Raw genomic sequence first — 72,089 nt, 5'->3', positions numbered from 1 at the left:
TGAACATCTCCAACAGTTTCTGTCCTCACACCCCGTTCCCAGGCTTGAGACGATGGAAACTTATATTCCTTTACTCTCTCTCCTGCAGGCTTAAACAGTCAAATACCCCCCCCCTTTTCTCCTGCTTTCCAAGGGGGTTTTATTGGTTGTAAATGCAGGAAAAATCAATCTTTAAAACAACTTTCCAGGCTCTTAGATTGTAAGGTTTTTGCTTTAGTCTATTTACAAAAACCGGAAGGCGGACTTCCTGTTTAGACCTTCCCGCTCCAGTGCCTAATTCAAGAATTTCTTGATCCAATTTTCCGTTTTTACTCACGGGTACTTATTTAGAGTCCGAATGTCAACAGGAAAAAGTCAGCGCTCTCCGGCGATGGCTGTGTGGCTTCCCTCCATGGAAGTAGCAATCGGTTTGCTGCACCGTGCTGCTCACCCCACTTCGCTCTGGAGCCCCAAAAAGGGGTTTCCCCGCGAGTAGGGGAGGCGCTCTTGGTGCTCTGCCGAACCCCACGTTCCCAAGCTCCTCCACCTGGGATTTCTAGCGGTTCCCCACCTTTGCCGCGGCGGGAAGACCCAATTTCCACGGAGCCCGTTCCTCCAATCGGAGGAACTCCGCCATTCGCCAATGGCGCTAACCCGGAAGTCCTTTAAAAGAACATTGTAATGATATAAATTCTTTGGCAGGCCTGGAATAATTTGTGCATGATTTAAGAAATCGTTACATTATTAAAATAACAGAGGAACTTAGGAGAGAGTTAAGTGCACAGAGTAATGAAACTTAGGAACCACAGTGGGGGGATTGGAAGTCATGTCAGAAATAGCGATGGATGAACTTAAACTTTTCTTTTTCAGTATGTATGTACGGTGTGTAGAGTGTTAATTACTCAATTGCCTTTTGATGATTGATGCATATTGTTTTGTTTTCTATTTGTTTTGTTATGTTTCTAAAATTAATAAAGCATTAAAAAATTTAAAAAGTATAAAATATTCTACCTAAGCAAGGTACCATGTTGAAATGAATATGGAACCATTTTCCTTTTTTAAAAACGGGAGAATGATAGAGAATATAATAATTCCATAGAATTGTATCATTTGGATTATACCTCCAGTCTCTGAACCATTTGAATTTACCCAGCAATGGGATGGCAAGCCCCTGTCCCCCAAAGCCTCATGCCATCTGGGAAGACTGCAATCTTTGTCCCTACAACCCAGCTCAGGGGCAACCCTTACCAGTAAATTCTTTGGGTTTGCTAGATGTTGCCATAGGTGAACCCTAACATTGGTAAACCCCAACTGTCTTTCAACCAGCAGGTGGACTGACTGATCACTGGTTACATACTCAATGCCTGCACCAAACCTGTTTTCAACTATAATCTATAAAGTTGTGGACTAATCTGAAACCAACACTTGTCTCCTTGTATTCATCATTGGCTGCACACCTGACCGCTGTATCACTTGTGTCTGAACCCACAAAGAGTAGGCTCTGATTATGTTGGGTGCTAATGAGTGGAGAGTGACCTGCCAGTGAGGTATTGTTACTTAGGATTTGGCCATTGGGAAAACCAGTTGGTGATGGAGCTGTAAGGCAAAAGCCAGAGAAAGCTGAGGCCTGAATATTCATTCAGAATGTATTAACTTTAATCAGTTGGCAAAGCTCAGAAGAAGGTTGCCAGTGGTTCTCCAAGGCTAAGAGGCTGACCTTTGTAAAGGTGGGGGGGGGGAGGTGGCACACTTTATTAGATATTGACATGGAAAAGAATCACCTCAGTGCCTGCTTCCCAACACTGGAACTCACTCCCAGGAGAAGCTAGATTGCCTCCCGTCTTGTCCTTCTCCTGGCAGGTGAAGACCTTGTCCCAACAGGCTTTTGGGGAATTACTGTTTTTATTGAAAAGGATGCTACCACTTTTTATTGTAATCATTGGTACATTTTACACACACACACATAATTCTACTAATATTTAATTAATTGTTGAAAAAAATGAATTCTACAACATTGGGTGAGATCAGCATTCTGCGGCTTCCCCCTAGATATCGCAGGGTCCAAATGTTGGACCCGCACACTTAGGTATAATCTTACACAAAGGCTTTATACTCACTCATATTACTGAAAGTAGTACGAGCAAAGCAACTGCCACCTTCGGTAGTTTCACAAGTTCCTGGGTTTTTTTGATTTGTTTTCCTTAATTTACATTGCATAGCTATCACTGCAAAGAGAAGAGAAGAATAAATATTCAGTGCCAAATACATCAGTTCCTCAGTTGTGGAAAAATGAAATCTACATTCCCACCTGGATACAATCTTCCAAGCCAGACATGCACAATCTTATTGGTCTCCAGAGCTACATGAGCGGGTTGGAGGCTGCATGCACACTGACACACATCTTCCCCCTATCTCACACACAGGAACATCTCCAGACACAAAGATGGAGAGACACACAGTCTTCATCCATTTTACTATTATGAATGCATACACTAAAGCAGGGACGTCCTCCTCTACAACACACAGTGAGGTGCACAATCGGATTTTAGCAGTCCCATTGAATACTTTCACATGCAGCACTCATGTTGTATGTGAAGAAAGCCAACCTCATGAAACAGAAGTACACTCCATAAGGCTGTCTTCCAAAATTTGGAGTCCAGATTCCCACTATTCTAATAGTTTTAGCTTCATTTATCCTTCCTAGAGCCAATATCAGTTTGTCTTCTCTAGCCCACTTCATATCCCCTCCTTCATTTGAAAAAGCAATTCAAGATTGCAGCTTCCTACTCACCTTCAGAAAGGATGGCCAAGAAGAGACAAGTACTCAGGAAGATCTTCATAGTGCTGGAGAGATCAAAAGCTGAGGAGAACTCAGTTCAAAGAAGCAGGCAACTGATGGAGGAAGAGGCTGCCTTAGGGGATTTATAGGCTAAGAAGAGGAGCCCTGGGCAGAACTGATCCAGTGAGGGGGTGGGAAATGATGACAGTAGAGATTGCATGCTTTCCCAAACATCTTGTAATTTAATATTGGAACACAAAGCATGGAGTAGAAATTGCATTAAGTCATTTTTGGGAACTGTATGAAATTCTGACAGCTGCCATCCATCCACCAACCACCAACCATACATTTGGTTCCCAGGATCGGGGATCCCAACCCTAGGTACATATTATAAAAGGGCCCCATATTTTCTCAAGCTGTTGTTTCTTTTGGCTTCCCTCACTCAGGCACATGAGCAATTGTATCCAATTAGAGAAAATTATGAAAGCACAGTTTTTTGGCAGGTACATTATGGCACACTTGAAGCCAATAAGGAGTTTGGCTGCTGTAAGAAGATTTGCTGTAAATTTCAGCTGACCAGAACTTGCATCAGCCTGCTAAATCAGGTCATCTGTTCAAGAAAACAATTTTCATAGTGACCAACCAGATGCCTGTCATAGCCAGGAAGCAGGACCTGAGAACAACACTACTCTCCCCACAACTGGTTTCCAGAAGCAGACATTAAGTGCCAAATTGCCCCAAATGGCAGACATAGAACTTAACCATCAAGTTTAGTAGCCATCAATCCACAAATTCATGGAGGATGAGGGTAATCCGCAATTTAGCACATTCAAGTTGTTGGCCACCATTACTTCTTCTGATACCCAATTCCAAAGATTAAATGCTTGCTGTGTGATGCAGTTATTGCCTCTATTTGTCCTGAATTTACCCTCCTTCCATTTCATTGCTTGTCCACAGGTTCTATTGTTATGAGAGAAGCCTTGTAGACACAATGGCTGCACTTCCTCTGATATGAAAGCCAAGAAGCCTCTGAGAGTCTGCTCTACTCCTGCTTTTTTTTCCCAGGTTGTGCCAAAGGCATCTGCTTCAATTCTCTGAGAACAGGATGCTGAACTAGATGAGCTTTTTGGGTGGTCCAGAAGGGATCCTCTTATGTCCCTGACTCCTCAATGCATCTCCAGTGGCCTATCAAAGAGTACTAATCTGCCCTGGTTGCCAAGAATTGTTATGGGTCATTGGACCACTAAAGATTATTATTATTATCGGGGAGTCTGGTGCGGTGCTGAGAGTCAATCGCTACTTCTGCGGAGTGAAGCTGCACAGCTATTGTCGGAGAGCGCTGACCTTTTTCCTGTGACATTTCAACTTTTAAACAACAACCCATGAGTAGGTCAAATTAAAGACTGGGGAACTAAAGGAAAAAAAATAGAATTTGGTACTGAAGTGGGAAGGTGTAAACAGGAAGTCCGCCTTCCGCTTTTTGTAAACAGATTAAAGCAAAGACTTTCTAAGCTAAGAACTGGAAAAATCGTGTTAAAAGGACTTAATTCCTAACGTCAAAATTAAGAGGACTCCCTCCCTGAGCGGCAGGAGAGGGGAGGGAAGAAGGGAAACAATTTTTTGCCTGCAAAAAAAGAAAAGGAGAGAAAAGGGAGCAAAGACCACCACTTAATCTTTGGGAACGGACTGCCAAGGAACAATAGAACTGCCGTGCTGAGAGTTGCACTGTTTATGGACCATGTAACTTTTGATAGATACTCTGCAAGTGTTTTGAAGGTTCTGAAGGCTTTCTCTAAATCTGAAACTGTTGCTTATTATTGAAAGGGGACCTGAAAAGTTGGAAAATACATTTTACTGTAACAAATATTGGCTGCTACTGTGTCCCCCTAGAGGAGCTTTGAATCTTTTACAACTCTTACAACTGGGAATTTTCCATTTTAATTGGCCAGGGAAATTTCCACTGCAAAACAAGTCTGGGCCGTGGGACTGACCTTGATCTGCAGATACAGGGTGATGGCAAATCTGCCTCAGGAAAAAACGACAAGATCGGGCAAAATTAGAGTGCAGCAGCAGCGCAGACCATCAGCATCTGGCCCTTCTGTACCACAAGGGGAAGAATCCGTACAGGTTGGGTCAAAAGGAATGGCATCTGAAGAGGGATTAGCTTCAGCACTAAATAAAATTTTTGAATCTTTGGAAAAATTAAGCAATCAGGTTGCTGATGCATCAGTTAAGATTGACCAAAATACTACAAGCATTAATAACTTGGGGCAGAAGGTGAATTTCAATACAGAAGCTATCGACAGACTGCTGCAAGAATCTACGTTAAATAAAAAAATAGCAAAGGAGAAAGTGTTGGCTCTAGAGGAAAAGATACCACCGATAAGTAAACAGCTAGAGGATCATAGGTCACTGTTGTCTATGATTGAACTGAAGGAAAAACAGACTAACTTGAGGATCAGGGCTGTACCTGAACTTGAGAAAGACAACCTAAGTGATTATCTTACACAGGAATTTGCAGACTTTTGGAACCTTGACTCAGATAAACAAGACTTTAAGATAGTAAGTGCTTTCAGACTTGGAAAAGGGGGAAGAAAGAACAGGGTGAGAGACTGTTTGATTACTCTCCGAACGAAAGAAGAGAGAGATAAAATATTGAGCCTGCACTACCAGAAGTCCTTGGAAATAGAAGACTCAAGAATAGAGATTTTTAAGGACATTCCGAAACATCTATTGGATCTTAGGGCTAACTACGGAGATTTAGTGGCCCTGTTAAGAAGCAACAGAATTGCATTCAGGTGGGAATTCCCCCAAGGCCTTTCTTTTACTTTCAAAGGGAGAAAAATCAAAATAAGATCAGTGGAAGATAAAGGGAAATTTTTGAGGGATCACGGAGAAAACCTTCAAAAAGAAGCTGAGGAAGAAGAAGAGCCAAGAGCATTAAAACCAGGAATACTAGACCCAGCAACGCCTCTTTTGGGATTGGACAAACCAGAGAAAGTGATACCACCGACAGAACAAGAACAATTACTCGGAGCAGTAGGAGGAAAAACGAAATAATTTCACCATGTCTCTGCAGATATTAAGTTGGAACATTCACGGTTTTAATTCCCCAGATAAGAGGAAAAAACGATTGGGTAGATAAGCTAGCATGGCCGAGTTTGCGTATAACAATGCGGAGCATGTGTCCACGGGGATGAGCCCGTTCTTGGCTAATTATGGGTGTCACCCCAGGGCCTTTCCCGGGAGGGGGGAGGAAGGATGGAGTGTGCCCGCCGCAGAGCAGTTCGTGGAAGAAATGGAAGCCCTGCACCAGCAGCTTAAGATGAATCTGGAAAGGGCCAAGGAGGAGTACAAGAGGCAAGCAGATAAACTTCGCCGGGAAGGGGAGACCATTAGGGTGGGGGACCGGGTGTGGTTATCCACTCAAGGGTTACCCTTCAAGGGTGGGTGTAAGAAACTCAGGCCGAAGCGGCTGGGACCATTTGAGGTGACACACCAAGTTAACCCGGTGGCATTCAGGCTCAAGTTGCCAGACAGCATGAAAATCCACCCGGTATTTCATAGGTCACTGCTCTCACCATACAGAGGGGAGCGGAGGGTCCGGGAGGTAGGAGGAGAAGGGCTCACACACCCACCACTGGAAGAGAGGGAACACCACCACCAGGTAATGGAGATCCTGGATTCGCGATGGCGGGGGCGGCAGGTGGAGTACCTAGTAGCTTGGGAGGGGGAACCCGAGTAAGAAAACACGTGGGTTCCAGAAGGGGAAATAGTTGATGGGTATCTGGTGGAAGAGTTCCACAACAGGTATCTGAGGAAGCCCAAACCCCTGGAGAGATTCTGGGAGGAGCAATTTGCCACCACCGATGAGGAGGAGGAGGATTTTGTGGGTTTTCCAGCGTCCCAAGAGGAGGGAGGAGAATCGTCAGGAGAGGAGGAATCAGATTGGGAAGCCCCTCCCATCAGAAATTGGAGCAGGTGGGAAGCGGGGTTTGAGGAGTCCTCGGACGATGATGGCAGCTCCTTTCGAGGGTTCCCTGCATCGTCGGCTGAAGATGGGGACAAGGTCACATCACCGGGTCAGGCCGGGGGTGGAGGGGGTCCTGGGGGGGGGAGGTGGATGTCAGGGAACTGACATCAGAGCGAGAAGCGGAGGCAGGGCTCCAGAGCGATGCCGGAGAGGGAACCAGCAAGGGGGAAGGAATTCAGCGTGACACCAATAGAGAGGATAGGGAGATAGAGGAATCGGTGTCAGGGCTCCAAGACCCTTCAACCGAAACTAGCGGAGAGAGCGCTGGCACGCCCCTGCCTTCCCCGTACTTGCGCAGACGCGTTCAGCGCGGGGAACATAGGAGGAGACTTGGGGTCAAACAGCTTTTATGCTGGAAGAGATTCAAGAAACGCCCACTGACGGACTCTGCAAGTGACTAACAGGTCAAGGAGGGTGAGCTCTAACCCTAAACATGATTGAGCAAGCAATCGAACTAATCTGAATGCAATTTATGCACAAGTAACCCCCTCACAAGCATCACAACTACCAAAAACTTTTTTTGAAATGACTGACAATATGGATTTAATTGATACCTGGAGAACTAAGAACCCCCTGGGCAGAGAGGGAACCTTCTTCTCTGAAGCTAAAAGGACATGGACAAGAATTGACCAAATCTGGATAACTAGAGGAATGACTCCCAAGATTCGAAAAGTGGAAATCTGCCCTAAAACGTGCTCCGACCACAATGCTGTGAGAATGGAGATGAAACTAACACCGATTGGTTCCTTTAGATGGAAGATGAATGACACCCTGTTTAGAGACGCAGAGACTATCAAGAAGGCCCAAAAAACCTTGAGAGATTATTTTGAGATAAATATGAATACTACCACTGAAAAAAGAGTAATCTGGGATGCAAGCAAAGCGGTCATGAGAGGGTTTCTGTTCAACAGAATGCAGTAAAAAAGAGGACTCAAAATGGAAAAAAAAGGAAAAAATTTGGAGAAAATAAGAGAAGGAGAGAAGAAACTTAGAGCGAAACCAAAGTCGCAAGAGATTCTGAGAGAAATAAAGTTATATCAAGTACAATATATGAAAATGATAAATCAGGAAGTAGAATGGAGAATTAAACAGATGAGACAAAAGACATTTGAATCGGCTAATAAATGCGGGAAACTGTTAGCTTGGCAGATGAAAAAAAGGCAAAAGCTAAATACTGCTATAAATTTGGAAGTGGAAGGAAAGAACATACAGAATCCACAGGAGATTAGAAATTGCTTCCAGAGATACTTCAAACAACTTTACACACAAGGGCCACAGAAAGAGACTGATATAGACCAATTCTTGAAAACTAATGGATTACAAAAAATCTCTCAAGATGACAACTTGGACCTGATCGACATTTGGAGAACAAGAAACCCCCTCGAGAGGGAAGGAACATTCTTTTCAGAATCACAGATGACCTGGACAAGAATAGATCAAATATGGATTACTAGTGGGATGGCTCCTAAAATAAAGAAAGTGGAAATCTGCCCAAAGACATGCTCCGACCATAATGCAGTAAAGATGGAAATGAAAACAACAACAGCTGGCTCCTTCAGATGGAGAATGAATGACACCCTATTTAAAGATCCAGAGGTGTACCAAAAGGCCCAAAAGACTTTGAAGGACTATTTTGAGATAAATCTAAGGACAGAAGTGGAGAAACGAGTGATCTGGGACGCAAGCAAGGCCGTGATGAGGGGTTTCTTGATACAGCAGAATTCCTTGAAAAGGAGGAAACAACAGGAGAAGAAAGATAAAATTTTGGAAAAGATAAAAGACAGTGAAAAGAAATTGAGATCCAACCCAAAGTCACATGAGATCTTGAGACAAATCAAATTGTATCAGAAGCAATATATGGAATTGATGAACCAGGAGATTGAATGGAAAATTAAACGAATGAGACAAAAGACATTTGAATCGGCAGATAAATGTGGGAAACTCCTGTCATGGCAATTGAAGAAGAGACTGAAATTGAACACAGTTACAAGTTTGGAGGTAGATGGAAAGAATATTTCGAAACCAAATGAGATCAGCAACTGCTTTCAGAGCTATTTCAGAAGATTGTATGCACAAGGGCCGGAAAACGAAAGAGACATTGAAGAATTTCTTAAGAAATATGGATTACAAAAAATTTCGCAACAAAGTATGGCGTTTTTAAATGAGAAAATAACTGAACAAGAAATTGAGGGTGCCATTCAAAACATGCAACTGGGGAAATCTCCAGGGCCAGATGGACTAACCTCCAGATATTACAAAGCCTTGAAAGATTGGATAATCCAGCCACTTAAGGAGGTTTGTAACGAGATATTAGAGGGGAAAAGGGCACCTGAGACGTGGAAAGAAGCCTTCATCACACTTATACCAAAGACTGAGGTTGATAAAAAACAGATCAAAAACTACCGCCCTATATCACTACTTAATGTGGATTACAAAATTTTTGCAGACATTTTGGCAAAAAGATTAAAGAAGGTGCTGGTGGAGGAGATTCATAAAGACCAGGCAGGCTTTCTCCCGGGTAGGCATATATCTACTAATGTAAGGAATATAATTGACATTATAGAAATGCTGACAGTGAACATTAATACGAAGGCAGTTTTAATTTTTGTGGACGCGGAGAAAGCCTTTGACAATATATCTTGGAAATTTATGAAAAAGAATCTCCATGGGATGGGGGTAGGCCAAAGGTTTGAAAATGGTATAAGTGCAATTTATTCTGAGCAAAAGGCGAAGTTAATTGTAAATAATGTGGTTATGGATGAATTACCTATAGAAAAAGGGACACGTCAGGGGTGCCCAATATCCCCATTACTTTTTATATCGGTCCTGGAGGTCCTGTTAAATATGATTAGGGGAGATCAGCTGGTAAAAGGGATTCAGGTCGGAGCTAGACATTACAAATTAAAGGCTTTTGCAGATGATTTAGTATTGACCTTGCAAGAGCCAGACACTAGTACCAAAAGAGCTTTGGAATTAATTCAAGTATTTGGCCAGGTCGCAGGATTTAAGTTGAATAAACAAAAAACCAAGGTATTGGAAAAGAACTTAACAAATGTTGAAAGGGAAAGATTCCAAGAGGAAACTGGGTTAGTGGTGGCAAAGAGTGTAAAATACCTGGGGATTAACATGACATCTAAGAATGTGAACTTATTTAAGGACAACTATGACAAGTGCTGGACTGAGATAAAGAAAGATTTAGAAATATGGTCAAACCTGAAGCTTTCCTTGTTAGGTCGAATTGCTGTGATCAAAATGAATGTATTGCCTAGAATGTTATTTTTGTTTCAGACATTACAAATTGTTGATAAACTGGACTGTTTCAAGAAGTGGCAGAAAGACATATCTAAATTTGTCTGGCAGGGCAAAAAGCCCAGAATTAAGTTTAAGATACTTACCGATTCTAAAGAAAGAGGGGGGTTTGCCCTGCCGGACTTAAGACTTTACTATGAATCGGCAGCTTTCTGCTGGTTAAAAGATTGGCTACTTCTTGAAAATGCAGACATTCTAGATTTGGAAGGATTTGATAATAATTTTGGTTGGCATGCATATATCTGGTATGACAAGGTTAAAGTGTATAAGGATTTCAAAAATCATATTGTCAGGAAAGCACTATATAATGTATGGATACGGTATAAAGATTTATTGGAAAACAGAACTCCCAGGTGGCTTTCACCTATGGAGGCTAAGGAGGTAAAGAAACTTAATATGACAACCAATTGGCCGAAATATTCTGAGATTTTAGAACAAGAAGGTGGTGAATTTAAATTACAAAGTTATGAGAAAATAAAGTCCAAGGTACGAGATTGGCTCCATTATTTTCAAATAATGGAGGCTTTCAAACAAGACAGGAAAATTGGTTTCCAGGTGGAGAAATCGAAATTATAAACAGAATTGTTAGAACCCAATACTAAGAATTTATCAAGAATGTACAACTTGCTGTTGAAGTGGAATACAATAGATGAGACAGTGAAGTCTGCTATGGTTAAATGGGCACAGGACATAGGTCATGACATTATGTTTGCTGACTGGGAGCAGTTATGGACCACAGGTATTAAATTTACGGCATGCAATGCCTTACGAGAAAACATAATGAAAATGATTTATAGGTGGTACATGACCCCAGTCAAGCTTGCGAAGATTTATCATTTGCCCAATAACAAATGCTGGAAATGTAAAGAGACTGAGGGTACCTTTTTCCACCTTTGGTGGACCTGCCCAAAGATTAAGGCCTTCTGGGAAATGATTTATAATGAAATTAAGAAAGTGCTTAAGTGCACCTTTAACAAGAAACCAGAGGCATTTCTCTTGGGTATGGTTGGCCAGTTGGTGCCGAAGAAGGATAAGAATTTCTTTTTGTACGCTACTACGGCAGCAAGGATTCTTCTAGCAAAGTATTGGAAGACACAAGAGCTACCCACGCTGGAGGAATGGCAGGCGAAAGTGATTGACTTTATGGGACTGGCAGAAATGACCGGCAGAATCCGCGACCAAGAGAAAGAGACTGTGGAAGAAGATTGGAAGAAATTTAAGATGTATCTTAAGAATTATTATAAAACTGAGGAGTGTTAAAATGCTGAGGGAAAAGAAGACGTAGAATTGCAGCGATAATTGGGTTTAAAATTTAGGGTGGAATAGAGAAAGAGGACGAATTTATATTTAATTGGGCAAGATAGGTTGCTGAATAATGGTACTAAACTAAGGATGCAAAAAGGGAAAGGTATGGGGAAGTCCGGGAAAAGAGGGTTATGAAAATAAGGTTATGAAAATATGAGTTTTTTGTTTGTCTGTTTTTTGTTGTTTTTTGTTTCTGTTAAAAAATTGGAAATTAATAAAAATCTTTATAAAAAAAAACAAAAAATCTAAGACAACCTAAGTGAGACAACCTAAGTGATTATCTTACACAGGAATTTGCAGACTTTTGGAACCTTGACTCAGATAAACAAGACTTTAAGATAGTAAGTGCTTTCAGACTTGGAAAAGGGGGAAGAAAGAACAGGGTGAGAGACTGTTTGATTACTCTCCGAACGAAAGAAGAGAGAGATAAAATATTGAGCCTGCACTACCAGAAGTCCTTGGAAATAGAAGACTCAAGAATAGAGATTTTTAAGGACATTCCGAAACATCTATTGGATCTTAGGGCTAACTACGGAGATTTAGTGGCCCTGTTAAGAAGCAACAGAATTGCATTCAGGTGGGAATTCCCCCAAGGCCTTTCTTTTACTTTCAAAGGGAGAAAAATCAAAATAAGATCAGTGGAAGATAAAGGGAAATTTTTGAGGGATCACGGAGAAAACCTTCAAAAAGAAGCTGAGGAAGAAGAAGAGCCAAGAGCATTAAAACCAGGAATACTAGACCCAGCAACGCCTCTTTTGGGATTGGACAAACCAGAGAAAGTGATACCACCGACAGAACAAGAACAATTACTCGGAGCAGTAGGAGGAAAAACGAAATAATTTCACCATGTCTCTGCAGATATTAAGTTGGAACATTCACGGTTTTAATTCCCCGGATAAGAGGAAAAAACGATTGGGCAGATAAGCTAGCATGGCCGAGTTTGCGTATAACAATGCGGAGCATGTGTCCACGGGGATGAGCCCGTTCTTGGCTAATTATGGGTGTCACCCCAGGGCCTTTCCCGGGAGGGGGGAGGAAGGATGGAGTGTGCCCGCCGCAGAGCAGTTCGTGGAAGAAATGGAAGCCCTGCACCAGCAGCTTAAGATGAATCTGGAAAGGGCCAAGGAGGAGTACAAGAGGCAAGCAGATAAACTTCGCCGGGAAGGGGAGACCATTAGGGTGGGGGACCGGGTGTGGTTATCCACTCAAGGGTTACCCTTCAAGGGTGGGTGTAAGAAACTCAGGCCGAAGCGGCTGGGACCATTTGAGGTGACACACCAAGTTAACCCGGTGGCATTCAGGCTCAAGTTGCCAGACAGCATGAAAATCCACCCGGTATTTCATAGGTCACTGCTCTCACCATACAGAGGGGAGCGGAGGGTCCGGGAGGTAGGAGGAGAAGGGCTCACACACCCACCACTGGAAGAGAGGGAACACCACCACCAGGTAATGGAGATCCTGGATTCGCGATGGCGGGGGCGGCAGGTGGAGTACCTAGTAGCTTGGGAGGGGGAACCCGAGTAAGAAAACACGTGGGTTCCAGAAGGGGAAATAGTTGATGGGTATCTGGTGGAAGAGTTCCACAACAGGTATCTGAGGAAGCCCAAACCCCTGGAGAGATTCTGGGAGGAGCAATTTGCCACCACCGATGAGGAGGAGGAGGATTTTGTGGGTTTTCCAGCGTCCCAAGAGGAGGGAGGAGAATCGTCAGGAGAGGAGGAATCAGATTGGGAAGCCCCTCCCATCAGAAATTGGAGCAGGTGGGAAGCGGGGTTTGAGGAGTCCTCGGACGATGATGGCAGCTCCTTTCGAGGGTTCCCTGCATCGTCGGCTGAAGATGGGGACAAGGTCACGTCACCGGGTCAGGCCGGGGGTGGAGGGGGTCCTGGGGGGGGAGGTGGATGTCAGGGAACTGACATCAGAGCGAGAAGCGGAGGCAGGGCTCCAGAGCGATGCCGGAGAGGGAACCAGCAAGGGGGAAGGAATTCAGCGTGACACCAATAGAGAGGATAGGGAGATAGAGGAATCGGTGTCAGGGCTCCAAGACCCTTCAACCGAAACTAGCGGAGAGAGCGCTGGCACGCCCCTGCCTTCCCCGTACTTGCGCAGACGCGTTCAGCGCGGGGAACATAGGAGGAGACTTGGGGTCAAACAGCTTTTATGCTGGAAGAGATTCAAGAAACGCCCACTGACGGACTCTGCAAGTGACTAACAGGTCAAGGAGGGTGAGCTCTAACCCTAAACATGATTGAGCAAGCAATCGAACTAATCTGAATGCAATTTATGCACAAGTAACCCCCTCACAAGCATCACAACTACCAAAAACTTTTTTTGAAATGACTGACAATATGGATTTAATTGATACCTGGAGAACTAAGAACCCCCTGGGCAGAGAGGGAACCTTCTTCTCTGAAGCTAAAAGGACATGGACAAGAATTGACCAAATCTGGATAACTAGAGGAATGACTCCCAAGATTCGAAAAGTGGAAATCTGCCCTAAAACGTGCTCCGACCACAATGCTGTGAGAATGGAGATGAAACTAACACCGATTGGTTCCTTTAGATGGAAGATGAATGACACCCTGTTTAGAGACGCAGAGACTATCAAGAAGGCCCAAAAAACCTTGAGAGATTATTTTGAGATAAATATGAATACTACCACTGAAAAAAGAGTAATCTGGGATGCAAGCAAAGCGGTCATGAGAGGGTTTCTGTTCAACAGAATGCAATAAAAAAGAGGACTCAAAATGGAAAAAAAGGAAAAAATTTGGAGAAAATAAGAGGAGAGAAGAAACTTAGAGCGAAACCAAAGTCGCAAGAGATTCTGAGAGAAATAAAGTTATATCAAGTACAATATATGAAAATGATAAATCAGGAAGTAGAATGGAGAATTAAACAGATGAGACAAAAGACATTTGAATCGGCTAATAAATGCGGGAAACTGTTAGCTTGGCAGATGAAAAAAAGGCAAAAGCTAAATACTGCTATAAATTTGGAAGTGGAAGGAAAGAACATACAGAATCCACAGGAGATTAGAAATTGCTTCCAGAGATACTTCAAACAACTTTACACACAAGGGCCACAGAAAGAAACTGATATAGACCAATTCTTGAAAACTAATGGATTACAAAAAAATCTCTCAAGAAAACAAGTTAATGCTGAACTATAAAATAACAGAACAGGAGGTGGAAGGTGCCATTCAGAATATGCAGTTGGGCAAATCTCCAGGGCCGGACGGTTTAACCTCAAAATACTACAGAATTTTGAAAGATTGGCTAATTCAACCTCTAAAGGAGGTTTGTAATGAAATTTTAGAGGGGGAAAAAGCGCCAGAGTTGTGGAAGGAAGCTTATATTACACTTATACCGAAAACTGAGTCTGAAAAGACACAACTTAAGAACTACCGCCCCATATCCCTGCTTAATGTGGATTACAATTTTTTTGCGGATATTTTGGCTAAAAGATTGAAAAAAGTATTAGTGGAAGAGATACATAAAGAGCAAGCTGGCTTTCTCCCTGGTAGACACTTGTATGACAATATGAGGAATATAATCAACATTTTAGAAAAACTACAAGTGAATATTAACACCAAAGCAGTTTTGATAATTGTAGATGCGGAGAAAGCCTTTGATAATATTTCTTGGAGTTTTATGAAGAAAAATCTTCAGGGGATGGGGGTTGGTCAAGGTTTTGAAAATGGTATAGGTGCAATTTACTCAGAACAAAATTGATAGTTAATAATGTGGTGACAGAAGAATTTAAGATGGAGAAAGGGACACGACAAGGCTGCCCAATTTCCCCATTGCTTTTTATTTCGGTCCTGGAGGTTTTGCTAAATATGATTAGGAGGGACCATCTGATCAAAGGTATTCAGGTCGGAGTTAAACAGTACAAACTTAAAGCTTTTGCAGATGACTTAGTATTGACATTACAGGAGCCAGAATCTAGTACTAAAAGAGTATTGGAATTGATCCAGGAATTTGGTCAAGTGGCAGGATTTAAGCTGAATAAGTTAAAAACTAAGGTTCTTGAGAAAAATTTAACACCGATGGAGAAGGAGAGGTTTCAGAAGGAGACAGGTTTAACACTGGTAAAGAAAGTAAAATATTTGGGGGTGAATATGACTGCTAAGAATGTGAATTTGTTTAAAGATAATTATGAGAAATGTTGGTCAGAAGTGAAAAAGGATCTTGAAATATGGTCAAGCCTGAAGCTTTCCTTGCTTGGCCGAATTGCTGTTATAAAAATGAATGTATTGCCAAGAATGCTGTTTTTGTTTCAATCACTGCAAATTTTAGACAAGATGGACTGTTTCAAGAAGTGGCAGAGAGACATTTCTAGATTTGTCTGGCAGGGCAAGAAGCCCAGAATAAAATTTAAGATACTAACTGATGCAAAGGATAAAGGTGGATTTACCCTGCCAGACTTAAAACTGTATTATGAATCAGCAGCATTTTGCTGGCTGAAAGAATGGCTGCTTCTTGAGAACACAGACATTTTGGATTTAGAAGGTTTTGATAATGTTTTTGGGTGGCATGCATATTTGTGGTATGACAAGGTTAAAGCACACAAGGCATTTAAAAACCATATTGTCAGAAGAGCATTGTTTATTGTCTGGACAAGATATAAAGACTTACTTGAAAATAAAACCCCAAGGTGGCTATCACCTATGGAAGCGAAGGCTCTGAAAAAACTCAATATGGAGGCCAATTGGCCAAAATATTGGGAGATTCTGGAAAAGGAGGGTGATAAACTGAAATTGCAGAGTTTTGAGAAGCTTAAAGATAAAGTGCGAGATTGGCTTCATTATTTTCAAATAAGGGAGGCCTACAATCTGGATAAAAAAATTGGCTTCCAGGTGGAAAAATCAAAATTGGAAACAGAATTACTAGAACCCAAAACTAAGATAATATCAAGAATGTATAACTTGCTGTTGAAATGGAATACTCAGGATGAAACGGTAAAATCTGCTATGATTAAATGGGCACAAGATGTTGGACATAACATTATGTTTGCTGACTGGGAACAGTTGTGGACCACAGGTATGAAATTCACGGCATGCAATGCCCTAAGAGAGAATATTATGAAAATGATATACAGGTGGTACATGACACCAGTCAAGCTTGCAAAAATCTATCATTTGCCTGATAATAAATGCTGGAAATGTAAAGAGATTGAAGGTACATTCTTTCACCTTTGGTGGACGTGCCCAAAGATTAAGGCTTTCTGGGAGATGATCTATAATGAAATGAAAAAGGTATTTAAATATACCTTCCTGAAGAAACCAGAGGCCTTTCTCTTGGGCATTGTCGGCCAATTGGTGCCAAAGAAGGATAGAACTTTCTTTATGTATGCTACAGCAGCAGCAAGAATACTCATTGCAAAGTACTGGAAGACACAAGATCTACCCACCTTGGAAGAATGGCAGATGAAAGTAATGGACTATATGGAACTGGCGGAAATGACGGGCAGAATCCGGGATCAAGGAGAAGAGTTGGTGGAAGAAGATTGGAAGAAATTTAAAGACTATTTACAGAAACACTGCAAAATTATTGAATGTTAATGATGTTGGAATGAAAGGAAGTGGTTTTAGCAATAAGGCAAAAGGAATATGTAAAAATGGATTGATACTAGATGAAAATTTTGAAGTTATTATATGTGAAGATAAGAAATTAAGGGTAAACAAAGAGGGTATGGATTTGCTGAACTAATTATTAAATGGAATACAAGAAAGGGAGGTGTGAGGAAGTCATGAAAATAAGTAAATGAGTGGTAAGATAAGAGAAAGAGGGATTCGTTTTTAACGGTTTTTATTTTTCTTTACTATTTTTTTTTTTTGGTTCTGTATTTTTTGTATTCTTTCTTTCATTATTTCTGTAACCTTTTTTCTTGTTGAAAAATTTGAATAAATATATATATATATTTTAAAAAAATAAAGATTATTATTATTATCATTCAGTATCAACCTCTTGATATGTAGATAGGGTGGGTACATTTTTGGACTTCTTTGTGACATTTCCATGATGTTATTCAGGCTTTCCGTAGCTCCCTCTGCTCATCAGATATGCTAGACCTCCCTATTCCCACCCCATGCAGCTACTACTAGCCATGAGTTTAACCTGTCAAAGACCCATGTCTGAAACCACTTCTCTCTTCTATTCTACAGGCCTGCTTTGCACCCATTTTCCCTTTTACACCCTATGCGTCCTCCCCTTCTTTTTGTGCAACCCACTTGGAAGGGAAGCCAGTGTGTGGTTGCTTCCTGTATCTTCCTCCTGCCACAGATTACAACTAATCTGCCCCTTCTCATCTTCCACACAATCTGTAAGCCACCCCCTCCTATTCTGCAGACTCTTTCATGCCCCTGCTTTTGTCTTCACTATGTCCCCAGGCCATCTCTGCACCAGCTCTGCCTCCCCACCATCATGCTTGGTTGTGCCCAACCTGCCTTCCTGCTCTGGTCTCGGGTGCATTTAGAGCCACGGTGACACTGGCAAGCGAGCGCAAGGCTGGGCGAGTGTTGGGTTTTGATGTGCCTGGAGCCTCCTACCAGTTTGTTGTTCCTACTCGGGAGCAGGGCTGTAGCTTGGGGGTGGTGTGGAAGGCCCCCACCAAATTAAATATGGACACTAAATGGTTTACGTATAGAGAATTGTTACTTGAATCAAAACCAATTTAAATTGAAAGAATTTAATGAAATTAGAAAGAACATAACAGACTGGTTACAATACTTTCAGCTAAATGAAATAATAATAATAAATAATAATAATAAATTTTATTTATATCCCGCCCTCCCCAGCCGAAGCCGGGCTCAGGGCGGCTAACAACATTAAAACAGTGTGACATTATAAAACATTATAAAAATGAATTAAAATCAAAATTGATGGCAACCATAAACTAAAGCTTTGTAAAGATTGCCAGAGGAGGGGGTCAGGCTGCGCCCTGACCAAATGCCAGGTGGAACAGCTCTGTCTTGCAGGCCCTGCGGAAAGATGTCAAGTCCTGCAGCGCCCTTGTCTCTTGTGACAGAGCGTTCCACCAGGTTGGAGCCGCAGCCGAAAAAGCCCTGGCTCTAGTTGAGGCCAGCCTAACCTCTCTGAGGCCTGGGACCCTCAAGGTGTTTTTATTTGAATATCGTTAAGTTCCTCTGTGGGGCATACCAGGAGAGGCGGTCCCGTAGGTACGAGGGCCCTAGGCCGTATAGGGCTTTGAAGGTTAAAATCAGCACCTTAAACCTGATCCTGTACTCCACCGGGAGCCAGTGCAGCTGGTATAGCACCGGATGAATGTGATCTCTAAGCGAGGACCCCGTAAGGAGTCTCGCTGCGGCATTCTGCACCCGCTGGAGTTTCTGGGTCAGTCTCAAGGGCAGCCCCACGTAGAGCGAGTTACAATAATCCAGTCTGGAGGTGACCGTCGCGTGGATCACAGTGGCTAGGTCAGGGCGAGAGAGGTAAGGAGCCAACTGCTTAGCTTGGCGGAGATGAAAAAATGCCGCCTTTGTTGTAGCTGCAATCTGCGCCTCCATTTAAGAATGATAAAAAGTTAGGATTTGCGTATGAAATTTCAACTTTTCAGAGAGAAATAATAGAAAATGACACAAAATTAATCTGTAGCGATCAAAGAAAATTATATGAAAATGATGTATAGATGGTATCTAACTCCTGTTAAATTAGCAAAAATGTATAAATCTAAGGAAAGCAAGTGTTGGAAATGTAAAATTACAGAAGGGATATTTTTTCATATGTGGTGGGATTGTAAAATCATAAAGAAATATTGGGAAATGATTTATAATAAAATAAAGAGGATGTTTAAAATAACCTTTGTTTAAAAAAAGCCCAGAAACCTTCCTATTAGGTATTATAGGAGCAGACCTACCAAAATCACAAAAGAATTTGTTTATGTATGCAACTACATGTCCTAGTTAAAGAAATTGGCAAGTTAAATTAATGGAATATGCTGAAATGGCAAAACTGACAATGAAATTACCGTATTTTTCGCCCTATAGGACGCACCGACCCCTCTCGCTCTCCAGGCATCAGGAAGCTATCCGCAAGCCTTGCGAGCTATCCGCAAGCCTTGCGAGCTATCCGCAAGCCTTGCGAGCCCAGGGGAGTTCCCGCGGGCTCGCAAGGCTTGAAGGCAGCAGCCTGCAGCCCGGAGCATGGGGCGCCCTCCAGAGAACAGTAGCCTGTTCTGGGGGCTGGGGTCGGGTCCCCCCCCCAAAAAAAACTAGTTGCGTCCTATGGGGCGGTGCGTCCTATGGGGCGAAAAATACGGTAAGAGGAAGAGATGACAACAAATTTAAGGAAGAATGGACATATTATTGCATATATACAGAAGCATTGTATATGCTGCTGTTGGTGCTCCTGTGAGTGTTTGGGATGACCACTCCCTCCTTCAGCCAATTCCCTTGGACCCAAGGGGCAGGGTCTACACTCACACATACTCTGAACAGCTCTCTGCAGCAAGTGGCAAAAATGGTTTTAAATGTTTTTTAAGTGTTCTTAATCCACTGCACCTTGAATGGTGGTATATATAATTTTATTATTTTCTTTCTGTTTGGGGTGGGTGAAATGTTTAGTTGGGGCTTAGTTTAATTTTAGCTTAATTGTTTCTTGCTTTGTTTTTACTTTCATTATTTTGTTAAGTTATTGTTTGTATAGTTGTATAGTTTGCATTTTGCTTTTTAAAAAGAAAGGGTCAGCGCTGCCTGGGAGTGGGCCTCAGCCAACAGAATGGCTGGGGCAAGTTCCACAGGAGGTATGTATTGCGACACCTGATCTGTGATCACGGGCAGGAGAAGGAGTTAAGCTAAGACCAGGCCATGTCATTACCAAGGAGGCAGGCTTAGTCATTGTTTGAGGACTATCCCTTCCTCCAGGTCTGGTCCTGACTAGAAGGATACTGGAATCAGCAAGAGAAACCCACATGACCTGAAAGTGTTGCTGTGCAATGCCAGGTCAATTATGAATAAAACCACTGCCATCCACAACCTGAATGTGGATGGAGGATTTGACCTGGCATGTGTGACAGAGACTTGGTTGGATGAAGCAGATGGGCTTGTCCTTGCTGCTGCTTGTCCACCAGGTTTCTCTTATGCACAACAACCCTGGTCATGTGGGCAGGGAGGAGGGGTTGCAGTGATTTTTAGGAAGACATTAGTTTACACCAGGAGTCCTATTGGGAAGATCCAGTTTTCAGAGTGCATGTTCTGGAAGTTGGGCAATAGGGCAATAGGAGTAGTACAGGATTCCTGTTGGTGTACCGACCTCCCCGCTGCACCCCCCTGGTGATAAAGTCGCTCAAATTCAGAAAGAGGTAGACTCCACTGTGGGAGCAGGGCCGGGAGAGTGCTACAGTCCTGTCTAGTCATGTTACATGGGATCAATTCCAATCTGTTACCTCTACCATGGGACTGAAACTGCCTTGGTTGCATTGGGTGATGATCTCCGGTGGGCTAGGCACAAAGGTGAGAGCTGTTTCCTAGTTCTGCTGGATCTCTCTTTTTTATCATATTTTTATTAATTTTCCATCAATAAAAAATTCATATCTCACCACATTACAACTTTCACAGATTTTCACATTTTTAGACTTCCTTCAGCCTCTCTGATAATCATCCGAATTTTTCCCTGTTTACACATTTCCTAAATTTGCTATTGCCTTTTAACACACCCTACCATATCTATTTTCCTTTTTTACAGTATTTCTTAGACCTTTACAGAGCCTCTTTAAATGCCACTAGCGTTATTTCTTTATCACTTATACCTTCCCAATGCTTTCCCCAGTCCTTGATGAATTTTTGATCTCGTCAATATCTAATCTTCCCTGTCAGTTTATCAAGTTCTGCATAGTCCAACAGCTTCATTCTCCACTCCTCCAATGTTGGTAATTGTTCCTGTTTCCATTTCTGGGCGAGTAATATTCTTGCCGCTGTTACTGCATATTGAAAAAGTTTACAGTCCTTTCTATTTATCTCATTCCCTATAATTCCTAAAAGAAAGGCCTCTGGCTTCTTAACAAATGTATATTTCAACATTTTTTTTCAATTCATTGTATATCAACTCCCAGAAGCTCTTCACTTTCTTACATTCCCACCACATATGATAAAAAGTACCATCCTTCTCTTTACATTTCCAACATTTCTTACATGTTTTATACATTTTTGCAAGTTTTATGGGTGTAATATACCATCTGTAAATCATTTTCATAACATTTTCTTTTAATACAGTACATGCAGTAAATTTAATATTTTCATTCCATAGTTTTAACCAGTCATTAAATTGTATATTATGTCCAAAATCGCTTGCCCATTGTATCATTACTGATTTAACTTCTTCATCCTTTGTATGCCATTCCAGCAGTATCCTATACATTTTAGATAAAATTTTGTATTCATTATTTATTATTTCTGTTTGAAATTTTGATTCTTTCTCTGCAAATCCATATTCCTTAAGGTCCTTTTTAAACATTTCATTTATTTGAAAATAATGCAACCAATCAAATACATGCTCTTTTACTTCTTCATATGGTTTCATCTTCCATTTCCCTCCTTCTTTAAAAATCAGGTTTTCATATGTAATCCAATTCCCACTCATATTAATTTTTTTAACACTCATCACCTCTAACAGAGATAACCAGTGTGGAATTTTTGATTCAAGTAGGCTTTTGTACCTATCCCATATTTCTATCAATGATCTAGTTCTGCTGGATCTCTCAGCAGCCTTTGACACCATCGACCATAACATCCTTCTAGACTGTCTAGAGGGGCTGGGAGCTGGGGACACTGTTATACAGTGGTTATACAGTGGCAGTTTGGCTCTTAATGTCTGCTTCTGAGAACCAGCTGTGGGGAGAGTGCTGTTGTTCTCAGGTCCTGCTTGCTGGCTATGCCAGGCATCTGGATGACCACTGTGAAAATGGTTTTCTTGAACAGATGGCCTGATTTAGCAGGCTGATGCAAGTTCTGGCCAGCTGAAATTTCCTGCATATCTTCTTACAGCAGCCAAACTCCTAATTGGCTTCAAGTGGGGCTCACCCCGTGTACCTGCTGAAGAAGAGTCTTTCCATAATGTACCTGCCAAAAAACTGTGCTTTCGTGATTTTCTCTAATTGAATACAATTGCTCATGTGCCTGACTGAGGGAAGCCAAAAGAGACAACAGTTTGAGAAACTATGAGGCCATTTTATAATATGTACCCAGGGTTGGGATCCCCTGTCCTGGGAGCCAAATGCAGCTCCATATCACTCTACCAGGGATCTCAATAAACCATAAGAGAGGAGACTTTGACAGACTATGCACTCCCCTTATAATCTACATGGAGCAGGACTGTTGATACTTCATTTTTTATTTGATTTTATTTATTAAAGTTCCATCCCATCATTCCTCCCAAAGGAACTCAGGCTGAATATTCAACTGGTTTTTCATAGTGCAAGACTCCTGAGGGTGCCTAGCTGTCATTGGATAAGAAGCCAGATCTGTTAAAACTCTGCAGGAAGCAGAATTAGGTGTTAGATGTGCAATCCTTAAAGGATCAGTATTTTGTTTTCAGCCATATTCATTTATTAACATGTATTGCATCCCCACCATTCCTCCAAAGGAACCAGGACAGGTGACAACAGAAAAAAGACACTAGTAAATATAAAAGAAAAATGTATATTAAGAAACTGTTTTTTTAAAAAAAAAAAATCTGAAAAGGTTGAGAAACATTAAGAACATTGAAAATTAGCAATAACTGGTTCCAGATAATACAGTAAATTCAAGGCTGCTAGGAGCAGTGCCTTTCAGCCTTTAAATGCTTGGGAGAATAGGAATTTTCAAAATCCTCCAGAAAATGAAGAATGAAGGCAATCCCTGTCAAGGGTTTAGTGCTCATTTACGTTCTTTGTTGTGAAACAGTTCTTCTTGGGGGGGGGGTGTCTAAAGTTAAATCTGCTTCAGAAAAAGAAGGCATCATTCCTCACCCCCCCTTCATTATTTTGGAGGAATAGAAACATGGCTATATATAATTAATGCTTTGGCAGTTCTGACCTCAGATATCTCCCCGTCACTTGCTCTCTGTATAATCTGGTGGCCACTGGCAGACTTTGGGGTCAAATTTCAGTGGCACCCTGTGAGACACCAAAATTTGTCACCTCCCCCCATCTCTCACCTTCCATTCTATGTTGTTTAGTCATTTAGTCGTGTCCGACTCTTCATGACCCCATGGACCAGAGCATGCCAGGCACTCCTGTCTTCCACTGCCTCCCGCAGTTTGGTCAAACTCATGTTAGTAGCTTCAAGAACACTGTCAAACCATCTCATCCTCTGTCGTCCCATTCTCCTTGTGCCCTCAATCTTTCCCAACATCAGAGTCTTTTCCAGGGAGTCTTCTCTTCTCATGAGGTGGCCAAAGTATTGGAGACTCAGCTTCAGGACCTGTCCTTCCAGTGAGCACTCAGGGCTGATTTCCTTTAGAATGGAGAGGTTTCATCTTCTTGCAGTCCATGATCCTCTAAATCTGCCTCTGTGGTGCTTCATCATTGGCTAAATAGCCAAATGCTATACAGCATACAAGGATGCTCGATGATTCTCCTATTTTATAAGCCTTGAATCACACAAGGATCTGAATAGGTATCCTTTAGCTTTTGTTCTACAATTTTGTGAAAGATCTCAGCAAAATTGGATCCATTTGCTCATAATTTGAAAGGGGGACAAAAACACAAAATCTCCCCTCCTTCCTGGTCAAATATATACCTCCTTCCTGGTCAAATATATATATATATCGTATTTTTCGGCCCATAGGACGCACCTTTTCCCCTCCAAAAATGAAGGGGAAATGTGTGTGTGTCCTATGGGGCGAATGCAGACATTCGCTGAAGCCTGGAGAGCGAGAGGCATCGGTGCGCACCGACCCCTCTCGCTCTCCAGGCTTCAGGAAGCTATCCGCAAGCCTTGCGAGCCCGGTGGGAGTTCCCATGGGCTCACAAGGCTTTCAGACAGGTGTGCGCAAGGCCTGGGGTGGCAGCCACAGCTGGGGGGGAAATAATTTTTTTTAATTCATTTCCCCCCAAAAAACGAGGTGCATCCTATGGGCCGGTGCGCCCTATAGGACGAAAAATGTGGTAATTAGGATATTCTGGGATCAAATCAGAAACTTCTGAAAATCTGGGACAGCCCCTGGAAAATAGGGACACGTGGAGGGTCTGAAATATTAGTCATGCCTCTGAACTAATTTTGGAAAGGATCCAGGATAGATGGGCCCTGAGTTTGTGGGGCTGGCCCAAGTTCAATTCATTTATGTACATAGATGCATTTTCTGGTGTGTATGTTTTAAATAATCCAGAGTGAGTGTCTGGAGGTGGTTGGTGGATGGATGGCAAATGACAGATTGAGGTTGAACCCTGACAAGACAGAAGTACTGTTCTTGGGGTGTGTGTGGGGGAGACTCCCTAGACCTGAATGGGGTAACTTTGCATGCCTGGAAGAAGTGGACTGTTTGGATGCCTTCCAGTCAGGATTCAGGCATCATCATGGGACTGAAACTGCCTTGGTTGCCCTGGTCAATGATCTCCGGGGGGTTGGGAAAAAGGTGAGAGCTTTTTCCTAGTTCTGCTGGATCTCTCAGCAGCCTTTGACACCATCGACCATAACATCCTTCTAGACTGTCTAGAGGGGCTGGGAGCTGGTGACACTGTTATACAGTGGTTCCGATCCTTTCTCTTGGGCCGTATCCAGAAAGTGGTGTTGGGGAACGAGTGTTCAGACCCCTGGGCTCTCACTTCTGGGGTGCGTCAGGGTTCCGTCCTCTCCCCATGCTTTTTAACATCTGTATGTAGCTGCTGGGAGAGATCACCAGGGGGTTTGGGCTGGGTGTTCATCAGTATGCAGGTAACACCCAGCTCTACCTCTCTTTTAAATCACAACCAGTGAAGGCGGTGAAGGTCCTGTGTGAGAGACAGAAGTACTGTTTTGGGGGGACAGGGGATGGGCGGGTGTAGGGGACTCCTTGGTCCTGAATGGGGTAACTGTGCCCCAGAAGGACCAGGTGCGTAGCCTGGCAGTCATTCTGGACTTCTGGTGGTTCCCTCATTGTGAGAAGTGAGGTTACAGAGAAGTGCCCGCCCTGTGGAATGCCCTCCCATCTGAAGGCAGCCCTGTTTAGGGAAGTTTTTTATATTTAATGCTGTATTGTTTTTAACGCTCGATTGGGAGCCACCCAGAGTGGCTGAGGAAACTCAGCCAGATGGGCAGGGTGGTATAAATAATAAATTATTATTATTATTATTATTATTATTATTATTATACACAAGTTAATACATTAGCAGGGTTTTAAAAATTACTTAATAAGTAATTTAAATAAGGTTCAAACTGAACAGTAGAAATGCAGTATATTGAAAAAGAATGGAACCAAAGAAGGGACTACAGGGAAGTCATTTTGTTTTGTTTTGTTTTTGCATTGTTGTTGTTATTGTTTTTGTATTGTTGTTATTGTTTATTTCTTTGTCATTTTTGAAGATTAATAGTTATCAAAGAAAGAAAGAAAGAAAGAAAGAAAGAAAGAGGAAGGCCCCCCCACCAGGGTTGCAGGTGAGGGGCATGCAGATTCGTGGGGACAGGTAGCCCCCCAACAAGATTATCCCCCTAATAACCCCAGATTTGAGGGACTAGGATGAGCCTTTGCCTTGTGCACTCCAAAGTGCAGATTCCTTGGGGGGGAGCGGGGGAGGGAGTTGCAGCCCCCACAGAGTTAGTGTGCAGCGACCGGGCGCTCCCTTATCTCTCCCAAGGAAGAAGGCACAGAGGTGGGATCTGCACAGCTGCCCCCCTCTCCAGGAGGATGCCCCCCACCCACCAGCCCTGTCTGCCGCCAGCCACCCCCAAGGGTTTTGCCTGTCATTGCCCCATGGGAAGCGGAGGGCTGGCAAAAGTGCAACAGGCTTGGGAAGGCACAAATGGAACCCACCCCTTTCCCAGCTCCAGATTCCCACACCCTCGCATTTAATGCGAACTCAAAAGAAACAAGCAAGCGGCAGACTTGTCGTTTCCCACTTGATTTCGTAGGTACTCTTCTGTGTTATAAGAGGCATGAAAGGGGGGCGCAGTATGTTACCTGCGTGGATTAATGCCACCATGAAGTGCTTTCAGGGCAAACCCCGGAACCTCTCTCTCCAGGGACAGGAGTGAAATGCCACCCATTGCTTTGGATCATGGAAAAGATGGTGGAAGGGGGGGTCTTTCCCCCAGGGTAGCACTTTGAGGTAGAAGGCCAGGTCAGCACCACTTGGGAATAAACAAGAGGGTGACCACATACCGTATTTTCACTCTATAGGACGCACCCGACCATAGGACACACCTTGTTTTAGAGGGGGAGAACAAGAAAAAAAAATCTTCCCCTCTCTGCTCAGCACCCCTTCAGCGAAGCGTCAGGAGAAACGGAGCCCCTTCCATTTCTCCTCCCGTTCGCTGAAGGGGTGCTGCGCAGGTCTCCCTCTCTGCTGAAGCCAGGAGAGTTTTGGTCTCCTGGCTTCAGCAAAAGGAACCCGAAGCTCCGGAGTGCAGCAGGACCTCCCGCTATGCTCCAGAGGCTTCAGGTGGCTATCCCTGAAGCCTGGAGAGCGAGAGGGCTTCAGCTCTCCAGGCTTCAGCAAAAGCAATGTGAAGCCAAGGAGTGCGGAGGGAGCACTCCCTCTGCGCTTCGGAGGCTTTGCATTGCTATCACTGAAGCCAAGGAGCCTGCATTCACTCCATAGGATGCACACACATTTCCCCTTAATTTTTAGAGGGGGAAAAGTGTGTCATATAGAGTGAAAAATACGGTAGCTTAGAGAGTTGCTTAAATGTATCAGTTTTACAAATAACAAAATTCCCTTTATGGTTTTTTATTTTTTATATATATATAAAAAAAGTGTTCTCCAACAATTAATTAGAACTGAAGTTTCCTTAGAGAATTATCAAGGGGGAGAGAAAATGTTGGTGCAATTTTTGGGGTGGGATATAGGGTTGCCACCTATCCTGTTTAATACAGGGTTGTCCCTCATTTCAAAGTAAAATGTTGTGTCCTATATTGAGTATATTGTCCTATACAGAACAGTTTGCCCTTTATTTCTCCTATTTCTGCTTCTCTGTTTCTCTTGTGTGCCAACTTAAGGATCCTCTCCAATTGCTTGACTCTGCTCATGCAGTGAAGGTTTTGCCAGCTTGGCCAGAAAAACTTATCTTCCTTTCCTTTCTTTTCCTTTCCTTTCGTTTCTGCTCCCTCTCCGCATTCCAGCCCCAAGGAGGACCAAACAAGGGCAAAGCCTTCATGCTGTCACTTCCAGTTCCCTGAAGCTTTGGCTGGGTTAAGGTGGCCTTCTGCAGAGTTGCAGCCTGGGAGCACTGAACCCCGTCCTGCCTTTTAACATCATGTTTTCTTCTTTGGCGACCCCTTGTAGCCGAGTAAGGTTGTTTTACATAAACACGGTTTTAACAGCGGGTCCGTAAGTGACTATGGAGGCCAATTCTGGATCCACATGCCCTTCCAAAGTGAGGACATAGGTTTCCAGGGAGGAGTTGATCATGGTGAGGGTTTGCCAAGCGTGGCTTCCTCTTAGCACATTTCTCCCTTTTGTCCTTAGTTCGAGCATCTTCAAAGTCCATGACACCTTTGGTAAAGGCTGTTCTGCAACTTGAGAGCTCGCAGGCCTGTGTTTCCCAATTGTTGGTGTTTATACTACCTTTTTTTTTTTTTGAAAGATTTGCCTTGAGAGAGTCTTTAAACCTATTTTGTTGATGACTGGCATTATGCTTTCTATTTTTAAGTTTGGAAATGAGTTGCTTTGGAAGATGATAATCAGTCATCCTCACAACATGACCAGTCCAACAAAGTTGGTGTAGAAGAATCATTGTTTCAACACTGATGATCTTTGCTTCTTCCAGTACAGTGGCATTAGTTCGCCTGTTTCACAAGCATACAGTAAGGTTGGTAGGCAGCTACAAATGCCCCCAGTGGACTGTGCTTTAGAATTTTATTCACTATCCCCCTCTTAATAAGTAGAGTGGTAAGCTTTCATGGTGCACAGTATTTGTTTTAACTTTTAGTGATGTCTTTCTGATATTGTAAGCCACTTGGAGATTTCTTTGAAATATGAAACATGAAGTAGTATATAGGTGTGTAGGGGCTGCACTTGACTCCCAGGCCAGGGGTTCTCAAACCCAGGATCAGATTATAAAAGGGCTCCATGGTGTCTCAACCTGTTTTCTCTTTTGGCTTCCTTCACTCAGCCACATGAGCAGTTGGCTCGAATGAGATGAAATTATGAAACCACGCTTCTTCAGCAGGTACATTATGGAAAGAATCTTCTTCAGCAGGTGCACTGCATGGGCAGCATTTAGAGCTAATTAAGAGTTTGGCTGTTGTAAGCAGATTTTCCAGAATCTTCAGCTTGCCAGAACTTACATCAGTCTCTTGAATCAGGCCATCTGCTCAACTAAACTATTTTCACAGTGGCCAACCAGATGCCTGTGCATAGCCTGAAAGCAGAAGCTAAGGGCCACACCATGCTCTCCACTACTGTTTCCCAGCGACAGACATTCAGAGCCATATTGCCCCAACAACAGATGTAGAACATATACATCAGGTTTACTAGCCATCCATGGGCAAATTCATGGAAGATAAGGGTAATCCTTTTTCATGTTCACACCCATGTCCAAGTCCTATCACTCCCTCCTTTTGTACAAACCCACCCACCCTGTTAGATAAGATGGCACCCAGTACGCTTCTGCTGTGCCGATGGACGTCTGTGCCGACAGGAAACTTGAGCTCCCTTAGCTCTCTTAGCAAAGTCCTTAGCAGAGTTCTTAGCAGCGACAGAAACTGTTGCCTTGTGTGTGGATAATAAATCAGACTGAATGCAGGCTTCTTGCTAATCTCCAACAGTCTTTTTTTTCCCCCAACAGTCTTTTAATGAGAAGAAAAACATCATAAATCAGCCCGGCGAAAGAGCGGACATCCTTTCACCTCTCAGCCAAAAACGAAAGGAAAACTCACACACAAAGAAAGATTCCTGTATGTGAACATAACCACGCCTCAGAATGTGAGACGTCACACAGAACTGTTTAACCCTGTAAGTTCTGATTCTCCTCACACCCCCCCTCGTCTCGCATCCTGAGGGAAACTGTGAGTATAACTCACCCCAAACACAACCCTTCACAGAGGTGGACTCCATGGGCATTCTGACCCCTGCACAGTCAGACATCCGGAACTTCTCAAGCAACTGCTCAATCTCGCCTTCCTGACTGAGCAAGAAACTCCTGTTCTCAGACCTGTCTATCTTAACGCCTAGATAAACCTGAACGGGACCAAGGTTTTTGAGCTTAAACTTCTTACCAAGCTCTTTGGCAAAGCCTTGCACCTGTCTATCTGTCTGTTCACAGCTCACGGCCTGCTTGCCCTCTGGCAGCTTCGTGGTCAAGCACACATCTAAAGACCTCATTGAGTTCAACTCCTTTCCCATTGCCTCTTGCCACTTCCTGACTTCTGTTTCAGGCAACTGTTGAACCTCCTCAAAACTCTCAGGTTCGCACTGCACTAAACCAACCCACATGCTGGTGACCTCAAACCTCTCAGGTGGTACCCCCTTTGTGGTGCGTGCGGAACGTCTGAGCACTGTCTCAGGTGCTCCCTCTGACCCACTGGGGCCAGCAAGTGTGTCTCTGACACCAGAAGACTCCCCCTCTGACTTACTGCGTCTTCGGGCCTTCTGCACTTTACTAACGGGAGACGAAGGCTCACTCTTGGGCTCTCTTTTAACAACCTGTGGAGATGCCCCTCCCTGTTCTTGACCCTGGTCAGAGACCTGGTCCTCATCAACAGGTTCAGCTTCTAATTCTCCCTCCTCATCAGAATCAGACAGACATTCTGAGAGAACATCAGGATTCGCATGGATCCTTGACCAACCATTCTGCTCACAGAACTCAGCACTTCTGCTGACTAGAATCCTGGACTGATCACCTTCTGGATAGGCAAACCTCCACCCTTTTATTGCAGCCTCGAATCCACAAAAGATCATTTTCTGGGACCTCGGGTCACCTTTCTTTCGTTGAGCCTTTGGCACAAGCACCCAAGCTTCGCAACCAAACACATGGAAGAAATGAACCTTGGGTTTCTTCCGGTGCAGCAGAAAGTAGGGTGTGTCGCCTACAACAGAGGTATAGGACCTGTTCAACGTGAAGTTGGCCGTCTTCCAAGCTTCGGCCCAAAAACTCTGAGGCAAACCAGAGTCAAACAGTAGAGTGTCAGCTGCCTCAGCTAGCGTTCTGTTCCTGCGCTCTGCTATGCCATTCTCCTGAGGAGAAGCAGCAACCGTCAACCTGTGACGTATTCCCTTTTGACGGAAGAAACTCTGCAGAGCAGACCCAGTGAACTCTCCACCTCGGTCACTCTGAAAACTCTGCACCTTGGTGGAAAACTGTAGTTCCACTGCCACAACCCAGTCTTTGATCAGTTGCGCTGCCTTGCTTTTCTGTTTCAGCGAGAAAACCCAGCCGTTTCTAGAAAAATCATCTGTCAGCGTGAGCACAAACCTGGCCCCGCCCAGACTCAGCTTTGGCATGGGTCCACAAAGGTCTGTATGCACAAGCTCAAAAGGCCTTGTGGTTACCCTCTCCGATCTGGGATAACTGCACCTTTTTACCTTTGCTCTTTTGCATGCCCTACAATCCAGGAATTTATCACATGCTTTCAACTTGCAACCTTCAGTGCATTCGGGCAACTTCTGGATATATTTCCAACAGCTATGCGACATTCTCCTGTGCCACAAGTGAGCACACGAATCATGAGTGGGAACGTTAGCACACTTCGCCTGTGCTGTCTCAGCATCCCCCTTACCCTCCAGAGGTGTCTCCAGAACAAAGAGGTTGTTTTGACATGCAACACTGACCAGTTGTTTCCCACCACTGGAAATAGAACAGACATCATTTTCAAAGCAAACCTTATAACCCTCCTTTACAAGAGCAGATACAGATAAAAGACAACATTTCATTCCTGGCACAATGTAGACCTCCAGCTCTGCCTGTAAAAAAGAAACAAACACATTGCCAACAGAGGTTAATTGTCTCTGTGAGTCATCAGCAAGAGTGACTGTTTTCCCAGTTGAAACAGCCCTGCAGTTCCACATTTCACCACTAGGTGGTGCTGGCATCAGGTGGTGGCTGGCTCCTGAGTCGATGACCCAACACAGCATGCTGCCCTCACTGGAGTTGTCTCTCAGCGTTGCCATGGAGGCAGCAGCAAGGTGATAAGAAGAACCGTCCTTCTCACTTCCTCTGTCACGTCCTCCCTTCGCATTCCCATGCTGGCCTCCTCTCCTAGACTGGCTGCCATGGAAACCTGGCTGGCTGCCATGGGAAGTGACCTTGGAGACATCCTGCCCAGCCTCTCTCGCTCTCCATGGACAGGAACGACGCAAATGGTCAACAGACCCGCAGATAAAACAACGACGAGTGGAAAAAGCCTGAACTGTGCCTTCTGCTGGCTTGGCCCCCCCTCTGCAACCAGCAGGGCTCTCTGCGCCAGCTCGGCCCTCTCTGAGACGGCGTTCCTGCTCGTCACACAAGCGACCAGTGGAAAACTTTGCAAACTTGCCTTTGGTCTTCTCTGCCCCCCCAACCTTGCCAGCAGCTCTCCTTGAGGCTGTACTGCATCTGGGGACGTGGCTTTTGGCTTCCACTGTGGTTTCTCGGCAAACCCTCTCCAGCTCCTGCCAAACAGCCTGGGCACTGTCAAGACCCTCCATCAAAGGTAGCTGTGAGCCCTCCAAACTGAGCACTATAGCTCCCAGGGCTTCCTGGTTTCTCCTCTGTGAGGCTTGGGCAGCTGCAACATCTGCTGCTGCAGCTCCGTCTGCAGCTTGCTGTGGGGGCCCTCGGACCGCCTCCCACAGACCCTTGGCTACCAGGCAGGCCTTCAGCTTCCTGGACCACTCCTCCCAATTTCTCCCATTTAACTTTTCGAAAGGGACGGAGTATGACTCCTGGCCGTCTGCCATCTTCTCCCCCGGGGCTGAGCCTACACACGTAACAGCAGCTCCTTTTGGCACCCGGTCCTGAAGATGAGATCCTCCCCAGCGAGCTTCGCTGCCTCAAACATTAGGCAGGAACTCCAACTGGCTTCTCCCGCACACACAGGCACAACGTGGCAACAGCTTCTAAAGCTTGGCTAGCTTCCCATAACCTGTTAGATAAGATGGCGCCCAGTACGCTTCTGCTGCGCCGATGGACATCTGTGCCGACAGAAAACTTGAGCTCCCTTAGCTCTTTTAGCAAAGTCCTTAGCAGAGTTCTTAGCAGCGACAGAAACTGTTGCCTTGTGTGTGGATAATAAATCAGACTGAATGCAGGCTTCTTGCTAATCTCCAACAGTCTTTTAATGAGAAGAAAAACATCATAAATCAGCCTGGCGAAAGAGCAGACATCCTTTCGCCTCTCAGCCAAAAACGAAAGGAAAACTCACACACAAAGAAAGATTCCCGTATGTGAACATAACCACGCCTCAGAATGTGAGACGTCACACAGAACTGTTTAACCCTGTAAGTTCTGATTCTTACAGAGATAAACCAGCCTGTGGTAACTTCCTCCCTCACACTGCAACTACAAAGGCTTCTTTCCACCTTTCTCCAATATATAAAGCCACCAACCCCTCCTCTTCTGCAGCCTCTTTCATGCTCCTGCTTTTGATTCACTATGCCCCCAGGCCTGCTACGCCTTCCATTTTCACAACCCCCCTTACACCTGTTTTCAGCTGCTCTTCCTTTTCCTCTATTGCTCTTTACTTACCTCAACTCTTCCTTGCAGACAGATCTCCCATTTCCACCCCTTCTCCTTTGTCTTATTCTGCAGCCTCCTTTGCACACGCATCATTATGTGTTTCACTCTTTTTTTCTTCCTGCCTGGCTTTTAAAATTCTCCCTTTGTTACACAAAAAGGGGGACTGCTGCTGCAGCTAGTCCCCCTTACTAAGAGACGCATAATTTCACTAGGTTCCGCTATGTTCCCTCACTCAGAGCAGGTAAATAAAGTGGTATATAAAAAGCAAAGCAGGCTAAGTAAGCATTTGGTCCTATAAAATGTTTGGGGGCTCCACAGCAATTGTCTCTCACACACATGAGGCAGCTGAGGAATGGAAGTGAAACATTTTGGTACAGTAGGAAGATTGGGACATTGAAACTAATGGAAGTGTTTGTTTTTAACAACGGCAGAGATTTGAGTAAAACAAGGATGGAGGACACTTAAAAGAAAATGAAGGTAAAAGAGTGGTGGAGGGACACTAAGGATTTTAATAATAAACATAAGGTTGATGATGAAATGATGATGATGAGATGATGGTGATGATAAATGATGTGGTTGTAACAAGAACCATATAACACCGGTCTTGAAAGACCTACATTGGCTCCCAGTATGTTTCTGAGTACAATTCAAAGTGTTGGTGCTGACCTTTAAAGCTAGCACTGAGGGCCTTCTGGTGGTTTCCTCACTCAGAGAAGTGAAGCTTCAGGGAACCAGGCAGAGGGCCTTCTCGATGATGGTGCCCACCCTGTGTAACACCCTCCTATCATGTCAAGGAGATGAGTAACTATGTAACCTTTAGAATACATCTGAAGGCAGCCCTGTATAGAGAAGCATTTTAATGTTAATATTTTATTATGTTTTTATATATGTTGGCAGCCACCCAGAGTCGCTGGGCCAACCTAGCAGTTCAAAAGCATGTCAAAGTGCAAGTAGATAAATAGGTTCCGCTCCAGCGGGAAGGTAAACGGTGGTTCCATGTGCTGCTCTGGTTCGCCAGAAGCGGCTTAGTCATGCTGGCCACATGACCCAGAAGCTGTATGCCGGCTCCCTCGGCCAATAAAGCAAGATGAGCGCCGCAACCCCAGAGTCCATCACGACTGGACCTAATGGTCAGGGGTCCCTTTACCTTTAAGATGGCATCACCTGGGACTGGCTAGGAGTTTTTAACAATCTTCATGGTCCACGTGTTTAGGGTGGGCAGAGCAAAATGGAAATGTGGCCATTGTAATGGATGTGACAGGAGACTGCATTCTATCAAAACAAAAGTTGGAGGTGTCAGTAGACATGGATACTCTTCCATCCCATACCCTCCAAGTGTCCCAATTTGCCAGGAATGTCTCAGAAATAGTATAAGAATAAGAATAAGAATAAGAATAAGAATAAGAATAAGAATAAGAATTTATTTATACCCCGCACATCTGGCTGGGTTTCCTCAGCCACTCTGGGCAGCTTCCAACAGAATATTAAAATACAGTAGTCTATTAAACATTAAAAGCTTCCCTAAACAGGGCTTCCTTCAGATGTCTTCTAAAAGTCTGGTAGTTGTTTTTCTCTTTGACATTTGGTGGGAAGGCATTCCATAGGGCGGGTTCCACTACTGAGAAGGCCCTCTGCCTGGTTCCCTGTAACTTGGCTTCTCACAGCAAGGGAACGGCCAGAAGTCCCTCAGCACTGGACCTCAATGTCTGGGCAGAACGATGGTGGTGGAGATGCTCCTTCAGGTATACAGGACTGAGGCCATTTAGGGCTTTAAAGGTCAGCACCAACACTTTGAACTGTGCTCGAAAACGTACTGGGAGCCAGTGTAGGTCTTTCAAGACCAGTGTTATGTGGTCTCTGTGGGCTCTCCCAGTCACCTGTCTAGCTGCCACATTCTGGATTAGTTGTAGTTTATGGGTCACCTTGAAATGTAGCCCCACATAGAGCACATTGCAGTAGTCCAAGTGAGAGATAACTAGAGCATGCACCACTCTGGCGAGACAGTCCACAGGCAGGTAGGGTCTCAGCCTGCGTACCAAATGGAGCTGATAAACAGTTGCCCTGGACACAGAGTTGACCTGTGCCTCCATGGACAACCATGAGCCCAGAATGACTCCCAGGCTGTGCACCTGGTCCTTCAGGGGCACAGTGAAACCATTCAGGACCAGGGAGTCCTCCACACCTGCCTGCCTCCTGTCTCCCCAAAACAGTATTTCTGTCTTGTCAGGATTCAACCTCAATCTGTTAGCTGCCATCCATCCTCCAACCACCTCCAGACACTCACACAGGACCTTCACCGCCTTCACTAGTTCTGATTTGAAAGAAATCCCATCCCAACTTCTGATTGGATCCTGGAATGTCCCAATTTCCCCACCTGCGTGTGGTCAATCTCATGGAGGAGGATGCGCGGTAGATGATTCCAAAGACATCAAAGGTGGCGCTGGCAGTAAAGTTGCTGGGCAGAGAGGTCTCAGTCAACATCCCACCTGACTGCCGAGCTAGCCGCATGCCTATTCATCATCCCTAAGTGCTGTAGTGCAGGATTGTTGTGAGGAAGGATAGATCCTGAAGCTGAGACTCCAATACTTTGGCCACCTCATGAGAAGAGAAGACTCCCTGGAAAAGACCCTGATGTTGGGAAAGATTGAGGGCACAAGGAGAAGGGGACGTCAGAGGACGAGATGGTTGGACAGTGTTCTCGAAGCTACCAGCATAACCAAACTGCGAGAGGCAGTGGAAGACAGGAGTGCCTGGCGTGTTCTGGTCCATGGGGTCATGAAGAGTCAGACACGACTAAACGACTAAACAACAACAACAACAAATCCTTCTGTGAGTTGGACTGGGGGAAAACGTGAGACCATGAAAAGCTTTAATAAAATTCTTAATGAGGGGGGAGGAGCTTTGTCACAGCAGTGATACTAATGTAGAATAGAATGTCCCTATTTTGATCTGAGGAATGCTGGTAACTATGCTACCCAGGACAAGCCTGGTTTTTCCTGGATATATGGCAACTTTAGAACAATGAAGGTTTTAGCCTAGGTAGAGGTTTTTGCTTAGTGGGTCACAAGATAAAGAGGCACATAGGACAGAGGCCACTGCACCCTGGTTAAGATTATAAATAGTCCCCATTGTATTCAAAAGTTTTCTTTCTTTTGGTTTTCCTCACCTAGCCCAATGAAGAGCTGGGTCATTTTAGACAAAATTATGAAACCACTTTTTTTTCAACAGGTATATGGTGTGATCACCACTTTGCTGCAATTACGATTTGGGCTGCTCTCAGATTCCATTTCAGCTTCTAGGGACCAGAACTTACACCAGCCTGCAGGATCAAGCCATCTCAAAATCTGCTCCTAACACGTGTCATCCCAAAATCAACTCCATTACAGGGGGCTGGACTAAATGATCATCAGGTTTCCTTCAAGGGCTACAATTCTATGATTTCATGATACTGATATAAAAGAGAATGTTCCTCTTCTCATCTGAGGAATGTTGGATGGTATGCCATGACTCCTCTCATACCTGTTTTGGATAGGCTTCATACTAACAGATAGAGTCTGGGCTTCCTAGCTGGGCTGAATATCAGGCGGTCCATGCAGTCACCCATTTGGAGAGCTCCCCATCCCATGTTGCCACATACCCCACTACCATAACTTTTGATGACAACAAAACAAGGTTATGCTACGTAATATTACAGATACCACTGATCTCTACACATTTCCCTCCATTAGACAGAATAAGGAAGGAAACCCCACTTTCTGAAACACAGAAATTCACCCAAATTCGTCAAATGAAGGATTTTATTTGGTTCCAAAAGGTGATAAAATTGTGATCCAGTGATGAAGGGGAGAGGACCTGACTCGTGGCAGGAATAGAGCAGGGACGCCCTAATCCTCAAGATGTACCGTCACATACTGAGGATACCCTGCTCAACTGCCAAACCAGGTGTTAACAGCCCTGACAAAGGGACCAGACTAGGTGCTATGAGAAGGAAATGAGACCCAGGAAGAACCAAAATGGTACCAAGGGAAGCCTTCCTGACAAAAGGATATGTAGATGTTTTCATTAACTTCTGAGAAGTGGGTACTTGAACATGAATGACGGGGCATGTCTGGATCTCAGAATTCTGCCTGACACCTCACCTTCTCTGTGACATACTTACAATGTTTGATGATTCTTCTGGAAATGTAATATGGGAAACTTTGAGAAACTTTTATAAACTGATGCAACTATTGTTCTGGGCTTCTTGTTGCTTCATCTTTGTGGTAGTTGGAAGTCTTCTTGCAACCATGAAGATCGGACCTAAAGGCCACTGTTTTGCTTCTATCTCCTGGCTGAAGTCTCCTACTAGTGACCTCCTACCTGAACTTGTGGGAGTCAAGGTTAGGCGATAGTGTGGTGCTCCAAGGACTCCCTCTAACATTTGAGAGCACATTTTTCCCTTAAATTGCTTGACATTTTCAGTGGGAAGGTAGTGCCCCACTCGTGGGTTAGACTCCACAACTCTATTGTTGTTGTTGTTGTTCCCAGTATACGAAAGTGTTTATTACTATACACCACCGCCACAGCTAGAACCCTCTAAGGAAGAATGGTAGTGTATTATGTTCGAATATGCTGCACTGGCTGTTCTGACAAATACATAGCTTAGCAGGTCTTGAGTAAATCCAGCACAGTTGATTTACATAGAGTAACTAATATATAACAAATTGGATGATTAAAAAGATGTGGATTACACAGAGTAGTAGAAAAGCAAAGGAACCAGGAAAAACGTGGAAGGGAAGTTGTATGATATATGTATACATGCTATATTTGGTACGAAGTTGTAAATATCCTTTTTCTCTTTTTAAAAATGCCTTCTTATCCAATGACAGAGAAGCTTCCTCTGCAATCTTTCATGATAAACACTATGACAAACCATTTGAATAACCAGCCTGTGTTCCATTGGGAGGTAGAATGGAATAAGTAAACCAGATAACAAAAGGAGTATCAACAGTCCAGGTTCATATAAATGATAAAGGGGCTGCATTGTCTATAAAAGCTTCCTCTCGTTTCGTTTAGTGAAACTCAAGATAGAGTGGTAGGCAGGGGCTGCCCTTGCCCCCCAGGCCAGGGGTTCTCAACCCCAGGAGCAGATAAGAAAAGGTCTCCATAGTGTCTCAACCTGTTCTTGCTTTTGACTTCCCTCACTCAGCCACATGAGCTGTTGGCTCGAATGAGATAAAATTATGAAACCACACTTTTTCAGCAGGTGCATTACAGGAAGTCTCTTATTCAGAGCTGCACTGCATGGGCACCACTTCAAGGTAATTAAGAGTCTGGCTGTTGTTAGCAGATTTCCTGTAAATTTCAGCTGGAGAGAACTTGCATCAGGCCATCTACTCAAGAAAACTATTTCCACAGTGCCCAACATGATGCCTGTGCATAGCCAGCAAGCAGGATCTGAGAATGACACCACTCTTCCCACTGCTGGTTTACAGTAAGAGAGTTTCTGAGCCATAGTGCCCCAACAGCAAAGGTAGAACATAACCATCAGGTTTAGTAGCCACCTACAGACATATTCATGGAGGAAACGGGTAATCCAAAATTTAACATATCCTAGTTGTTGGCCACCATTACTTCTTTTGCTACCAAATTCACAAGATTAATTAAATGTGTGAGGCTATTTTTGCTTTAATCCATCCTGAATTTTCTATTGTTCCATTTCATTGCATGCGCACCAATTCTAGTGTTATAAGCGAATGAAGACAACTAGTCATGATGGCTATATTTCCCCCTGAATAGCAGCCATTAATCCTCTTAGTAATAGATGCTGGAGATCACAGGTGAGAGAGGCTACTCGGCTCCTGCCTTGTTTTCTGGGTTTCCCTCAGGCATCTGCTTCCGCTCCCTGAGAACAAAAAGCTGTACTAAATGAGCCTTTGACGTGATCCAGCAGGGATCCTCTTTTCTTTTTTCTTTTAATCATTTTATTGATCTGCACTGTATATTGTTCCAAGTTGTTATCTCAAATAATTGCAAAATCAGCCAGCACATAGCTCCTGCTTTCCTTGGAGAAAGGGAGGAATATATTTTTCCATGCTGCATCATATTAGTGCCATCTTGCCTCCTCTTCAATCTTTATCAAGTCTTTCAAGTCTTAAATAACGCTCCACAGTTAAATGCCTAATTATAAATAGAAGTCCATCTGTACTTAAAAAAAAAAAGTTCTTAATGAGGCTCGGCATTGAAAACCAATTGTAGATGTTAAGTAGAGGAAGCAAACCATACCAAACACCTCTGTTATCCAAACATCATCCTGTGAACCTTTTGAAATTTGAGCTTAAACCCCCAAGGACTGTACACTTCTGCAGGTTTTTTCTTAAGCTTCTTCTATCCAGTCCATGTTTGTTTACTGTCCAAATCTATTCATTTTTTCCCAAACAGATGTTCCTGGCTATGAGAATGGCATCGGAGAGTGCTGGCCGTACTGTGCTCTGCAACCCAGTGTCCTGCCACTTGCACCTTGATGCAAGTCGGCATTCTCGGACAATCTGCGGGTCTACAAGACAGTACTCCCCCAACATGGGGAGTCTGCCAGGGCTAATTACCCCCATATCTGCCCTGAATTACCAGCACGGCTGGGGGCTGGTCGTATGGGAGTCAACCATTTCCCACCACCAGAAATAGGAAGCCCAGCAGGGGTCCTCTTATGTCTCTGACTCCTGAATCCTTCTGTGCATTTCCAGAGGCTTATCAAATAATCATAATTTGCCCAGGTTGTCTAATGCTGTGCAGCAAATTTCCAAAATAACTGTGGACCAAAGCTGTGGTACCAGAATGTTGAATTAGATGGGCCTTTGGGGTGATCCAGCAGGGATCTGCCTATGTTCCTGACTCCTGAATCCCTCAGTGGCTGTCCAGAGTTCTGCAAAACAGTAGTAATCTGCCCTGGCTGCCTAGTGCTGAGTAGCAAATCTCCAGAAAGGCAGCTACAAATGCCCCCAGTGGACTGTTTTTCAGAATTTTATTCAATTTTCCCCTCTTAATAAATAGGGTGGTAAGCTTTCATGGTGTACAGTATTGTTTTAACTTTTTGTGATGTCCTTATGATATTGTAAGCCACCTGGAGATTGCTTTGAAATATGAAACATGAAGTAGTATATAGGTATGTAGGGGCTGCACTTGACTCCCAGGCCAGGGGTTCTCAACCCCAGGAGCAGATTATAAAAGGTCTCCATGGTGTCTCAGCCTGTTTTATCTTTTGGCTTCCCGCACTCAGCCACATGAGCAGTTGGCTCAAATGAGATGAAATTATGAAACAAACTTCTTCAGCAGGTACATTATGGAAAGAATCTTCTTCAGCAGGTGCACTGAGTGGGCAGCACTTGGAGGCAGTTAAGAGTTTGGCTGTTGTAAGCAGATTTTCCAGAATCTTCAGCTGGCCAGAACTTACATCAGTCTCTTGAATCAGACCATCTGCTCAACTAAACTACTTTCACAGTGGCCAACCAGATGCCTGTGCATAGCCTGAAAGCAGATGCTAAGGGCCACACCATGCTCTCCACTACTGGTTCCCAGCAACAGACATTCAGAGCCATGCTGCCCCAACAACAGATGTAGAACATAGCCATCAGGTTTACTAGCCATCCATGGGCAAATTCATGGGAGGTAAGGGTAATCCTTGTTCATGTTCACACCCATGTCCATGTCCTACCACTCCCTCCTTTTGTATATACCTGCCTGCCCCCCAGAGATAAACCAGCTTGTGGTAACTTTCTGCCTAACACTGCAACTACAAAGGCTTCTTCCCACCTTTCTCCAGCATATGAAGCCACCAACCCCTCCTATTCTGCAGCCTCTTTCATACTCCTGCTTTTGATTCACTATGTCCCCAGGCCTGCTACGCCTTCCATTTTCACAACCCCCCTTACACACCTGTTTTCAGCTGCTCTTCCTTTTCCTCTATTGCTCAACTCTTCCTTGCAGACAGATCTCCCATTTCCACCCCTTCTCCTCTGTTCTATTCTGCAGTCTCCTTTGCACACGCATCATTATCACTCACTTTTTCCTTCCTCCCTGGCTTTTTTACTCTCCTTTTGTTACACAAAAAGCGGGATTGCTGCTACAGCTAATCCCCCCCCCCCGCCTCCGTACTAAGAGACAGACAATCTCACTACGTTCTGCTAGGTTCGCTCGGTCAGAGCAGGGAAATAAAGTGGAATATAAAAAGCAAAGCAGGCTAAGTAAGCATTTGGTCATTTATTTGTTGGAACAAAGATTCAACCTCTCTAAGGACAAAGAACGGAAGACCCTGAACAATGAGTTTTTTTAAAAAAAAGTTTTGACGTTTCCAGCCCATAGGTAAGAAATCCCTCCCCACCAACAGCAGCAGAACATAGACATACGTCAGTTAAACTCCACAAAAAACAGGAGGAGTGACAAGACAGAATTATAGTTTGTCAGTTGCAGGCCTCACACATTCCGGCCAAGATTTATTGCAGAACCAATTGTATGCATAAAGACCAACTCCTTTTGTTAAAAAAAAAAAAATGTTCAGACAACCCAGACCCTTAATTATTATTCAAAGCTTTACTTGCAGAATTGTCTTCAAAACAGAACAAAAATAATAGTGATACAACCCAAATAGTTGCATAGAATATATTGTGCTTGTTTAGCACAGGCTAAGCTTCTTACAAAATACAAAAAAAAAAAAATTATAGCAGACCAAAAATTAGAGACCTGTCTCTCTGCACGTGGACGCCATTGGCCTTCATTCCAGCCCAAAGCTGTTTGCTCCAAGAGCGCATCCTTTGTCTTTGGCTGCTTGAGAACAAAAACCTCACACAAAATGGAGACCCGTAGATTAACAAGGGCATAGAAGGTGATTCTTTCTGTGATTGAAGTTACGCATCTGACAGAACTGAGAACATTAACAGCTAACCCTCAACCTGCTAAACAGCTAGAGAGCTTTCCTTGCTCTTCTTTAGCTTCTATGGAATTGTCCATGTTAAACTGTAAGTAATATACATCCATTCTCCATCTCAGTGTCAATTAAACAAGATTTACACTGGGCACTAATAATCTGAGGGATCTTGACAAGTTTCATTCACTCAACAAAATAGAAAAATATCACAAGAATGCTTATCAATTGACCTCATTGACTCCCATTACCTTAGCAACCTTCCCTAACAGATCACAGCATATGTGACTTCATGCCTTAGTGATAATGTCAGTGGAGGTTTCCCAGAAGTCTACTATATTTTTGGAACCTTATTATATAGGAAAACCCTTTAAAAAACAAAACATTTAGAATACATTCCCATTGATAAAACATTGGTTCATTTCCTCTAAGCTAAAATGTCTCAAATTTTGTAATCTTTCCTTGTGTGGGCATTATTCCATCCCCTTCAGCATCATGATTCCCCTTTTCTGCAACTTTTCTAAATCTAAAATACCCTTTGTGAGTTGAGGTCAATGTACACAATAATGCAAATATGGTCACAGCATATATTTCTATACCGGTGTCAATGATATTGACATTTTTATATTCAATTCATTTCCTGATGAGCCTAGATGTGGAATTTGCCATTCTCAGAACTGCTGTGTGGAGAAATGTCGAAGGGTATGTATGTATGTATGTATGCATGCATGTATGTATGTATTTTAAAGTTTGTTTTTGTAATGCTTGTTTTTTTAAAGTTGTATTTTTTAACGTGTTTGTGTACACACACACAGTTGCATTTATTAATTTAGGGCTTTCTTTCCCCCTCATGCTTCCCTAATTGCAATACATAAATTAAAACATTTCTGCACTTAAAATACTGCAGTTTCCTCTATTGGCTATTGGGCTCATGCCTTGTTTTCTGGGGTTAGGCACTCTGGGAGCAGAATACTGAACTAGAGGGGCCTTTGATGCAATCCAGCAAAAATCTTATGTTCCTGACTCCTGAATCTCTCACTGGCTCTCCAGAATTCTGCCAAACAGTAGTAGTCTGCACTGGGTGCCTAGTGCAGCGTGGCAAATCTCAAAAAAGCAGCTGCAAATGCAAACAGTGGACTGCATTTTAGAGCTTTCTTCAATGTTTCCTCATGATAAGTTGGGTGGGTAGCTTTTCACTGTATTTGTTTGAACTTTTGTGATGCCCTTATGATATTGTAAGCAACTCAGATTTCTTTGAAATATAGAGTGGTATAAATATATCATAAATCAATAAAATAACTAATCATTACCCATTTGTTCTTTTTATAAACACTCCTCTTTGCCACCGCAGATAACAAATATTCTTAATTTGATGAATGCAGACACAAAACACAGTTTTTATTTGCCACACCAATTTATTTTGATTATGAACAAAGATAAATTTAACCCTATACCATATTTTCATGAGCCTGCAAGCCCCCCTTTCCTACTTTAGCTTCTCTATTCCCTGCATCCCATTCACCCTGCACTACAAGCCAAATAAAAGACTCAGGAGTCCTGTGAATGGCAGTCACTCTTCCTCTCCCACCACCAGGCAAGCACCCTCCACCTCAGCTGCTGCGAGAAACAGTGTGATCCAAAAGGAAGAAGACATTGCTCTCTCCTAACTACTCTTCAAAGTTGAGCTGCTCTAGGGGAGGCAGAGTATCACTGCATCGTGCTCTGGTTATAGTGCCTGAAAGGACATCACTATGCATTGAATTCTTGGCCAATTTACAAAACGTTGGTGATGCACAGCCGTAGAAATGCTTGTCAGGAATTGCACTGTCATCTAGTAAAGAAAAAGAGACATTTTCACATGAGTGCCTGGGCAGTAACAGGTGAGTTTGTGTGCAGAAGAGAGAATCAGAGCATTTTATTGTTTATTAAGTGTATTGAGCAAGTATAGAAAGCACCTCAGAACCATACATGTGATCAATTTGACATGGATGTTTAAAATTTAGACATTCCCACCCCAGGAATATAGAGTCTCATCTATATACATGCAAAGCAAAGATCATTACCACAGTTATGGTTTCAGAAAAATAGAACTTTCCCCTACCAATACACATAGAGCACTTTCTGGCAGAAAGCCACAAACAGAACAAGGGAGCAGTCCACCACCCTGTCTCCACCTCATTGGTTGGCAGTGCTACTTACCATGAGCAACAACAATCTCAACGCACTGGGTCTCAGTATTACGACACTTGATGGTCTTTGAGCCCTCACAGGCTTTTGAGAGAGAAGGAAAACAGGTCGGACACACCTTCCCATTAAACTGACGGGTTGGCCCTGTGAAAAACAACCCCAAAATCAACACACGGTTTCAGCCCATTTCCCCTCCCTCCCTCTCTTCCTTTTGTTACAGTGTAATAATTTCTTATTAAATTTTCAAAAAATTGATATAATCAATGCATAATCAATTTTTCAGACTCCCCACCCCATTTTCCATGGTCTTTTTACTTCTTTCCCTGTGTGGCACAATACCTTCTATTTCTTATACCAACACATCAATAGTTTATTCTTTAATTTCTTATGCTGCTCATATTTCAAATCCTGCTTCATCATACAATAATTTCCTTAAATAGTCTGAAATGGGCTTCCATTTTTCCACAAAGCAATCATCCTTAGATTCTCTTATTTTGCCTGTTAACTTTGCCAATTCTGCAGAATCCATCACCTTACTTATCCATTCTTTGGTGGTAACTTCTACTTCCTTCCATTTTTGTTCTTAGAGGATCCTAGCCACTGTTGTTACATACATAAAAAACTTAAAATACATTTTTTTTTGAACTTCTTCCCCTATAATCTCTAAGAGAAAATTTTCTGCTTTTTTGTTTTTGTTTTTTGTATATAATCACTTTAGACATCTTTTATATCTCATCATGTAACATTTGCCAAAAAACCTTCACCTTCTTAAAAGTCCACCACATATAAAAAGAAAGTTCCATGTACCATTTATACTTCCACAATTATTTACAACCTTTAGCCAATTTGTTAGGTGATAAATACCATCTATACATTATTTTCATACTATTTCCTTTTAGAGTAAAACAGGCAGGACATTTCATATCATTTCCCCATAAACTTTCCCATGCATCCATTTCTATATTATGCCCTAGATCTTTAGCCCCTTGTGTCATTGCAGGTTTAACCAGCTCTTCTTTTGTTTCCCATTCTAATAACATTTTATACATTTTTTTAATCAATTTTTCTCTTTCTTCAAGCAGAACCTTTACAAAGTCAAAACTTTGATCCATAAAACCTTTTAATACATGTTTTCAAAAATACACATTAATTTGAAAATATTGGAAAAGTCAGAAGGATTATGAGCTTGGGTATCACCCATCTTGGATTTCTTCTAACTTTTTCAATTAAACTTGCATTTCCTAAAAAAACAATGATATGTTTTTCATTCATGTAAGACTTGATATCAGGTCCACACACTATACAAACTTATCCTTAAAAATTCTCAATGTGCCTTTACCTTCCCATATCACAGGTAAGCGTACCACCCATACCAATTCCCATGTCCTTCCAAATTTAACAAATTTGTATTCTGTAAAGATATCCATTTCTTTAACCAAATCAGCCAGGTGCTTCATAATATAATTTTAAATCTGGCAATGAGAATCCATCTCTTTCCTTAACATCCATTAGTATTTTAAATTTGATCCTTGGTCTTTCCCCCTGCCAGATGAATTTTCAAAAATTTATATTTCTATGATTCCTAGGCCTCAGTTCGCAGTCCTGTGAGATGGTTGCGACATTTCCACTTCATTCTGTTTCAGGAATTCATTATGCTGATGATGTAGATCTAGCTATTATCTCTAAAGATGAGACATAACACTTAAGGAACACTTAACTAACCAAAGACCCTGCATGGCTTCTTGTGCAACTATCCTGCATCTTCAGGCAGGGGAGGGAGAATAGGAAAGTGACCCATCCTCTTTTCTCAGCCTGCATTAGCTGCTGGTTTAGGCTTGGACTTCAAGCTATTCTTTGTCTTTTACTCCCTTTTATTTGCTTGAGTTAGTTTGGGAGACTTCCCTTCCTTCCCTAGCAATGCAAACTGTCAATAGAAGTTAAACCTGTTGTTTGAGGCCTTTGCATTTTTAATTGGCTTTTGCTTTCTTGTTATGAATTAATTATGAATTAATTATTTGTATTCCGCCTATCTGGCTGGGTTTCCCCAGCCACTCAGGGCAGCTTCCAACAAAGATTAAAAATACATTAAAATGTTACACATTAAGAACTTCCCTAAACGGTGCTGCCTTCAGATGTCTTCTAAATGTCAGGTAGTTGTCTATCTTTTGTCCTTTTCACTTTATTTCCTTCAATCTGTGGAACATTACTGAAAGTTTTCAGCTTCCTGTTCCCCAAGGTCATGGTTGAGGGGTCCTGCCACACCATATTAGAAGAGCCAGGATGTCACCCTGAAGCTTGTGTTCCAGAGGTGGAGTTACTACTAGGGAAACTATCTGAAAAAGTGTGTATGCACACAAAAGCTCCTAACAATAACAAACTTAGTCTCTAAGGCGCTACTGGAAGGATTTTTTTTTATTTTGTTTCTATTAGGGGAACACTGTTTCCATGAGCCCTAGCTTCCATCACAGTGTCCCGTTGCACCAGAAGTAGTTTAGTCATGCTGGCCACATGATCTGGAAAGCTGTCTGCAGAGAAACGTCAGCTCCCTCTGCCTGAAAAGCGAGATGAGTGCTGCACTCCATAGTTGATTTCGACTGGACTCAACCATCCAGGGGTCCTTTACCTTTACCTTTTATCTTACTAAGAGACAGCATGGGGACCACCTTTAGTGTCCACTAACCAGCTGCAGGGAAGCTTCATCTTGGGCTTCATCTAAGATTTCCAGTGTCAGCTATATGATATCATTTGTCTAAGGGCAATCATGCAAAACCCCTAAAGCCTCAATGCTATTTATGCCCAACGGTATATACAAATATGCATATACTTACGTTTTAGAAATAGCTCAATGCACTTCATACCATAACAACACTCCCTGAAATTAAGTATGAAACGACCATCTTCTGTGGTGAAACTATAGTTCTGCGTGCTGCAATCTGTAGTACATCCCTCTTCAGAATCGGCCTTAGCAGAGCCATCTGTGAGAGAACATTAGAAGGAATACCTAGATCAGCAAAAATTCAAATCATTATTCTCCTGAACGAAATTTTTGTGATGCTCCCTTATATACATACATTGAGCAAATGGGTGAATAAAGAAAAAAAGTATCTCACAAGGGCTGAATTTAGCAAGCTAAACCTGAAAGTAGTTCCTTCCAGAATCACCTCATAATTACAGTATAATTTCTTCTGCCAACCATGTGAATATTCCAGGATCGTTCCTTTAAAAGTTGCACTTAAATGAGACATGATTGACTGTATTTTCTGCACAAACGAAATGGCAAGTGCCTGGAATAGGTTGATCTGCCACCCAATGGATATCCAGCTAGTTGATCCATTGGCTGACTCAAGAATCTGTCTTATACTATGTAATATATATCTCAGAGAGTGGAGAATACAGACTTCTCTTTCCTCTATTTTTCTCCTTCTTTTGATCTCACTTCTGACCAGCTATCTTAAGGGAATAAATTCTCTAAATTTATAAATAAATAAATTCTCTTTCAAATATGATTTGAAAGAGAATTGCATAAAGATGCTCTACAGATGGTACTTAACACCTGTAAAACTGGCCAGAATGTATAAATCTAGATCAAACATCTGTTGGAGATGCAGAGAAATGGACGGCACCCTGATCCACATGTGGTAGCACAGCAAAAAAAATCAGGGAATTTTGGGAAATTATTTACAATGAACTTATGTTTAAATATTCCTTCCTAAAGAAGCCCAAAGTCTTTCTGCTAGGTATAATGAGCAATGAAATTCCAAAAAGGGTAAGGAAAATCTTTATGTATGTAGTAGCAGCAGCTAGGATTCTAATTGCTAAAGTATGGAAAGGGGATTCTATCCCCTCAAAATTAGATTGGCAAAATAAAAAGCTAGAATATACAGAACTAGAAAGATTAACAGTGAGATTCCAAGAACCTACAGATCAAACATTCAATAGAGAGTGGAATATCTACAGAGAATATTTAAAAGAACATTGTATTTTATTTTATTTTAAGTAATATTTATTCAAAGTTTCAAAAATACATAAATACAATAAAAAACAGAAAAACACAACAGAAAAAAGAAGAGAAAAAACTAAAAAAAGAAAAATAAAAGTAAAAAAGAGAGAAATACATATCCCATATTACATCTTTTCATTTGCTTGTTTCTTAGACCTCCTCACACCTCCCTTTTTGTATTCTGACTTGATTCGTTATTTCAGCAAATTCTTCCCATATTTCTCAATTTTTATTTAAATAATTTGTCTTAACAATCTATCTTATTAATTAATTCAACATATCCTTTCCGTCTCTTACCATGTTCTGTAATTCAATTTACCTTAATTTATTTAACCTTATCTTACCTTAAAAGCCTTAAAATTCAAAGTTTAAACCATATTTATACATAACTGCTTAAATCCTTTCTACTAAAGCCAATTAATTCCTTTCCAGCATTTCCCCTATTTCATTAATATTACACTAATTCCAAAAATAAAAAAAGAAATTTTTCCCTAGTTGTTATCCAACATCTCTTCTTCCTGGTTTCGGGTTATGTCAGTCCTTTCTATACATTCCATCCAGTCCATCAATCTGGTGATCTTATATCCAAGGCCCTTAAGTCTCTTCTATGCCCCTTCTGCAGATTTTCTTGTTCTTGTTTGTAGTCACACTCTTCCTTGACTTTTGTTGGTTTCTTTCTTAATTTCTTCCCTTTCTCCTTGGGGAGTAGATCTCCGGGGGATTCCAACCGGTAATAAGCTCCATTTTCCTTCATCAAGCCAGCCCATTCCCCACAGTCCCACTCCCTGCCATCATCTTTGTAATCCAAAAAGTGGTTGTCCAAAAAGTAATTGTCAACATGTTTCATAGTCCCACCAGATTTAAGAGCTTCCTTAACTCCAAACACTTCCAGGTACACTCCAAGTTCAATCTTCCAATGCAACAACTTTTGCTCCTGCAGGACTTTGGATCTCTCCATTTGTGTTGCTTGGGGTGCTATCACAACCTCTTCCATCTTCCTCTGCCCTTGCACTTGCCCAATCAAACCAGTTTCCTGAATTGGTCGCTGTATAGTTTCTTTATCCTTATTTCTTGTTAATTCATATTCACTGGCTACGGCAGTCATCAAGTCCAACTTCTCATTCATCAAATTCATCCTCTCATGCAACTGCTCCAGCAAAGCATTTGTTTTGTCAACGGCAGAGACCAATACTTCCTCCCAACGCATTTCTATTCAAGGTCAAAAGACTGGTCCCACGATCTCAATCTCGCAGCTGTAACGTCTCCAAGTAAACTGCAGCAACAAACTGACAAGCTCCCTCTAGGGGACACAATTTCTATTTGTATCCATCTTTTGTATCCAACAAAAGAAAAAGTACTCCACTTTCAATCAATGAACATCTCCAACAGTTTCTGTCCTCACACCCCGTTCCCAGGCTTGAGACGATGGAAACTTATATTCCTTTACTCTCTCTCCTGCAGGCTTAAACAGTCAAATCCCCCCCCCTTTCTCCTGCTTTCCAAGGGGGTTTTATTGGTTGTAAATGCAGGAAAAATCAATCTTTAAAACAACTTTCAAGGCTCTAAGATTGTAAGGTTTTTGCTTTAGTCTATTTACAAAAACCGGAAGGCGGACTTCCTGTTTAGACCTTCCCGCTCCAGTGCCTAATTCAAGAATTTCTTGATCCAATTTTCCGTTTTTACTCACGGGTACTTGTTTAGAGTCCGAATGTCAACAGGAAAAAGTCAGCGCTCTCCGGCGATGGCTGTGTGGCTTCCCTCCATGGAAGTAGCAATCGGTTTGCTGCACCGTGCTGCTCACCCCACTTCGCTCTGGAGCCCCAAAAAGGGGTTTCCCCACGAGTAGGGGAGGCGCTCTTGGTGCTCTGCCGAACCCCACGTTCCCAAGCTCCTCCACCTGGGATTTCTAGCGGTTCCCCACCTTCGCCGCGGCGGGAAGACCCAATTTCCACGGAGCCCGTTCCTCCAATCGGAGGAACTCCGCCATTCGCCAATGGCGCTAACCCGGAAGTCCTTTAAAAGAACATTGTAATGATATAAATTCTTTGGCAGGCCTGGAATAATTTGTGCATGATTTAAGAAATCGTTACATTATTAAAATAACAGAGGAATTTAGGAGAGAGTTAAGTGCACAGAGTAATGAAACTTAGGAACCACAGTGGGGGGATTGGAAGTCATGTCAGAAATAGCGATGGATGAACTTAAACTTTTCTTTTTCAGTATGTATGTACGGTGTGTAGAGTGTTAATTACTCAATTGCCTTTTGATGATTGATGCATATTGTTTTGTTTTCTATTTGTTTTGTTATGTTTCTAAAATTAATAAAGCATTAAAAAATTTAAAAAGTATAAAATATTCTACCTAAGAAAGGTACCATGTTGAAATGAATATGGAACCATTTTTCTTTTTTAAAAATGGGAGAATGATAGAGAATATAATAATTCCATAGAATTGTATCATTTGGATTATACCTCCAGTCTCTGAACCATTTGAATTTACCCAGCAATGGGATGGCAAGCCCCTGTCCCCCAAAGCCTCATGCCATCTGGGAAGACTGCAATCTTTGTCCCTACAACCCAGCTCAGGGGCAACCCTTACCAGTAAATTCTTTGGGTTTGCTAGATGTTGCCATAGGTGAACCCTAACATTGGTAAACCCCAACTGTCTTTCAACCAGCAGGTGGACTGACTGATCACTGGTTACATACTCAATGCCTGCACCAAACCTGTTTTCAACTATAATCTATAAAGTTGTGGACTAATCTGAAACCAACACTTGTCTCCTTGTATTCATCATTGGCTGCACACCTGACCGCTGTATCACTTGTGTCTGAACCCACAAAGAGTAGGCTCTGATTATGTTGGGTGCTAGTGAGTGGAGAGTGACCTGCCAGTGAGGTATTGTTACTTAGGATTTGGCCATTGGGAAAACCAGTTGGTGATGGAGCTGTAAGGCAAAAGCCAGAGAAAGCTGAGGCCTGAATATTCATTCAGAATGTATTAACTTTAATCAGTTGGCAAAGCTCAGAAGAAGGTTGCCAGTGGTTCTCCAAGGCTAAGAGGCTGACCTTTGTAAAGGTGGGGGGGGGGGAGGTGGCACACTTTATTAGATATTGACATGGAAAAGAATCACCTCAGTGCCTGCTTCCCAACACTGGAACTCACTCCCAGGAGAAGCTAGATTGCCTCCCGTCTTGTCCTTCTCCTGGCAGGTGAAGACCTTGTCCCAACAGGCTTTTGGGGAATTACTGTTTTTATTGAAAAGGATGCTACCACTTTTTATTGTAATCATTGGTACATTTTACACACATACACATAATTCTACTAATATTTAATTAATTGTTGAAAAAAATGAATTCTACAACATTGGGTGAGATCAGCATTCTGCGGCTTCCCCCTAGATATCGCAGGGTCCAAATGTTGGACCCGCACACTTAGGTATAATCTTACACAAAGGCTTTATACTCACTCATATTACTGAAAGTAGTACGAGCAAAGCAACTGCCACCTTCGGTAGTTTCACAAGTTCCTGGGTTTTTTTGATTTGTTTTCATTAATTTACATTGCATAGCTATCACTGCAAAGAGAAGAGAAGAATAAATATTCAGTGCCAAATACATCAGTTCCTCAGTTGTGGAAAAATGAAATCTACATTCCCACCTGGATACAATCTTCCAAGCCAGACATGCACAATCTTATTGGTCTCCAGAGCTACATGAGCGGGTTGGAGGCTGCATGCACACTGACACACATCTTCCCCCTATCTCACACACAGGAACATCTCCAGACACAAAGATGGAGAGACACACAGTCTTCATCCATTTTACTATTATGAATGCATACACTAAAGCAGGGACGTCCTCCCCTACAACACACAGTGAGGTGCACAATCGGATTTTAGCAGTCCCATTGAATACTTTCACATGCAGCACTCATGTTGTATGTGAAGAAAGCCAACCTCATGAAACAGAAGTACACTCCATAAGGCTGTCTTCCAAAATTTGGAGTCCAGATTCCCACTATTCTAATAGTTTTAGCTTCATTTATCCTTCCTAGAGCCAATATCAGTTTGTCTTCTCTAGCCCACTTCATATCCCCTCCTTCATTTGAAAAAGCAATTCAAGATTGCAGCTTCCTACTCACCTTCAGAAAGGATGGCCAAGAAGAGACAAGTACTCAGGAAGATCTTCATAGTGCTGGAGAGATCAAAAGCTGAGGAGAACTCAGTTCAAAGAAGCAGGCAACTGATGGAGGAAGAGGCTGCCTTAGGGGATTTATAGGCTAAGAAGAGGAGCCCTAGGCAGAACTGGTCCAGTGAGGGGGTGGGAAATGATGACAGTAGAGATTGCATGCTTTCCCAAACATCTTGTAATTTAATATTGGAACACAAAGCATGGAGTAGAAATTGCATTAAGTCATTTTTGGGAACTGTATGAAATTCTGACAGCTGCCATCCATCCACCAACCACCAACCATACATTTGGTTCCCAGGATCGGGGATCCCAACCCTAGGTACATATTATAAAAGGGCCCCATATTTTCTCAAGCTGTTGTTTCTTTTGGCTTCCCTCACTCAGGCACATGAGCAATTGTATCCAATTAGAGAAAATTATGAAAGCACAGTTTTTTGGCAGGTACATTATGGCACACTTGAAGCCAATAAGGAGTTTGGCTGCTGTAAGAAGATTTGCTGTAAATTTCAGCTGACCAGAACTTGCATCAGCCTGCTAAATCAGGTCATCTGTTCAAGAAAACAATTTTCATAGTGACCAACCAGATGCCTGTCATAGCCAGGGGTTCAGGAGCAGAGGCACAGGGAGGAGAGGAGATGGAGAGCGAAGGGGAGGAATCCGAGGGGAGCGTAGGAGAAGAGGACAGTGGACCGAGGGATTCCATGAGCCTCTCCAGCGAATCGGAAGATTCACAGAAGGGGGCGCCAGTGGCCAGGGGTAGGGGGTTCCCAAGGGGAATGCCCCAGGAGCAAGGGGGCAGCAGGGATTCCCAGAGCAGTAGTTGGAAATCAGGACCAGCTTCCCCACCAGAGCAGAGTGGGGGGGAAGAGTCCCAAGGATCGGGGCCAGTGCATGCCCCACCAGGGAGAGAAGATAAGGCAGGGCTGACCACACCTCCATCGGAGAGTCAGACAACGGAGGGGAGGTCAGATCCGGCCAGTATCCCGGAAGAGGGAAGCAGTGACAGAAGTAGTGTAACGGTCAGGAGGAAGGTCACTGGGTTGACGCGAGAGGCAAGTTCAAATGTACAGGAGCGCGGGACAGCAGAGAATGAGGATTGGGAACCGGGTCCTAAAGCCCGCCGGAGGGAGGGGGAGGAGCTAAGCGACTCAGCGTCGGAAGAGTCCAGAAAGGGCAATGCCCCAGCGGGCAGGAGGACCCAGAGGAGGAGAGAGCAGCGTAAAAGGTGGAGCAGGGCTAGGATCTTAAACTGGTGTCATAGGGGAGGAGACTCAGACGGTACTTCGCCGGTCTAGGGTTAAGACGTAGAGCTGCACACTGCGGCTTTGAAATGGAAACTGAACCTCAATAAAGACTTTTGTACATTACTTGATCATGGATGGAGGACTTGACCTGGCATGTGTAACAGAGACTTGGTTGGATGAAGCAGATGGGCCTGTCCTTGCCGCTGCTTGTCCACCCGGTTTCTCTTATGCACAGCAACCCAGGTCATGTGGGCGGGGAGGGGGGGTTGCAGTGATTTTTAGAAAGTCATTAGTTTGCACCAGGCGTCCTATTGGGAAGACCCAGTTTTCTGAGTGCATGTTCTGGAAGTTGGGCAATAGGGGCAGTACAGGATTCCTTTTGGTGTACCGACCTCCCCGCTGCACCAAGGATTCCCTGCCCGAGCTGCTTCAGGTCGTGGCGGATGTTCTCCTGGAGACACCTAGCTTGGTCATCCTAGGGGATTTTAACATCCGTGCCGACACGACCTTACAAGGGGCAGCTCGGGACTTCTTGGAAAGCATGGCCTCCATGGGGCTGTCCCTGAATAAGTCTGGCCCAACCCATAGCCGCGGACATGCCTTGGACCTGGTGTTTACCTCTATGGATGTTGGTGATCTGACACTAAGTAAAAGTGAAACAAAAGAAGTGCCATGGTCAGATCACTTCCTGGTGCAACTGGACTTCTCTGCGACCCATCCCCTCTGCAGGGAGGTGGGACCAATTCGGATGGTCCGCCCCCGCCACTTAATGGATCCAAATGGTTTCCAGAGAGTGGTAGGGGATGCTTTATCCCATGTTGATGGCCTTTCAGCTGATTCCCTGGTGGCCCGCTGGAATGCGGAGTTAACCAGGGCTATTGACTGTTTGGCTCCGAAGCGCCCTCTCCGATTGCATGGAGCCCGGAGAGCCCCGTGGTTTTCCACGGATCTGAGGGCAATGAAACAATCTTTGAGACGGCTAGAGCGCCGGTGGCGGATAACTCATTCCGAATCTGATCGGACACAGGTTAGAGCTCAACGTCGAGCCTACCAAGTGGCGATAGCGACGGCGAAGAAGACTTTCTTCACCGCCTCTATTGCATCTGCAGAAAACAGCAGCAGGAGACTTTTTCAGGTGGTTCACAATTTAGCGGAACCACCTGTAACATCGGGGCCCAGTACGGGCCACATGTTCTCCTGCAATGATTTTGCAAAGTTTTTTGCAGATAAAATCGCTCAGATTCGGGAAGAAGTAGACTCCACCGTGGGAGCAGGGCCGGGGCGGGAGAGTGCTAGAGTTCTGTCTAGTCAAGTTGAGTGGGATCAATTCCAATCTGTTACCTCCGAGGATGTGGACAGGCTGCTTGGACGAGTGAAACCAACCACCTGTCTCCTGGATCCTTGCCCATCCTGGCTTATAAAAGCTAGCCGGGAAGGATTGGGCGATGGGCTTCGTGGGGTGGTGAATGCTTCCCTCCGTGAGGGAGCCTTCCCAGACCCGCTGAAAGAGGCAGTTATTAAACCGCTTCTTAAAAAACCATCTTTATATGCGGCCACAATGGCCAACTATCGCCCAGTCTCAAATCTTCCATTCTTGGGCAAGGTAATAGAGCAAGCGGTTGCCGAACAACTCCAGGCACGCCTAGAAGAAGCGGACCATTTGGATCCCTTCCAGTCGGGATTCAGGCCTCATCATGGGACTGAAACTGCCTTGGTCGCACTGGTTGATGATCTCTGGCGGGCTAGGGACAAAGGTGAGAGCTGTTTCCTAGTTCTGCTGGATCTCTCAGCGGCGTTTGATACCATCGACCATAACATCCTTCTGGACCGTCTTGAGGGGCTGGGAGCTGGGGGCACTGTCCTACAGTGGTTCCGCTCCTTCCTCCTGGGTCGTGTTCAGAAAGTGGTGGTGGGGGATGAGTGTTCAGACCCCTGGGCTCTCATTTGTGGGGTGCCGCAGGGTACTGTCCTCTCCCCCATGCTTTTCAACATCTACATGCAGCCGCTGGGAGAGATCATCAGGAGGTTTGGGCTGGGTGTTCATCAGTATGCAGATGATAACCAGCTCTACCTCTCTTTTAAATCAGAACCAGTGAGGGCAGTGAAGGTCCTGTGTGAGTGTCTGGAGGCGGTTGGAGGATAGATGGCGGCTAACAGATTGAGGTTGAATCCTGACAAGACAGAAGTACTGTTTCTGGGGGACATGAGGCGGGCAGGTGTGGAGGATTCCCTGGTCCTGAATGGGGTAACTGTGCCCCTGAAGGACCAGGTGCGCAGCCTGGGAGTCATTTTGGACTCACAGCTGTCCATGGAGGCACAGGTCAAATCTGTGTCCAGGGCAGCTGTTTACCAGCTCCATCTGGTACGTAGGCTGAGACCCTATCTGCCTGCGGACTGTCTCGCCAGAGTGGTGCATGCTCTGGTTATCTCCCGCTTGGACTACTGCAATGCACTCTACGTGGGGCTACCTTTGAAGGTGACTCGGAAACTACAACTAATCCAGAATGCGGCAGCTAGACTGGTGACTGGGAGCGGCCACCGAGACCATATAACATCGGTCTTGAAAGACCTACATTGGCTCCCAGTATGTTTCCGAGCACAATTCAAAGTGTTGGTGCTGACCTTTAAAGCCCTAAACGGCCTCGGTCCAGTATACCTGAAGGAGCGTCTCCACCCCCATCATTCTGCCCGGACGCTGAGGTCCAGCGCCGAGGGCCTTCTGGCGGTTCCCTCATTGCGAGAAGCAAAGCTACAGGGAACCAGGCAGAGGGCCTTCTCGGTAGTGGCGCCCACCCTGTGGAACGCCCTTCCAGCAGATGTCAAAGCGATAAACAACTACCTGACATTCAGAAGACATCTTAAGGCAGCCCTGTTCAGGGAAGTTTTTAACGTGTGATTTTACTGTATTTTTGGTTTTTATGGAAGCCGCCCAGAGTGGCTGGGAAGGCCCAGCCAGATGGGCGGGATATAAATAATAAATTATTATTATTATTATTATTATTATTATTATTATTATTACTACAGCCTAGCGTTGGTCCTCTGTGAGCTGGGACCTAGAGGCAGCTCTGACAGCATGCTTTCCCAAACATCTTGTAATTTTAAATTGGAACGCAAAGCATGGAGTAGAAACTGCATTAAGTCATTTTTGGGAACTGTGTGAAATTCTGACAGCTACCTCTTTTTTTGCATTCTCAGGGATAAGAAACATTTTAAATCCTTAAATCACCTTTGGAAAGCCCATGAAAATTCACCAAATAACTTTCCAGTCTATCCCACCCCAATTTCACCACAATGGGAGCCACTGTTACGGAACCACTCTTCTTCAGAAAGTACACTGAATGAACACCCCTTTGAGACAATTGGAGTTTGACTGCTATTAGAATATTTCCTTCTACGTCTACGTTCAAGTGGCTAGAACACACATCATCTTGGAAATACTGAGCAAAGAATTCAAAGGTGTTAGTTACATAGTATAGCCACTCATTGTTTTATGCACAGCAAAATAATTTCCCTACCTTCATTAATCATATCATGACTCCACTAATACAAGGCAATATTTTTAATGAGGAATGCTGAGTCATACCAGGAATTTAGTTATCTTAAACATAATAATAATAATAATAATAATAATAATAATAATAATAATTTATTTATACCCTGCCCATCTGGCAGAACAAAATGTTAAAAACAAAATATTAAAAACAAAATATTAAAAACAAAATATTAAAATACAATTGTCTATTAAACGTTAAAAGCTTCCCTAAACAGGGCTGCCTTCAGATGTCTTCTAAAAGTCTGGTACAGTGGTACCTCAGGTTACATATGCTTCAGGTTACATACGCTTCAGGTTACAGACTCCGCTAACCCAGAAATAGTACTTCGGGTTAGAAACGTTGCTTCAGGATGAGAACAGAAATCGTGCTCCAGCGGCGCGGCAGTGGCAGCAGGCCCCATTAGCTAAAGTGGTGCTTCAGGTTAAGAACAGTTTCAGGTTAAGTATGAGCCTCTGGAATGAATTAAGTACTTAACCTGAGGTACCACTGTAGTTGTTTTTCTCTTTTACATCCGGTGGGAGGGCATTCCGCAGTGCAGGTGCCACTACCGAGAAGGCCCTCTGTCTGGTTCCCTGTAGCTTGGCTTCTCGCAGTGAGGGAACCGCCAGAAGGCCCTCGGCACTGTACCTCAGTGTCCGGGCAGAACGATATGGGTCGAGACGCTCCTTCAGGTATACTGGACCGAGGCCGTTTAGGGCTTTAAAGGTCAGAACCAACACTTTGAATTGTGCTTGGAAATGTAATGGGAGCCAGTGTAGGTCTTTCAAGACCAGTGTTATGTGGTCTCGGAGGCCGCTCTCAGTAAGCAATCTAGCTGCCACATTCTGGATTAGTTGTAGTTTCCGGGTCACCTTCAAAGGTAGCCCCACGTAGAGCGTGTTGCAGTAGTCCAAGCGGGAGATGCCCACTCTGGCAAGACAGTCCGCGGGCAGGTAGGGTCTTAGCCTGCGTACCAGGTGGAGCTGATAGACAGCTGCCCTGGACACAGAGTTAACCTGCGCCTCCATGGACAGCTGTGAGTCCAAAATGACTCCCAGGCTGCGCACCTGGTCCTTCAGGGGCACAGTAACCCCATTCAGGACCAGGGAGTCCTCCACACCTGCCCGCCTCCTATCCCCCCAAAACAGTATTTCTGTCTTGTAAGGATTCAACCTCAATCTGTTAGCTGCCATCCATCCTCCAACCACCTCCAGATACTCACACAGGACCTTCACCGCCTTCACTGGTTCTAATTTGAAAGAGACGTAGAAATGGGTATCATTCGCATACTGTTGAAAACCTAGCCCAAACCCCCTGATGATCTCTCCCAGTGGTTGCATGTAGATGTTGAAAAGCATGGCGGAGAGGACAGAACCCCGAGGCACCCCAGAAGTGAGAGCCCAGGGGTATGAACATTCAGCCCCCTCACCACTTTCTGAACATGGCACAGGAGGAAGGAGCAGAATCACTGTATAACAGTGCCCCCAGCTCCCAGCACCTCTAGATGGTCCAGAAGGATGTTATGGTCAATGGTGTCAAAAGCCACTGAGAGATCCAGCAGAACTAGGAAACAGCTCTTACCTTTGTCCCTAGCCCGCCGAGATCATCGACCAGTGCAACCAAGGCAGTTTCAGTCCCATGATAAGGCCTGAATCCCGACTGGAAGGGATCCAAATGGTCCGCTTCTTCCAGGCGTGCACAGTTACCCCATTCAGGTCTAGGGAGTTCCCCCCACACACACCCCATCCCCCAAGAACAGTCCTTCTGTCTTGTCAGGATTCAACCTCAATCTGTCAGCTGCCATCCATCCACCAACCATCTCCAGACACTCACCCTGGATGATTTAAAACATACACACCAGAAAATGCATCTATGTACACAACTGAACTGAACTTGGGCCACAGTCCAGCCCCACAAACTCAGGGCCCATCTATCCTGGATCCTTTCCAAAATTAGTTCAGAGGCATGACTAATGTTTCAGACCCTCCAAGTGTCCTTATTTTCCAGGGACTGTCCCAGATTTTCAGAAGTTTCTGATTTGATCCCAGAATATCCTAATTATATATATTTGACCAGGAAGAAGGGGAGATTTTGTATTTTTGTTCCCCTCTCAAATTATGAGCAAATGGATCCAATTTTGCTGAGTTCTTTCACAAAATTGTAGAACAAAAGCTAAAGGATACCTATTCTGATCCTCATGTCATTCAAGGCTTATAAAAAGCAGAAATAGCAGAATCGATGCGCATCCTTGTATGCTGTATAGCATTTGGGTATTTAGCCAGTGATGAAGCACCACAGAGGCAGATTTAGAGGATCATGGACTGCAAGAAAATCAAACCTATCCATTCTAAAGGAAATCAGCCCTGAGCGCTCACTGGAAGGACAGGTCCTGAAGCTGAGGCTCCAATACTTTGGCCACCTCATAAGAAGAGAAGACTCCCTGGAAAAGACTCTGGTGTTGGGAAAGATTGAGGGCACATGGAGAAGGGGACGACAGAGGATGAGATGGTTTGACAGTCTTCTCGAAGCAACTAACATGAGTTTGACCAAACTGCAGGAGGCAGTGGAAGACAGGAGTGCCTGGCGTGCTCTGGTCCATGGGGTCATGAAGAGCCAGACACGACTAAATGACTAAACAACATAGAATGGAAGGTGAGAGATGGGGGGAGGCGACAAATTTTGGTGTCTCACAGGGTGCCACTGAAATTTGACCCCAAAGTCTGCCAGTGGCCACCAGATTATACAGAGAGCAAGTGACGGGGAGATATCTGAGGTCAGAACTGCCAAAGCATTAGTTATATATAGCCATGTTTCTATTCCTCCAAAATAATGAAAAGGGGGGGGGGGAGAGGAATGATGCCTTCTTTTTCTGAAGCAGATTTAACTTTAGACCCCCCAAGAAGTATTGTTTCACAACAAAGAGGCCTGTTTCTTGAACGTAAATGAGCACTAAACCCTTGACAGGGAGTGCCTTTCTGCTGAAGTAAATCCATCTCCTTCATGCTTCATTTTCTGGAGGATTTTGAAAATTCCTATTCTCCCAGGCATTTAAAAGCTGAAAGGCACTGCTCCTAGCAGCCTTGAATTTACTGTATTATCCGGAACCAGTTATTGCTAATTTTCAATGTTCTTAATGTTTCTCAACCTTTTCAGATTTTTTTTAAAAAAACAGTTTCTTAATATACATTTTTCTTTTATATTTACTAGTGTCTTTTTTCTGTTGTCATATGTCCTGGTTCCTTTGGAGGAATGGTGGGGTTGCAATACATGTTAATAAATGAATATGGCTGAAAACAAAATACTGATCCTTTAAGGATTGCACATCTAACACCTAATTCTGCTTCCTGCAGAGTTTTAACAGATCTGGCTTCTTATCCAATGACAGCTAGGCACCCTCAGGAGTCTTGCACTATGAAAAACCAGTTGAATATTCAGCCTGAGTTCCTTTGGGAGGAATGATGGGATGGAACTTTAATAAATAAAATCAAATAAAAAATGAAGTATCAACAGTCCTGCTCCATGTAGATTATAAGGGGGGTGCATAGTCTGTCAAAGTCTCCTCTCTTATGGTTTATTGAGACCCCAGGTAGAGTGATATGGAGCTGCATTTGGTACCCAGGACAGGGGATTCCAACCCTGGGTACATATTATAAAAGGGCCTCATAGTTTCTCAAACTGTTGTCTCTTTTGGCTTCCCTCTCTCAGGCACATGAGCAATTGTATTCAATTAGAGAAAATTATGAAAGCACAGTTTTTTGGCAGGTACATTATGGAAAGAATCTTCTTCAGCAGGTACACGGGGTGAGCCCCACTTGAAGCCAATTAGGAGTTTGGCTGTTGTAAGAAGATGTGCAGGAAATTTCAGCTGGCCAGAACTTGCATCAGCCTGCTAAATCAGGCCATCTGTTCAAGAAAACCATTTTCACAGTGGCCAACCAGATGCCTGGCATAGCCAGCAAACAGGACCTGAGAACAACTCCACAGCTGGTTCCCAGAAGCAGACATTAAGAGCCAAACTGCCCCAGATGGCAGACATAGAACATAACCATCAAGTTTAGTAGCCATCAATACACAAATTCATGGAGGATGAGGGTAATCTGCAATTTAACACATCCAAGTTGTTGGCCACCATTACTTCTTCTGATACCAGATTCCAAAGATTAAATACTTGCTGTGTGATGCACTTATTGCTTCCATCTGTCCTGAATTTTCCCTCCTTCCGTTTCATTGCTTGTCCACAGGTTCTATTGTTATGAGAGAAGGTTACTAGACAGAATGGCTACATTTCCTCTGGTATGAAAGCCAAGAAGCCTCTGGGAGTTTGCTCTGCTCATGCCTTGTTTTGAAGTAATCCCAAAGGCATCTGCTTCAACTCTATGAGAACAGGATCCTGAACTAAATGAGCTTTTTGTGTAGTCCAGAAGGGATCCTCTTATGTCCCTGACTCCTCAGTGCATCTCCAGTGGCCTATCAAATAATACTAATCTGCCCTGGTTGCCATGAACTGGGTAGCAAATTTCCAGAAGAATTGTACATTATAGCCCAAAGCCAGCTGCAGTTAAATACTTTATTCAGTATCTTTATTGCAGTCCAACAACCCATAACATGGATTCAGAGTATAATACAGATACATACAGACAACCCCCCAGGGAAGGAAGACCAAAGCGTTATTTAACACTTTGGTCTTCCTTCCCTGGGGGGTTGTCTGTATGAATCTGTATTTTATTCTGAATCCATGTTATGGGTCATTGCACCACAATATTATTATTATGCATTATCAACCTCTTGATAAGCAGATAGGGTGGGTAGATTTTTGGACTTCTTTTTGACATTTCCATGATGTTACTCAGGCTTTCCTCTGCTCCCTCTGCACATCAGATTCGTAGACCTCCCCATTCCCACCCCATGAAGCTAGGACTAGCCATGAATTTAACCTGTCAAGGACCATGTTTGAGACCACTTCTCTCTTCTATTCTGCAGGCCTGCTTTGCACCCAATTTCCCTTTTGCACCCCATGCCCCTTCCCCTTCTTTTTGTGCAACCCACTTGGAAGGGAAGCCAGCGTGTGGTTGCCTCCTGTATCTTCCTCCTGTCACAGACTACAACTAATATGCCCCTTTTCACCTTCCACCCAATTTGGAAGCCACCCCCTCCTATTCTGCAGACTCTTTCATGCCCCTGCTTTTGTCTTTACCATGTCCCCATGCCAGCTGCTCCCTTCTTGTTTGTTTGTTTTGCAACCCTCCTAGCACAGTCTTCTTTTACTTTACCTCCTTTTCCACTCCTTCTCTTTGCTCATCTCAACTTTCCCTTGCACACAGGTCCCCCACTTCCACTCCTTCACCTCTCTCCCACTCTGCAGTCTCCTTTGCGGAAATGTACATGCACACGCACTATTATCACCTTCACTCCTAACTTCCCCCTTCCTCATTTTATTATTCTCCCTGGCACACAGGCCATTCCACTTTCTAGGTTTCTTCTTCTCTGCTTTTCTGCAGCCTCTTTTAGCCACACACATCAGGTCGATATGCTTATTTGGCTCTTATAAGGAATCCTGTTGGCTGGTTGTTCAGTTAGAGACAATTAACTTCAGCTTATTGCGGTTGTGTGTTTCTGAGTGTTCCCATTTTAGCAGTTTCATAGTGTGGGAGCATGGGGGGCATGCACCTGGGCACATTTTTTGTGAGGGGCCCAGTGGCGTAGCGTGGGTTGTCAGCACCCGGGGCAAGGCAAGTAATTTGCGCCCCCTAACCTGTGGATTTGCGCCCCTAACCCGTGGATTTGCGCCCCCTAACCCTAACCCCCAGATGTTGCGCCCGGTGCGGCCGGCCCCCCCTGCACCCCCCACGCTACGCCACTGGAGGGGCCATGACCAGGTGCCCCCATGACACAGCAATCAAAAGTGTCTTTACACAGAGAGAGAGACACTCACACAAACACTTCCTTCTAAGCAAGCAAGGGATATAAGCAATTTGTCATTTTAGATAATATGATGAAACCATGCTTCTTTAGCAGGTACATAATGGACCTACTCTTCTTCCAAGGTATACTGGGTGATCACCAATTCAACACAATTAAGATTATGGCTGCCCTCAGATTTCATAACAACTTCAAGTGGCAAGAACTTAGCCTGCAGGATCAGGTCATCTCTCAATCTCCTCTGAGGACACGTCATCCCAGAGAAGTGGAATGGAATATAAAAAAAATGAGACAAAGGAATTTCGAATTGGCTAACAAGTCAGGAAAATTGCTGGCATGGCAGATCAAAAAGAGGAAGGAAAAGAATACCATCAATAAAATCATCGTGGAGGGACAAGAGATAGATAACCCAAAAGGTATTAGAAAAGGATTTTTGGATTTCTACAGACATCTGTATAAAAGAACAGAAAGGAACAACATGAGGAAGATAGAAAGATATTTGAAAGAAAAAAAGGTGCAGAAGATCCCGACAGAAAAAAAAAGAAAGGCTGAATGCTCCAATAGAAATCAGTGAAGTAAAAGAAGTTATAAAAGAACTCAAAAAAGGGAAGGCCCCGGGACCAGATGGATTTACAGCACGTTACTACAAAGAAGGGACGCAGGTGGCGCTGTGGGTTAAAGCCTCAGCGCCTAGGACTTGCCGATCGAAAGGTCGGCGGTTCGAATCCCTGCGGCGGGGTGCGCTCCCGCTGCTCGGTCCCAGCGCCTGCCAACCTAGCAGTTCGAAAGCACCTCCGGGTGCAAGTAGATAAATAGGGACCGCTTACCAGCGGGAAGGTAAACGGCGTTTCCGTGTGCGGCTCTGGCTCGCCAGAGCAGCGATGTCACGCTGGCCACGTGACCCGGAAGTGTCTCCGGACAGCGCTGGCCCCTGGCCTCTTAAGTGAGATGGGCGCACAACCCCAGAGTCTGTCAAGACTGGCCCGTACGGGCAGGGGTACCTTTACCTTTACCTTTACTACAAAGAAATGAAACACATCATGTCAGTGCCTTTGAAGGAAGTTATGGACAATATTCTTAAGGAGAAAGAAATACCTGGAACATGGAAGGAAGCGTTTATCACCTTTATTCCAAAACAAGACTCGGATTTGACACAAGTTAAAAATTACAGGCCAATTTCACTGTTAAATACGGACTATAAAATTTTTGCAAGTATTTTGGCGAGGAGAATTAAAATAATATTACAAGAAGTTATTCATAAAGATCAAGCAGGTTTCCTACCTGGCAGGCAGATGAAAGATAATGTAAGGAATATAATTAATATTTTGGAATATCTGACTGCCAGGAATGAGAAACAAGCAATGTTAATATTTGTGGACGCGGAAAAGGCCTTTGATAATATATCATGGGATTTTATGTTAAAAAATTTGGAATTTATGGAGGTGGGGAAGGAATTCCTCAATGGAATAAAGGCAATATATACTGAACAAAGAGCCAAGTTAATTGTAAATAATGTGATTACGGAAGAAATAGGGATAAGCAAAGGTACGCGACAGGGGTGTCCACTTTCGCCATTGTTATTCATCATGGTCCTAGAAGTCTTTCTAAATACTATAAGAGAAAATAAGGAAATAAAAGGGGTAAAATTAGGCCGGAATGAGTATAAGGTTAAAGCCTTTGCCGACGATCTGGTTTTAACGGTGGAAGAACCTCTAGAGAGCACCAAAAATATTCTTGAAGAGGTGGAGAGATTCGGCCAAGTGGCAGGCTTTAAATTAAATAAGAGAAAGACCAAAATAATTGCTAAGAAAATGGATCAAGAAATAATAGAGACAATGCAACAGCAAATAGGAATAGAAATAGTGAAGAAGGTGAAATATCTTGGTGTTTGGTTAACCCCAAAGAGTATTGATTTATATCAGAATAATTATATACCAGTGTGGAATGGAATAAAGAAAGATCTGGAGGTGTGGGGACGAATGAAATTATCGATGTGGGGAAGGATTTCAACGATAAAGATGAGCGTTCTGCCAAAATTATTGTTTTTGTTCCAAACAATTCCAGTAATCAGAAGGACGGCTATTTTTAAGGAATGGCAAAGAATAATTTCAAGGTACATTTGGCAGGGTAAGAAGCCTAGAATTCAATTCAAGTTACTAACAGATGCGAAAGAAAGAGGAGGCTTCGCCCTGCCAGACTTGAAACTATATTATGAAGCAGCATGTCTCTGTTGGCTATAGGATAAAATTAGATAATATGGAGTTGTTAGATTTAGAAGGATTTGATAATAGATTTGGGTGGCACGCATATTTATGGTTGGGAAAGAAGAAAAGGTCATGTAGACTTTGAGAACCACATTTTCCGAAGATCGTTGAAAGAAGTCTGGGATAGGTATAAAAACCTACTCGAACCAAAAACCCCACACTGGTTGTCTCCACTAGAGGTTATGAGTGTTAAAAAAATTAATATGAGGAAAAACTGGATTACATATGGAGAGTTAATTGTTAAGGAATGGGGGAGATGGAAAATGAAACCTTATGAAGAGGTAAAAGAGCATGTATATGATTGGTTGCATTATTTACAAACAAACGAAATGTTTAAGAAGGATTGTAAGGAATATGGATATGCAGAGAAAGAGTCGAAATTTCAAACAGAAATAATAAATAACGAATTTAAGATACTATCAAAAATGTATAAAATTTTGCTGGAATGGCATACAAAAGATGAGGAAGTTAAATCGGTTATGATAAAATGGGCCAGGGATTTTGGATATAATATACAAATGGATGATTGGATTAAATTATGGAATGAAAATATGAAATTTACTGCATGCATAGCATTAAAAGAGAATATAATGAAAATGATGTATAGATGGTATATTACACCGGTAAAACTTGCAAAAATGTATAAAACATGTAAGAAATGTTGGAAATGTAAAGAAAAGGATGGCACTTTTTATCATATGTGGTGGGAATGTAAAAAAGTGAAGAGCTTCTGGGAATTGATTTATAATGAACTGAAGAAAATGTTGAAATATACATTTGTTAAGAAACCAGAGGCTTTTCTTCTAGGAATTACAGGAAATGAAATAAATAGAAAGGACTGTAAACTCTTCCAATATGCAGTAACAGCGGCGAGAATATTACTGGCCAAGAACTGGAAGCAAGAACAAGTACCAACATTAGAGGAATGGAGAACAAAGCTGATGGACTATGCAGAACTGGATAAGCTGACAGGGAAGATCAGATATCTACGAGACCAAAAGTTTATCGAGGACTGGAGAAAGTTAATGGATTACTGGGAAGACATAAGTGACAGAGAAATAACGTTAGAAGCTCTGTAAAAATTTAAGAAATATTGCAAAAAGGAAAAATAGATTTTAAATGGTTTTTTGAAAGGCAATACTGAATTTAAGAACTGTGTATTTAAAAATTAAATTTGGATGATTGTCAGAGAGGCTGAAGGAAGTCCAAAACTGAAAAATTTGTCAAAGTGGAAAATGTGATGTGTTATGTATTCTTTATGTGGAAATTAATAAAAATTATTAAAAAAAAAAAGAGGACACATCATCCCAAAATCTACTCTAATTTGCTGTCATGAGCACATGCTGCCGCAGTAAAGGCCAAAAAAATTCTCCCCAAAAAACCCCACAGGAGTTAGGTAATAATTTGAAATAGTCCACAACTTTATTGAGTACAGAAGTAAGTAGGATTTCGCCAAGGCACTGGGTATCAATGTGGTATCAAGCAGCCCATCTGTTGGTTGATAAATAGGGAGTCACCCCTAACATGGACCAAGTGCACTGACCCCACTTGGGCTGCCAATGGGAAAGCTGCTAAAGCCCAATGTTCCCCATGTGGACTTCTGGACAGAGACACCCTTCCTGGACCTATATTGAAAAAGGTGGGGGAGTGAATACCCAGATAGAAAATGCTGGGTTGTTTTTTAAATATAATTTTAATTTCCAATTTTCTCTATTAATTCTTCTAACTGATTTATGTTGTAATTGTTATATTCAATTATGTTACTATTATTAATTGCTTGTAAGCCACTTTGTGACTCGTGGGAGTGAAAAGCAGCATAGAAATAAAATAAATGAAATGAAATGTAGCTCAAAGTGTGGCTAGGCAGGCCTCAAGTTTCTGTATCTTCTCTTCCAGGATGGCAACCATTTTGCAATTGTACTTGGGCTGATGCAATATGATGCCATATGTCGCAATCAGGAGTTCGACATACAGTGAAGTACACTGTTGCCAGTGAAATGATGTACCGTATTTTTCGTCCCATAGGACACTCCGTCCCATAGGACGCACCTAGTTTTTTGGGGGGGAAATAAAGGGGGGGAAATTTCCTTTATTTACCCCCCAAAACCACGTCGGGGAAACCGAACCAGGTCGAGGAACAGCGGGATGGCGGCGCTGCGCCTCCCTGCTGTCCCCTGAGCTTGTGGGGCTGGCCAATGTCTGCCCGGTGCGTGGGGCACTCTGCTTCAGCGCGCCCTGCCCGCTGGGTGGCAGGTTGCTATCCGCAGTGTGGGGAGCCCTGCGGGGAACTCCTGCAGGGCTCCCCATGCTGCGGATGTCTGCCTGGCGCGAGGGGCGCTGTGCTTCAGGGCACCCCGCGCGCTGGGTGGCAGGCTGCTATCTGCAGCAAGGGGAGCCCTGCGGGGAACTCCTGCGGGGCTCCCCATGCTGCGAATGTCTGCCTTGCGGGAGGGGCGCTCTGCTTCAGGGCGCCCCTCACGCAAGGCTGCAGGCTGCTATCCGCAGCGTGGGGAGCCCTGCGGGGAACTCCTGCAGGGTTCCCCACGCTGCGGATGTCTGCCCGGCGCGAGGGGCACTCTGCTTCAGGGCGCCCCTCGCGCCGGGTGGCAGGCTGCTATCCACAGCGTGGGGAGCCCTGCGGGGAACTCCTGCAGGGCTCCACATGCTGCAGATGTCTGCCTGGCGCGAGGGGCGCTCTGCTTCAGGGTGCCCCTCGTGCGGGGCAGCAGGCTGCTATCCACAGCCTAGACAGCCCTGCGGGACCTCCCACAGGGCTGCCTAGGCTGCGGATGTCTTCCTGAAGCCTGGAGAGCGAGAGGGGTCGGTGCGCACCAACCCCTCTTGCTCTCCAAGCTTCAGCGAAAGCCTGCATTCGCCCCATAGGACGCACCCAGATTTCGCCTTCATTTTTGGAGGGGGAAAAGTGCGTCCTATAGGGCGAAAAATACGGTACTCAATGGGTACTGGGTTATCTATAAATGACCATCATTGTATCTCCAAAACAGGAGCCAACTGACAGATAATATTGTCATTTTCGTGTTCAAAATTAGTAAAGATTGGTTATTTTCATTTCAGAAGCATTATGTGTGTTATACAGTGACACCAGGAAGACCTTTCTGTCAAAGCTGTTTGGAGTCGCTTCAGAGGTTGTGAATCTCTTCTGTTAGTGAGAATGGGAGGTGGAAGGTGACCGCATGTTTTGGTGCTGTAGGGAGGGGAAGTTGAGGCACCCAATCTGACACCCCCAGAAAATGTATTTTGAAGTCTTCACTTTCTTTGAGCACAAAAACTAGAGAACTGGAAAATATAAGAGATAACTAGTTTGATGCATGCATTAGGTCAGGAAGTGTGATTCATGGTGCACCTAAAATGCAGAACAAGCAAAATCCTTGAACATCCTTACGGATGCAGCTGGGCAAGAGGGCCAGCAAGCAGACATAAGAATGAACAGACAGCAGGTGATGAGGAGTTGTTGCAGGACAGAATGGCCAAATGATTAGTTATGGCCACATTTTATTCCCCCCAAATAGTGAAAGCGGAGAGAACAAAGTGTTGTTTTTCCTAAGCAGATTTGGCTTTTGATCTGAAACTGAGTTGGACAGACTTCAAAGTTCTTCATTGTGAAACCTGGTTCCAAACTGAGTCATGTGGTCTGTGGACATCCCTACTACAAATATCTACTGGTCACGATGCCTATATGTTCTAGGGTTGCCGTATGTCTGTGATTTCCCTGACATATTGCAGAAAAATAGCTCAAAAATGAACAAAACTATAAAAAAACCTCAACAACTTTGCCAACTTCTCTGTCCAGATTTTCTCTGTTTGTTTTATGTGCTTCTGACAGATATCTGGTTAAGCACTGTGATAACACTATGCTGGACTAAATGGGCTTTTGGTCAGAATCAGTAGGAATCCTATGATGTCCCTGATTCCTGACTCCTGTAGTGGGTCCCAGAGTTCTGTCAAACAGTAATCATCTGCACTGGTTGCCTATCGTTTTATGCAAAGTTTCCAGACAAACAGTCACAAACCTAAATTGGGCTGCATTTCAGCCCCGCCTCTGGAAAAATACGGTGGGAAGATTTTTTAATGATATTTCTTTGAAATACAGAGTGCTGTATACAATAACCATCTGTATAAAATAATAACCCAGCTATAACCATTGCCCTTAATCACCACCTCCACCTAATATTCTTAATTTGGTACATATAAACACAGAGCACATTTTATTTGCCACAGCAATTTATTATTAACCATACATCATATCATCATGAGGAAGAGTCCCCAAGCACCAGCTTTCTACTTTAGCTTCTCTATTCCTCTGTGCTTTGACCAGCATTGTTGAATTATTTTTGGGTTATCAGGCAGGTAACTTACAGCTCAACTGAAGCTGCAAATTGTGGTATCTTGAAGGAAGAAGATGTTGTTCTCTCCAAACTACCCTTCAAAGTTGAGCTGCTGTGATGAAGGTGCAGCATCACAGCATAGGGCATTAGTTATAGCACCTGGAAAGTACTCATTATACTGTGATTTCTTGGCCAACTCACAAAAAGATGGGGTGCCACAGCCATTATAAAATACATCAGGAACCGAACTATCATCTGGTAAAGAGAAAGAGGTATAGTCACTTGCATGCTGGGTAGTAACAGAGGTTTGGTTGTGTGCAGAAGAGGAATAATAGTTTTTATTAACTCTATTACGCAAGTATAGAAAGCATACCAGAATCACAAAATTCTTTAAAATTAAGAAAAAATAAATGTCTCTTTTTGTAATTAAGGGAGAGGGCCCCCACTCTGCACTGATATTGCATTCTGAATTGGGGTTCCATGGCTGCTTTACTTTTTAAAAACAAAACAAAACACTATTTTATTTTTTTAAAAAAACAGTTTTGCATATAATTTAACAGATTATTCCTTTATCCTTCTCATTCTCCCCCACCCCACCTCTGAAAGATAAAGGCTCGTCTATTTACATACAAAGCAAAGGTGACTTTAACTCTAATATAACTCTAATATATTTTGGGGGTTAGGGACGCAGGTGGCGCTGTGGGTTAAAGCCTCAGCGCCTAGGGCTTGCCGATCGAAAGGTCGGCGGTTCAAATCCCTGCGGCGGGGTGCGCTCCCGCTGCTCGGTCCCAGCGCCTGCCAACCTAGCAGTTCGAAAGTACCTCCAGGTGCAAGTAGATAAATAGGGACCGCTTACCAGCGGGAAGGTAAACGGCGTTTCCGTGTGCGGCTCTGGCTCGCCAGAGCAGCGATGTCACGCTGGCCACGTGACCCGGAAGTGTCTCCGGACAGCGCTGGCCCCTGGCCTCTTAAGTGAGATGGGCGCACAACCCCAGAGTCTGTCAAGACTGGCCCGTACGGGCAGGGGTACCTTTACCTTTACTATTTTGGGGGTGGGGAGCTGCCCCTATCACACATGCAATCTCTTTTCTAGCATGAAGCTGCAAACAGAACTAGAAAGCAACCTTGGCAGGCTGGGTTTCTCCTCTCCCACTCCTTGGCTGGCAGTGCAACTTACTGTGAACAATGGCAAACGAAATGCTTTGAGTCTCATCACCACGACAATTGACAGTTTTTGGGTTTGGACAAGCTTTTGAGCCAGAATAATGATAGGCCTCACACTTTCACCCATTCTCTTCATTAAGATGATACACTGCCAAAAGCACTGACTACAGTTAACACATGGATGCAACCCATATACAGTGCCAGATTTACATAGAAGCTAAACAAGGTATACTTCTTGGGGGCCAAAAAAAAAAAAATTAAAGGAAAAAAACTGGATTGAAATTTCCAAAATATGAGATAAAAAAACAAATAAAATAAAACCTACACACAGCAACAGTGTTTTGTGTTGCATAGGCTCCTATTTGTTATGTGCAAATGGCTTTAGATACCTATTAGCTCCATAAATTACCATTTGCATGTTCAGACCCAGAGACCTCCCCCCCCCCCAATAAATTCACACTTGGTTTTGATTTTTGGCAGAATTTAGGCCACAACTTCACTGGCCTGCAAATGGAGGACAGTGCAGTCTGTATTTTTTTCAAAATGGCAGCCTAGAGTGTGCTAAAAGGCCTGAAAGTGAAGCCCTACCTACCTCCTGTGCTTCTGACCAGCCAGACATTGTAGCAGTCCAAATCACGGCTCCCGGAAGATCTGATGTTATTTGTAGTTGCTCACATACACCAAAAGCATTGGCCCTCCTGTCCTTGGGTTCTGACAAGGCCTTCGCTTATTATCCCTGAAGTTTTCTGAAAATACCAAATGGGAGAAAAGTTCATACAGACCATCACTAAATCATACCAAAAAAACTATGCTGTGGTCTGCACTCACTCATATGTCGTTATTATGATTATTTTGCTATTGGGTTGTCTGTCAGTATGCTTTTTACTATGTTTTTTATCACTGATGTTTTGTGATTTATTTGTAATCTTGTACATGGCCCTGGGATCTTTTGATAAAGGGTGGTATACATATAATAATAGGGGACGCAGGTGGTGCTGTGGGTTAAAGCCTCAGCGCCTAGGACTTGCCGATCGAAAGGTCGGCGGTTCAAATCCCTGCGGCGGGGTGCGCTCCCGCTGCTCGGTCCCAGCGCCTGCCAACCTAGCAGTTCGAAAGCACCTCCGGGTGCAAGTAGATAAATAGGGACCGCTT

The 72,089-nt window shown here is 43.6% G+C and overlaps 2 protein-coding genes across 2 annotated transcripts in view; both read right to left on the bottom strand.

Moving 5' to 3' along the window:
- The window catches only part of LOC307221833 (phospholipase A2 inhibitor gamma subunit B-like), a 9,104-nt gene extending 6,163 nt beyond the window's left edge, over positions 1-2,941 (bottom strand). The window contains exons 1-2 of the mRNA XM_079986560.1: positions 2,771-2,941; positions 2,097-2,204 (exon numbers count right to left, since the gene is read on the bottom strand). Of these exons, the coding sequence (XP_079842686.1) occupies positions 2,097-2,204; positions 2,771-2,819 (157 nt within the window). The 5' untranslated portion in view covers positions 2,820-2,941. The remainder of the gene's footprint in view (positions 1-2,096; positions 2,205-2,770) is intronic.
- Positions 2,942-43,482: 40,541 nt separating this feature from the next.
- LOC307223440 (phospholipase A2 inhibitor gamma subunit B-like) lies at positions 43,483-52,572 on the bottom strand. Its single transcript, XM_079989401.1, has 5 exons — positions 52,418-52,572; positions 51,744-51,851; positions 47,104-47,250; positions 44,288-44,419; positions 43,483-43,919 (listed from the first exon to the last, which is right to left on the bottom strand). Exons 1-5 carry the CDS (start codon positions 52,464-52,466, stop codon positions 43,756-43,758), a joined length of 600 nt encoding a protein of 199 aa, XP_079845527.1. The 5' UTR covers positions 52,467-52,572; the 3' UTR covers positions 43,483-43,755.
- Positions 52,573-72,089: the final 19,517 nt, after the last annotated feature.

The sequence above is a fragment of the Podarcis cretensis genome, assembly GCF_951804945.1.
Source record: "Podarcis cretensis genome assembly, chromosome: 8".
Taxonomy (NCBI): Eukaryota; Metazoa; Chordata; class Lepidosauria; order Squamata; family Lacertidae; genus Podarcis; species Podarcis cretensis.
Note: the sequence above shows the minus strand (reverse complement) of the source record. Positions and strands in the feature narration are given on the sequence as shown.

What these genes read in the sequence shown, in the direction of transcription:
- LOC307223440 (XM_079989401.1), bottom strand. Translation starts at nt 52,466, where the DNA reads ATGAAGATCTTCCTGAGTACTTGTCTCTTCTTGGCCATCCTTTCTGAA. An exon ending in TACTACTTTCAGTAATATGA is followed by an intron (nt 47,251 to 51,743) that starts GTGAGTATAAAG and finishes GTTCTCTCACAG; the next exon opens with ATGGCTCTGCTAAGGCCGAT. An exon ending in CATTGAGCTATTTCTAAAAC is followed by an intron (nt 44,420 to 47,103) that starts GTAAGTATATGC and finishes TGTTTTTCACAG; the next exon opens with GGCCAACCCGTCAGTTTAAT.